Genomic DNA, 64,073 nt, shown 5'->3' on the forward strand with positions numbered 1-64,073 from the left:
ACAACTTCTTCAACAGGTTTGACCAGCCCACAACCCCCCCACCCTCACCCTCACCTTTACTACAGAGTCCTCTCCCCACTCTCCTACCTCCCTCGCTTCCCCCCCTCCCTGACACTATGACATCCCCCCTCCTCCTCCTTCTCCAACCCCTCTCTAAACAGCACGACAGCCTCTCTCCCCCCCTTCCAATCATGTCACAGTGGATCAGGTCAGGAGACAACTGAGGAAGCTTCGCCCCAGAAAGGCAGCAGGCCCAGACAAGGTGTGTCCTAGGATGCTAAAGGCATGTGCAGCTGAACTAGCTCTGTGTAAATAATCATTCTGTACATTCGATAATCTTTAATCCTACAACTGTTTACAACTTGCATAGTTCCCATTTCTGTATAGCTGTATATCTCAGATTCTGTAAAGTTATTTATTTCATATTCTGTATAGTTTTTCATATTTATATCCTGTTCATAGCCTGTACATAGCTTGTACTCACTACAGCCTGTACATACTTATAGTTATAGAATATTCACAACATACTTCATACCGTGTACATTATAACATACCATAATAGACCCATTTCTGTAATATACTCACATATCTATATTATTGCTAATATATATTGTAATATATCTATATCACTAAAGCACTTCTGGATGGATGCAAACTGCATTTCGTTGCCCTGTACCTGTGCATGTGCAATGACAATAAAGTTGAATTCTATTCTATTCTATTCTAACTTGGGGAGCCGCTACAATGAGTCTTCAACCTCAGTCTGCGACTGGGGAGAGTGCCCGCCCTATGGAAGACATCTTGCATCGTCCCGGTCCCCAAAAAGAACCGGCCCAATGAGCTGAATGACTTCCGACCGGTGGCACTGACGTCACATCTTATGAAGACTCTAGAGCGGCTCTTCCTTAACCTCCTCCGACCACAGGTACAACATGCTCAGGACCCACTACAGTTTGCATACAAGGCAGATGTCGGTGTGGAGGATGCCATCCTGTACCTCCTACACAGAGCCCACTCACACCTGGATGGGGGAAAAGGCACGGTCAGGATCCTGTTTCTTGACTTTTCCATTGCCTTTAATACAATCCGGCCCTGTATGCTTCAGGAAAAACTGAACAGGATGGAGGTGGACCCCTGTCTGGTGGCTTGGATCTCCGACTACCTCACCGACAGACCACAGTACGTCAGGCTGAAGGACATCACGTCTGACACTGTGGTCAGCAGCACAGGAGCACCACAGGGAACTGTGCTGTCCCCACTTCTCTTCACCCTGTACACCTCTGACTTCTGCTACAACTCTGAATTATGCCACATTCAGAAGTTCAGCAGACGACACGGCCATCATGGGGTGTATCTGGGATGATCAGGAAGAGGAGTACAGGAGTCTGGTGAGGAACTTTGTCACTTGGAGTCACACAAACCACCTGCAACTCAACACTTCAAAGACTAAGGAACTGGTTGTGGATTCCGGGAGGTCCAGACCAGGTCCACTGCCAGTTCAGATAGAGGGAGAGGAGGTGGAGGTGGTCAACACATACAAGTACCTCGGGCTGTGGGTAGACAACAAACTGGACTGGTCATGCAACACGCAGAACCTGTATAAAAAAGGTCAAAGCCGACTGTACTTCCTCAGGAGGCTGAGGTCTTTTAACATCTGCAGGAAGCTCCTGAGGATGTTTTACCAGTCAGTGGTCGCAGGAGTCCTTTTCTATGGCGTGGTGTGCTGGGGGAGCAGCACAGCAAAGAAGGACTCATCCAGACTGGAGAAACTAATCAGGAAGGCTGGCTCTGTGGTCGGCATGAAGCTGGACGCTCTGGTGACAGTGGCAGAGAAAAGGACATTAAAGAAACTGATGGACATTATGAACAATGCCGGGCATCCTCTGCACACGGTCGTAAACAATCAGAGGAGCCTATTCAGCGACAGGCTGCTTCTCCCAAAGTCAAAAACCAACAGACTTAAAAACTCCTCTGTCCCACACGCCATCAGACTGTTTAACTCCTCACTGGAGGGGAGAGGGAGGAGAAACAGGGGGACAAGGGAGGGCGCGAACAACTGAGTTGTAGGGGCCTTTCTACACTGTGCAATATTTGCAATATTTGTTTTTTGTTTTGTCTTTTTTCTTATATTTGACTGTGCAATATACTCACTCAAATAAGCAATCCTATTTATCCATATTGTATATTCTGTATCTATATATGTGTATATATGGTGTATTTATGCTTATATCCTTACTCTCATTCCCCTTAATGTATCTGTAACATGCAACTTCTTTCGGTGCTTTGCTACTGGAAACTGAATTTCCCGGAGGAACCCACCCAAGGGATTAATAAAGTTTCATCTAATCTCTAATGTTTAAAGAGTGTACATGACCTGCTGTTCAGATAAATAGGTAAATAATGTTTTGATTTATGAATAGTTGTAACAATGATAATAGCCTGATAATAGCCACTGGCTATCAGCAGTCCACAGGGATTTGTCTGCAGAGGAGCAGAGCTCAGCCAGTCTTCTTCCTGCTGATTAGCCAGCTCAATCTGGCCTTTAAAAAGGCTTCAAAACAAAAAGGCTTTCATGGAAATTTAGTGATCTCCCATTTTGTTGTGTTTTGGTCTGGTCACCATTTACACTTTGTGTGTGAGTAGTTGCGCTGGTTTATGTGCATTTTTGGGACATGGGGAGTTTTCCCCCTTTCTGGCTCACACACCGGGTGGTAATAGCACACCTGCATGCATGAGCTCATTTCATAAGGACACAGCAGTAAACACCACACACACACATATATATGACTGATTTCCTCGTAATAATAATATTATCTCTGCTCATCTAAGGAGCTTGGAAAGAAAAGCGTCTGGACTTCTTTAAGTTGCTCGAAGACGTTTCACTTTTCATCCGAGAAGCTTCTTCAGTTCTAAGGTCAAATGGTGGAGAGTCCCTTTGTCCATCCTGGGGGGATAATCCCACTGGGTTTAAATCTGGGACCATTTGACCTTAGATCTGAAGAAGCTAGAGGATCTCTATATAAATATCCGATAGCAGTTAGGTCCCCTTACTTTCAGCAGCTGTTGAAAGGATAAAGTTGTGGTATGTCAGTGGTTAGAAATACATTATTACTTTAGGATTAGTTTAACACAACGTCAGGGCTGACCCGGGACCATTGCTGTGAGTCACAGTGCGCAGCATGAAGGTCCTTTCACATCGGACGCAGGATGTGCTGCTAACGCTAACTGCTAACTAAAAGCAAAGGATCCAGAATTTGTTGCGCTGGCTGCTGGGCTCTGTGGGTTTTTGCAGCAGCTCTACCTGTACTAGATGCACCTGCTCCTTGTCGTTTCTATCTCTGACTTTATGTCCTCTACAAGAGTTTCTGGGTTTTTTTGCTAGTTCTTCAAAGTTTCAATAAAAACATCTATGTTAATAACGAAGAAAGCTTTGTGATGAAGACTGTCATTTCCAAAACACTGCATGTAAAACACTGCACAACGTGTAAAAGGGCATTTATTCCCTTCAAAGACCTGCAGTTAAAAAAAAACGCCCCTCCGACAGCCAAACTCATTTGTTCTCTGATTGGATTGTTACATTTGTGATTGACATAACATTGACCAATCAGATGAAAGGAAGAAAAATAGGGTCAGAATTCGTACTTGTAACTTGCAAGGTTTTTTTTTTTGGCTAAATCCACACACAAATCTTTTTTACACATACAAATCCTGATTTACAAGTACAAAACTGATTTTCATAAATTCAAGATTCAGTTTATATTTAAAGAGTGTACATGACCTGCTGTTCCGATAAATAGGTAAATAATGTTTTGATTTATGAATAGTTGTAACAATGATAATAGCCTGATAATAGCCACTGGCTATCAGCAGTCCACAGGGTTTAGTCTGCAAAGGAGCAGAGCTCAGCCAGTCTTCTTCCTGCTGATTAGCCAGCTCAATCTGGCCTTTAAAAAGGCTTCAAAACAATAAAGAGGCTTTCATGGAAATTTCAGACTTTGTTTTTTTCCGTTTTAAAAGCTGTTTTTATTAAGCCATCTGTCTTTTTTTAAATTTTCTGATCTGTCTGCACTTCCCATCTTGCCTTTACCTGCCTCCAGTGCATCCCAGTTTCACATTTTGTCACATTAAAGCATTGTTAAAAAATGCGTTAAATCGATTTTTTACCTTAAAGTTCTGCACACAATACCCCATAGTGACAAAATGAGAAACATTTGCTTAAAATTCTTGCAAACCTAGTTGAAGTCTCAAGTCTTGTTGAGTCCTTAAGGTGTTTTGAGCATGATGTTACAAGCTTGGCGCACCTATTTTGGGGCATTTTCTCCCATTCTTCTTTTCAGGATCTCTTCAGCTCCCTCAGGTTAGGGGAGTGTCAGTTATTCTTTAACCCCTCAACAACTAGTGTCTCATATTACACACACACACAGTTTTTCTGAGTTTTTTAGACTTCTGCATCATCAATAAATTGCACAATTACAATGGTCCCCCAAGTCCTAGTGATCTCCCATTTTGTTGTGTTTTGGTCTGGTCACCATTTACCCTTTGTGTGTGAGTAGTTGCGCTCGTTTATGTGCATTTTTGGGACCAGGGGAGTTTTCCCCCTTTCTGGCTCACACACCGGGTGGTAATAGCACACCTGCATGCATGAGCTTATTTCATAAGGACACAGCAGTAAATTATAATTGCTGGTTTGTGGTTAGTGAAGCAGTACCCCTTACTCTTATTGGTGTTTTGATTTATTGTGAGACTTTCCCTGAATGCAGCATTTGGAGTTTTCAAGACATCAAGCGTAGTAGTAGTAGTAGTATTTATTTATTGTCATTGTCAAGAACAATGAAATTGCGTTTGGGGCTTCCATACAACCCAAAAAAAGAAGAAAATAATAAATACCCCTTAAAACCCAAGTGTACATATTTAACCCAGTGTGACTCCAATGCAATAAGACAATCCTTAGCAATAATGTTCGTAGAAATTCAGACAAAGACCTGAGAAACATGACAAAATACAACAATGCAACCCATTCAATATTATTGTACTGTGAGATATGAATTCTGGGAGAAAACTGACATTGCATTACATTTTAAGCTTTTTGCAGACTGAACCTTCCAACTGTTCTGACTTTTTTTGAACGGTGTTTTGTTATTCGCTGTAATTAAATGCACTGTATTCACTTGGAGCCCCGCATGGGAGCCTTACCTGTATTTAGATCACCTTGACAGTAATTTATTTTTAAGCAATAAAAACAGTAATAATAAATAAAGCCAGATGTAGCCAACACAATACAAATAAGAAAAAAGAGAAAAGAGAAACAGAATTTTGAAATTGTTCTGTAGAATTTATAAAAACAGTTTTTAAGTCATTGGTGAATCTCTGTCCGTCTATATCTCTGAGGAAGTCTGCCTCAGTCAGTCCACTTTTATGCTCGCCACGTCACTTTGTGACAGGGAAACAGAGAAGTTCAGAACATGCAGAGTGGTCAAAAAGCATGCTCGAGATAAGTACCTCAAAGAGGTCTTGGATCAGCAGACCAGACAGCGTTCATGGGCTCATTCTAAACTACACGCAGTAAACAGAAAAGTGAAAAGGCTGTAAAATTGCCGTAAGCATTTGTACAGTGTGTACAAAGTGTCATTTTCCGGTTGAGCTTTAATCAATGCCTCCGCTGTTAGAAAGCTCAGCAGTGACGCCTTATGGGAAAGAGCTTAATTACATGCATATGATCGGCTGCCTCGTTCACCTACAGCAGTGCTGAGGACATTTAACCATGCATGTGACATTTTGTGTGCATTTATAAAGAAATGATCACATATGCACTTACTGCATAAAAAACCCACACAATGTCCAAATATTTGTTTTGTTCTAAAGGAGAAAAAAAAAATCTAAAGTTCACACAACGCAAAACGCGTTTGTTGATCAGTGTCTGATATGTGGATTTAAGGCCTAACAACAACATTTAACCTGTTCTACAAAATTATTTTTACTTGAGACAATTTTTTTTCTTAAAAATATATCAGGGCGTTCATTTCTCTACGATGATAAACATCTTTCTGTCTTTTTCACTTTTTTAGAAAATTGAACAAAAATTAATAAGGTTGTGTATTTGCAGTTTAGCCCTTAATGCTTCTAAAAACATTTTAATAGAGCTTTTTTAAAAAGTCAATAAAGAAAACAAATACAGTAGTTAAGAGATTTATCATTTTTATTTATTTGTATTTGAATGAAACATGACTGAATGCCATTTTTATGTGAGCAACAAAACACAGGACAGTATCCCCCCAAAAATCCCTGATTTCTGTCACATTTTTATACTTTGAGTTTTCTGGCTGATGATTATCACTAAATTTTGTGATTGCGAGGCCGTCATATTTGACATTAAGTTGAATAAAATAATTATCAAGGCAGCCAGAAGGGGCATAATTGCATCTCATCTGCATATCATTATTGAGATACACACTCGTGACACAGATATACACTCAAAACATTTTAGTAAATATTGGGGGTGGGGGAATCATAAATTCATTTTATTGGAAAATAAAACAACTTTAAGCAAAGAGTTGCATGACACTGCCCAAAACCTTTGGCCTGCTGATCCAGCTGAAAGCAGTGGGTCAGGCTCTGGTTTGACACTTAAGGACATAATTAATGTAGAGCGACCTTTTAATACCCACACAGGAGAACAGGCAGTGTTGGAGACACACGGGACAGTTTGATGTTTCTGAGCACTGAAACTCAAACTGAAAACTACTAAAAGTTGTTAATATGGATGAAATAGATTAATTTGACTGAAATGGATATTACAGATTCTGACTTGTCTCTTTCAGTAACAACTGAATGATTATATGATGGTATTAAAAATTACTAGAAATTTAAAAACTGTTATGTAGAAAAATCACTAATAAAATAACCATGAATCTTCGGTTCCCTAAACTTGTCTAACTGGAGGGGTGTATCATCGGTTGTAGGGTGCTGTGTTTGTCTACATGATGTTGATTCAGTCACACAGAGAGTTCAGTGACACTGACAGGAGCTGGAGGGTTAAAAAAATAAAACAATTTCAGTTAGTCCACTGATCGTGGAATGGCTTTTGTATGAAACATTAGTGGAACTTTTTTTTAATTCACAGACTAAAAAAAATACGTTTTTTTTTCTTAATCTTAAGAATATTAACAGCATTAACAGCCTTGAAGAATGTACATATTTTCCAGCCCAGCTTGGATCTCCATCAGTTATTCCCAAAGTAATAATAATAATGAAAAAAGAAGCCAGGAAGAAAGATTCAAGCCTCACAGTTTAGACAATCCACTGTATCAACAAACTAAATTGCTCAAATATGTTTTTCTCACCTTTCCAGTTGGTCCTGATAATGCTTTCATTCAGATTTGTGATGATGTCCACACCACCAGAGAGCTGAAAGACACAGTCGTACCTTCCCCAGTCTTCAGGTGTGACTGATAATATGCTCAGGTCAGCATTCATCTGGAAGGTCTCATCATTGTTGGGGAGGATTTCTCCAAGATAAACATCTTCATGAATCTCCTCCCCACCTTTCCTCCAGAACATCACGGCTCTGCCAGGATAGAAACCTGTAGCGTGGCAGCTGATTGGAGAGGAGGGAGTCTTCTGGAGGAGAGACACTGATGGAAGAACTGGAGAGGAGGAAGATAGAAGTTGTGTAGAGTGAGTGAATGTGGATGAAAGTAGTATTGAAAGTTGAGAAAGGAAAAACAGACAAGGAAAGGAAATGCGAACAGTTAAGGAAAAACGCAATTTGCAGTATTTCCACACGTCATATTTAACTGACATTACTTTAACTTGAGGCTATGAAACAGAAATGTGTTATTTTGTTAAACACCTGCTGGCTCCACAGCTCCACCTGGACCTCTGGTGGGAGGCACCAAAACAAAAGAAATGGGTTTAAGGTTGTCCACTGTGGGAAATCGGCCTCTTGCTTCATCGTCTCACATCCTCAGTAGGCAGCACTACCTTCCCCTCCACTGTTCAAGCATTTTGGTTTGACACCAAAACCAAAATGCTGCTGTGTTAACACTAAAGGGGACTCCTGTTATCATCTCCTTACTCCCACTCACTCTCTGCACTCCAACTTTCACACTTCTTTACACTTTGACTTTTCTTACACTCACAAGCTTTGTCGCCTTTTCCACCTGTTTTTCTCCATTACCCTGGAAGCTCAACACAAGATGAAGGGATTCCAGCTTTGACTTCTTCACCACATCCTCCCAACTCTTACTGTCTCTACCTTCCAGCCTAGCCTCCTGCTCCTTGTTTCTCTTTCTGTCATTGGCCATCCAGTATCCACCTCCTCTCACCACCTCCTGCTGCTCATTTACCTCTGTATTACTCCCATATACCTCCTCATCGCTCATCTCCATAACTGCTGTTATAGCTATCCACCTCCTTCCCTATCATGTTAGTCTGCCCAACCCTCCCACACTGACTCCACTTTCCAGCTTCCAAGTCCAAAGTCTGCAATCCAAAATAAGCATCAATTAATCTGTTCAGATTGATATAAACCAGCATAACAGTCCTCAGCAAAAAATTCCAAACACTCGGGCAAATTTCTCTCAGCCTGGATGTCGCCCCCACCTGTGCATCTCTCCTCTCCAGTATGATCATTTTTCACACTGTCAAGTTGTGAAAATGGCCTGAGCTCTGTTACACATGAGATGATGAAATAGAGCTGAGGTTGTGCTATAATAAAACTGTTTATGATACAGTTGTTCCACATGTTATATTCAACTGTTATCAAATTAAAATGAGGCTTTGAGTGAAGGATTTTTTATATTGATAAATGCCTGCTGCTTCTGCTCCCCTGAGATCTCTACTGGGAGTAAGACACAACGGGAAGAGTCGGTCGAGTCAATCAGTTGCAGTCTGGAAACATGAAAAGTAGGGTTGCCTGTCTCCTGTGGCTTTACTTCCCACCTCTGATTCGCTGATTGTCTGCACCTGTGTCTAGTTTCCCTCCTGTGTGATTGTCTGCCACACCCTCACTGGTTTCACCTGCGTTCACTCCACACTGTGTGGATATAGTCTTCTCCCTGAGCCTCACAGGTGTCACACTGTTTTACCTTCTGTGTGACCTTCTGGTGTTCTCCATGTCCTTTGTGCTTTACTTGTTAGTGCTACTTTTATTTTTCATCTGTCTGTAGCATCTGTATGACATCTCCCTTTACCTCTCCATATCCCTTTGGGAGGCAAAGTGAGCCAGAAAATATTGTAAAAGTTGAATAAAATGTTTGTGTAGGCAGCATGATCAGAATCTAGCAACTAAAGGGAGTGACAAGCTCTTTGGACGAAATCCTTTTTCTCCTGCTTTTTGGTTGTTAGTATAGGTTTGAGAACTGTTGTTTAAACTTTGTTCGGGAATCTTGGGATTGAAAGAATGGAAAATTACAATCCTGTTAAGTCTAGGCTGAGGATGTAATAGTCAACCTATACATTTTTTCAGAGATAACTATTTTTATACATATATTTTAACATAAACTACTGCATATAATATAAAAACACTGCAGACTACTGCATCCATGAAAATGCTTTGGGTCATGTAATTTTACCTTTTCTCTGCAGGGAACTTCTTGCAGTGTTCCAAACTGTCTTCAGCCAAGTTGGACAAACCACATTGAGAAAGTATTGAGCGTCTCTCAGATCAGCTCTCTCCCATCTTATTTTGGTATTGACAGCCTCTGGTTTCAGTGCGATCCATGTCAGTGTCTTTAGATCAAGCTCAATAAAGTCCTCTCCATCATACCCAAAACGTGTCAATCCGGTCACCTTGCCAGTGGTTTCATCCCATTCACAGCCATCTATCCTCTGTAAAAAGTGGACACCTGAAGAAAGAGAAAGAAAACACACACTAAAATGAACTTGTTACTATTATTCATTTCTGCTATTTTTCAAGGTTTGAGCTATGCTCAGATCTGAGCTGATCTGTCAACTTTTTATTAGCATGACTAAAGGAAGATAGCTGAAATGCTGTAACATGTACAAATTAACTTGATGTGATACCTCAAAAATAAAAGATGAAGGACAAGAGACAGAAATTAATTTAACCCAGGAGTAGACATCTAGATGACAAATTATAAGAATCAGAACAACTGTTAAGATACAATTGTTAAGCGCAGGACAAACAACAGTGATTATAAGTGATTGTTTTATCACAGTTTTAAGTATGTTCACATCTACAAGGTTTGATGATTCCTGGATTCAGTGGAGAAGTAAATTTTTAAGACTTAAGATCTTTAATTACGAAATAAAAAAAAAACAAAATTAATTTACTTAAATCATTTTTGTGTAGGCATTTGTATAATTTGTACTGACTGGTGTAAGGAATAACATAAAATATCACACCTCCAGTTTGGTTGAAATCCTGCTTCACAGTGGACATTGTATCTGTGAAGAAAGGTGGCAGATTCTCAAAGCACACATGAGTGTAATACGGTAACTGCCGAGGGTCTTTGTCTACTATTTTCTTCGCCCAGTCCTGTTTTATTTCCAATATCCTGTTTCTGAGGTCACAGTAACCCGCCTCGACGCCATCAACCATCCCAACACCCATAAACTCTGAGATGTTTGGGTTTCCAGAAGATGCCGTGATGAAATACTTCAGTGAGTGTCTCTCTGTGGGGCGAACAATGTTTATATTGTTAGTATATAAGTCAATAAAACATACAAATAGAGTGTGAAATGTGATGCATTCAGTATGATTTGGTGAACGCATTCTCGTATGAGAATCAGTAAAAGTGATGTGAGTAGGTGTGTGTGTGTGTGTGTGTGTGTGTGTGTGTGTGTGTGTGTGTGTGTGTGTGTGTGTGTGTGTGTGTGTGTGTGTGTGTGTGTGTGAGCATGTAAGGACACAATGTGACAGAAGAAAATCTTAATGTTATTTATATTTTGACAAGGATGTGGATGAAGTTGTTAGTTAACTGGAGTATTAAAGTGGCTTCATTCAGAATAAGACATAATTGCAACTATACAAACAATTTATTTACATTTCACAATCAAATATCACAGACTGTTGGGATCAGAGGGCATGTGAATGTGATTGGCTGCTGAGTGAAACCACCTCTACGGCATATTTGGTTCCACTGGACTCTGACTAACTGATAGGTAAATAATAAACCTCTGTGAGTAAAGAAAATAAAAGTTTTCCCTTTTCTGAACTACAAAAATATTGATAATAATCAGCCTAAATCTTTAAAAACTACTTTAATGAGATAAATCTGATTTGAACCTTTTATATAAGAAAACCTGACTTCTTTCACACTTTTTACATCAAACCTTTTCATCTGTATCATTTATGATAGTAATGAAAAAGAGTTGTGACACCAGTAAAATTCATACACATGATAAAAAATATATTTGTCCTGTTTTATATTCTCATAAAATGATTAAATGAGCATTGATACAGAGTCTATGAACTACCTACAAAAGCAAAACAAATATGCTGCTGTTTACAGATTTGATTAAATGTTTTTTTTTTACCTGCAAATACAGCAGGGCAGAAGAGAAGCTACATAAATAACTTCATCCTTTCTGTATGGTTAAAGCTCGAGGATTTTCAGACCTTGAAAATATGATGGACTTGACTTGGAACTGTGCTAGATTCAAACCGTCACCCACCAGATCAACTCTCTGATGAAGTAAGTCCTCCAAACTAAACAATTATATTTGCTCTTACGCTCAGACGGCCCACAGTTTCCAAAATGAGCCCACCTACAGCTGGCAGAAGAAACGCAAAAGGGAGATTATTTTCACTTATATCATGTCGTCTTTAAGCTGTCTTTGTTTTTAGTTCCCACAGACTTTTCACTGTTAAGAGATGGTGTGTCATTTTGCAATCAACTTTTTATCAATGCTCTATGCTGAAATAAAAAGCCCCAAGCAGGCATGGGTAAGGACAAATCTCTGAGCAAGTGACAGAAAGATGTCAGAAAGCTTGTTGGGACTAAAAGAACTGAAAGGCTCTGAACAGCAGTGGAGTCAAATGATGGATACTCGGCTCCCCTCAGCCGTGCAGATGCAGAAAGTAACAGAAGATATGGAGTTTGCAGGAGTTTAGCTGCTGGTGTTATATGAAGAATCTGTAACTAGCATCACTACAAGAGAGTCCAGGCAGGATTAATAATTTAAAAAAAAAAACTGAATAATTGAAAATTACACATTATTCCTGTGTCCAATCACCTGAATTCAAAGTACATGGCATAAATTTACTGATACACTTATACAGGTCTTTCTGTAATCTTCTATTATCCAGCTCACACTGAGACCATTCTTTCCTCCTCTTTCAATAAGTGTGATGTGTTTTTAGTGAAGCTTTAGTCCTCATAGGATTATAGTATGGTACGTGTCATGTTTATAGTATACTGTCGTCTTAAATTTTTACAGATGTAGTGATTATCGACAGATGTAAAAATTTTAATGCTGTGGCAAAAACCTGCCCATACTGCAGCACAGGGCAAGCATACCAGGCTCATGCAACTGAACTGAAAACCTTAAGGTCCTTGAAGGGCTCACAGACGTAAGCCATTAAATGAAAGAGAAACTTTTTCTTTCCATTTGTGAAATGAAAGTCATCTACCAAGATGTATATTTCAATTTTCTCATTTGACTCTGTTTGGCCATTTTTTTTTCTTAAAAATAACTAAACAATTCACTTTCAACTCTTTAAGATGGAAAAAAAATCATGTGCCACAATAATAGAAATTATTTATCATTGTTTTATCATTTGGTTGTGTCATGGAACAGTTGTGTGTTGCAGGAAAAGGACCCAAACATAATAAATAAATAAATCAACAATAATAATAACAAACAAAACACTGGGTCATCGACCCAGGACCGCGACAGGTTGTCTTATATTCATTCTGGCTAAACTCTCACTCATGCATGCTTCCTTATATTCATATGACTATGACAGGATTGACCCCCACTCCCCGGAGAGAACAGCAGGCAGGCAGGAAGCAGAACAAAGAAAGAAGGTAATGACATTTATTTTTTATTATTTCAACAAGTTTTTAGGTGCTCAAATAGCTCACAAGCAAAAGCAAGAATTCTAGGAGAGTGTCACAGCACTGGGTCTGGTGACCCAGTGTTTTTGGTTTAAGTTATACTCTTTGAAATATGGTTTTCTGTTTGTATTATATTTAGTTCCTGGTTTCTAGGTTTGCCTAAAAAAGGAGAAAAAAGTCCTGGAAAGTACATAAAACATAATACTGAGTGTTAAAGGTAATACGGCTGTTGTTCTAAGAAAATTGTAGCAATAGTTTATATTAGAAATATCAAGAATGTTGTTTTTGGATTCATAAATTTTATGTATATGAAATTTACCCAAAAAATAAGGAAAAACTGGGTTAAAAAGCAAATATGTTTGTCCACTGAATTATTCATAAAAAACATTACATACCTCCAACTGTCATGAACTGGCTGTGTGCAAATGCAAAACTCTCGGAAAAAGAACTGAACTCAAAGATCACTGCTTTATTTCAGGCTTAACAACAATACAGAATACAACAGTAGATTGGGAATGCTAAACAGAGACACAAGGAAACACAGGGAAACACACACACACAGTTCCAGGGATGAGACATTGACAACTAAGCACGGAGAACACAAGGCTTAAATACAAAGGCAGTAACAAGGAAAGGAGAGACACAAGAGAAGCACGGCTGGGAGCAATCAAACCTGACAAGAACCGAGGGAAGCAAAACAGAATACATTAATCTGAGACACTGACCTTCAAAGTAAAACAGGAAACACACAGACTGAACACAGACAAACACAGAGACATGAGACCAGGGCAGGCAGAAACACAGAACAGAAGTTGCTCAAAATATAACCAGAACCCAACCCCAAAGAACATGAAAATAAGAATTAACCTTAAGAACAAGATAATAATAACCAAAACCAAAACCACTGAGTCACAGACTCAGGACCATGACATTAACATGTAGCTCAAACATATGAATGTTTTACAGATAAAAGGTTTTGCACATCAATACAGAATATTTCTGAATACATGAAAAAGTAAGGAGAGAATGTCTCCGTGTTTAGAAGACATTAAATGTTCAAATAATTATAAAAGGTTACGGTAAGTGTGAACTGGGTTTTATGCCAAAGCAGACCCAGAGTGATTTATAAGCCATCTGTCCCATGCAGGTGATATGACCAATGATCAGACATAACATATAAATTCTCTAACTGAATGTAAATGTCAAATTCATTACATGAAACGATTATACACGTAATGCATGAATTATTATACATTAGATTTAATAAAGGGTGACAAATATTTGACTGTTAACTACACAAAAAGTAAACATATAAACATCCAGAAGAGGTAACACCCCTAAAGTTAAATGAACCAAGATAAATTATATTTTTGAAATGATACTATATCAATATTTCAGCTTCATTTGAGGCACATACATTTATTGCAGTGTGTGCCTTTAAAATAAACAACAAAAAACTTTTTATGATGTATCATGTTACCTGTTGGGTATTTTGATAAGTACTGTATATAAAATGTAAAACTTTAAACTGTGGAAGAACTGAAACAGCCAGAGTAAAGTCATGCAGAGCGCAGAACTGCGTGAAGGATGGTCATGTTTGTGGATTTAGTGTCTCAGACTGTTCAGAGGCATTGGCAGGAGCTGTAAGAACACAAAGATAAAGCTGATATTTTCTATAATGTACAGTGATTGATGATTTCTGTTAGCAAACACACTAGCTTTCTAGCTAAACATGCAATAAAGAGTCAGGCAAGCAGAAATATGAATTGGGGAAGTCACATTATCAAGAAGCATAAATATCACATGCTGTGCATGGTGGAACATGAGGGAAAGTACCACCAAGAAAAGAAATTTTACCGCAACAATCACGAGCTGTTTCAGTTTTTGTTTTTAACTCAAACCGAGAAATGATTGGCAGACACATGACTAAAGGTCACATGACACAAAATCTCATCACTACTCCTTAAAAGCATTAAGCATCACAGGAACACGAAGCTTGTTTTTTGAAGTGTGCTTTTCATTCTAAATGCCAGCAGTAATATGTTCTACGCTGTTCCACATGAGCAAACTCTTTTCCTCGAATGTAGTTCACAGGTAGAGATTTCAATAATTTGTGTTCTGCACAGCAATGAAGATCAGCTCTGTACTTATCTATTACACTGATGCTTCTCACATTATCAGTCAGGTGTCATATATTAATCTCTCTGTGGCTCTGAAACGTAAACTCTTATATATATACACGTATACGCTACTCTTTCAGGCTGTACGTGTTTGGAACTAATGTTAAATGTGTCAGTATGGACTAAAACACAAATTCAAAAACTAAATGTAATGTTTCTCCAACTGAGATCACTCACCTTTCTTTCTTTTGTATGCGACAACTGCCACAGCTGCAACAGCTGCAATGAGGACGATAGCTAGAACAACCGCTGTAGGTATAATGTGAGCGGGCTTCCCTATTGAACAAAATGTGGAAACACTTTAGTAATCCCACACATTTTTGCTCTGTGTTATAAAGAACAAGTGAGGAATGACTCAGTAAGGACCTCATAGTTGATGCATCTGACAAAACTGGAGGCAACAGAAAACCATTAAAACTCAGTTAATACTCCAATGTACTTAATCTTCTTGTGCACGCTGAAGATAAACCATACTTATAGTATTTCATTACTTTTTGCTTACTTCAGTTATCTACCATTTGTGTTCCATTTTAAGTGAAGCATCTTACTGATTTGTTAGTAATTGTTCTTTATGAATTGATAATAGAATTGTTTGATTGGATTGGTGAACACCAGTGTGACAAAGGTCAGCTTATCCAGCATCGTCTCAAGAAACTTAATATTTTAATGTAAAACCCTTACACCATTATCAAGACTTGATAACACTCAATTGATCGTATATGTTAAAAACAGCTTTTAACAGGAAGAAACCTCCAGCAGAGAACATTAGACAACAGATGTTGAAGCTGGAGGTGCCACCAGAAGGAAAAGGAAAATTGATGTAGTAAAGGAGGACATGCAAAGGGTTGGTGTGACAGAGTATTCACTTTTTAAAATCAATGGCTACTCTGTAAAAATGATTCATAACCATTCCAGGATCCAGTCTTACCCCAGTTGGTCCTGATCAGGGTTTTGTCCAGTTTGGTGGTGATGTCCTCATTCACACCAAAGAGCTGAAACACACAGTCGTACCTCTCCCAGTCTTCAGGTGTGACTGATGAAACATTCAGATCAATACTCATCTGGAAGGTCCCATCATTGTTGGGAAGGATCTCTCCAGGATCTACACCTTCATGGAGCTCTTCTCCATCTTTCCTCCAGAACATCAAACCTCTGTCAGGATAGAAACCTGTAGCGTGGCAGGTGACTGGAGAGGATAAAGACTTCTGGAGGAGAGACACTGAAGGAAGGACTGCAAAAAGATAAAGCTAGGAAGGTTTTACATTGTATTTAAATTGTCATATAATTTATTTTATTTTTCTACACCAGATTCTTTAATTCTACCTGCTGTCTGCAAAAAGTTTTTCCCATACTGAACATACTTCTTCAAAAACTCAGGGCATTCGTGGACATAAAAGTTCTTATTGCATTTTAATTGATCTTCTTCACCATCCCATCTCAGTTTGGTGATGACAGCCTGTGGTTTTAGAGCAATCCATGTCAGTCGCTGCGGGTCGAATGTTAGAAAGTCTTCTCCATTATAACTGTACTGATTGAACGCATTAATCTGTCCAGTCTCGTCATCCCAGTTACAGCCATTCATACTCTGGAAAATATGAACACCTGAAAAAAGACATAGTGACAATAACTGCAGGAAACCAGTGAGATGTGAGCATTACAGACACAAAAATAGAGGGACATACAGTTACTGGCACATAAAACAGTCTATCAACTAATGGACACTGTGGAAGGTTCACCTTTTTCTCTGCTTCGTTCACTGTTCTTATTTTCTTTTCTTCTTTTCTCTTCACGTGTGCGTGAAGTAGCAGATCACATTATGTTATTTTCAGTGTTGGGTAAGTTACTTTAAAATAGTAACTTAGTTACATTACTAGTTACTTCTATCAAAAGTTACTCAGTTACTTCAAGTTACTCGTTACTTTCAAAGTAACTAGTTACTAGGGAAAGTAACTTTAGTTTTACTCAGAATTCTCTTGTTAATGTGTTGCTTCCATAACTTTGCCAGTCTTCTAGCTTGCTTACTTGCCACAAGTGCGCTGTGCCACCTACCAATAGAAAGGAAAAGATAATGTGCATATTTCCACGAGAGAAATCCCACGCCTGGACCGTCATTGACTGCTGCCATGATTCTAGCCTACGTCACAGAGTCATGTGCGCCTTTTACATCCAACACAAAAACTGCAGTCGTGGTTCTTTCGATTGTACTCAGAACTCAGAAATTCTGCCTTCTGAATAGGAAGATGTAGGCAACACCAGACTGCAGATGAGCTGCATACAGAGCTGGACTGGGACAGAAAATCGTCCCGGGCATTTTGACTAGAGACTGGCCGCCATTATAGCAAATATCATGAAGCCTTTGAATGAAAATAAACACTGTTGTGACAGTGATGTTCACTGTTTTGATGGTATATATGCATCAAACTATCAATTGTTTGTTGTAAGATTCAGATAATTATTTTTTAAAAGCTAGACATTTTAAATGAGAATAAGAAAGAAAAGTATTTCTTTGTGCCCACCTTTCCCTGTTAATGCCCTACCTGCCCCCTGGCAAAACTTTGCTAGACCCGCCCCTGCACAGTTACCAGCTGTCAGCTACCTAAAAAAGGATCCTGGTGTTATTTGTCTCTCAGAAACAGTTCATAACTTCCCTTCAACTCATTCATGTCACCTAAAATGTAAACCTGTTTCTCCATCACAGCTCTGATGATTCAGTAAGGACATCTCCTGGTTTCATCTTCATGTTTCCCTCTCACCACATAACCAAACCATATCATGACCAGCAGGTTTACAGCTGTGGCTCCAGCAAACATCAGCTGATACTAGAAATTAATATTAAATAAATTCTAACAACAGCTGATCAAGCTTAAACGTGCTGCTGTTGTTTAGCGCGACATCCACTGGTTTCCTCTTTCGGCGCAAAGTGGGCGATAAAGAAACAAGAGAGACGATCAGCTGATCATTGATCATTGATCAGTTTTCATGACTGAAGTAGAAACAGGAGAGGGAGGGGGAGAATGAAAGAAGAGGCAGCTGTGCAGCAAAGACACAGAATAACTCCAGCTTTGTGCCTTTTCCATTGTAGCTGAATTACGGGACAAACTGTTCCTTTTCACCTCAATAAGAAACGCGTAATATTTTCTCTGAATACCAGACGGGACGGTTGGCAACTCTAATAACTTATGAACAAAATAAAGTTCAACATCAGTAACATAGCACCCACCCAGCTGTATAGAAACTCCGTCATGCTAGCTAGTAGGCAGTAGGAAAAAGTCAGAATAACGAAAATAAACTCCACCTAAACTTGGTTCATATCTGACCCAGAGAGACTGCAGGTCATAACTTCTTACCTGAAGTTCAGTTCACACTTGGACCGGCGGCCGCCTCGGGTCTCTCTTCCTTCTGCGTCCCCTTTTCCTTCATCCACCTGCTGGCCTCCACCACTTGCTAATGTTACTGAATCTGTGGAAGCTCCGCGATAGCCACCACACGAAGTAACGAGTAACGACCCTATCTAAATCCCAGTAACGACTAACGTGTTCCTGATTTTGGCATAATAACTAGTTACCGTGCTCGTTACCACAATATTAACATAGTTACTGTAACGTTAGTCCCAACACTGGTTATTTTACATTCTATATCTAACCCTAATCTAATAAACTTGTAGTTTTTTATTTTAAACCAAAACCACAACGAAAATAAATTCTGCTGCAACAAATGAAACAAATTCATACCTTCGGTTTGGTTGAAACGTTTCCTCAAATTCTCAATGTAATGTTTGAATAAGTGTTGGACATGCAAAGAGCGAGCAGTGTACCACTCCAGGTGCTGAGGGTCATCCTTCATGAGTTTTTTCATCCATTCTGTTTTGGGTTCTGGTCGCTCTGTCCTGCTATCATAGTAACTTTTCTGAACTCCATCAACAAGTCCAACCACCACAAACTCCGGAATGTTCTGGATTCCAGATGTTTGACAGAAGAAAAACTTCAAGGAGTGTTTCACTGTAACAATAATCAGACTTTCAGTTAGGTGGCATTGCAGTTCTAGTGGCTTGCAAAAGTATTCGGCCCCCTTGAACTTTTCCACATTTTGTCACATTACAGCCACAAACATGAATCAATTTTATTGGAATTCCACGTGAAAGACCAACACAAAGTGGTGCACATGTGAGAAGTGGAACGAAAATCAGACATGATTCCAAACATTTTTTACAAATAAATAACTGAAAAGTGGGGTGTGCGTAATTATTCAGCCCCCGGAGTCAATACTTTGTAGCCATATATTAACCAAAACAGAGAGAGGGAGAGAGAGAGAGAAAGAAACCGAGCCGTTTAAATTTAAACAGTCTTTATCTGATCTATATCGTTGGCCTGACCTCTATTCTGTGGAAAAAATGTCGTTTTTTTCTTTCTTTTTTCTTTTTTCAAATGTTGATTTATGGTCTGTGATTTATGAAAGCAAATGTACAACATAAAACTGTCCGCGGTCTGTCTCCTCTCAGTAAAATCGTATTTTCATTCAGATGTAAAAGTGAAGCTGAAGACAGTGAAAGTACAGAGAGAGATCAAATTTCCAAATAAAATATCAATAACGTGGACATAATTCTTACCTGATGACGCAAACTGACAGAGGAAAAGCAACAATAACAACCTTCCCATCGTAGCTTCATTTGGATTATACCTTTAGGACCAAAGCAGTGAGTTATTGTTCTAATTTAGCCCAGGCTTCTCCCATTTGGCAGCAATGACTGTATAAAAGATATACAGTCATCTTTTATACAGTCATTGTTTGGCAGTTGACGTATCGTCCTGAAGTGGATGTGAAACATCACATCCCGTCCTCGCGGCTGCGGTAGAGAGCCGCCTACGAGTCAATTAAAAACACGTGTGCTTTATTAAAAATGAAAGCTTTATGTTACAGTATCAGAACGAATTTATTTTGCTGTAATACTTTGAAAATAAAGTTTTTTTTAACTTGATTTTGAGTCCTCTGAAATAATAATAGCAACCCAGATTTAAAACAAATGCTGTCTTAAATCTGATAAATGTATATTATTTCCTGTTTTAAAATGGAATGCAATAATTTTCCAATTTTATTGTATTTAAAAGAGAAGAACATAAACTATATTAAATGCTTAAAGGAACACATTTTACTGTTTCATGTAGAATATTACCCAATTTTAAATATAATGACAGCTATACCATATCATAAACTTTGTATGATACAATCATTTATCGTATTGAGTCTGATTAAAATATGACATCAATTTTAGATGAAGCTTTGCACATATGTACTCTGAGTGACCCAAAAGAAGAATGTACTGAGAATTTCATGTCAACTATCAAGGGTTAATTTTAATGATTTTAATGATTTTGAAAATGCAACAATAACAAAACAATGACAACTGAGGATACAAACAGACAAATGTGGCATGCTATGGGAAATTCTAATTTTAGTTTCATGTGTTTAGAATCTCACTTGTATAACTGCCTGCTTAAGATGAACCAAGTATGTGTCAGCTTGAGCTTGTGAAAACTGCTCATCTAGGCCTAACGATGTTTCACTATATTATCTGCTAACCGTCTTGCTCAGTTTGTGCGATGTTATAAAAGGGGCGCTGCTACGCCCCGAGGTTAGAACGCTCATTACTAACCTGTTATGTTTTGATGTGTATGCGTGTTCTCCTGCGCGCAGTAATAAATAGCTTGATCACAGCTCTTTCCGTGTTGCAGACGTGAATCACAAACTTCCACGACAGACAGTACATACCACAAGAAAACAGAGAAGTGAAAACTCCTAACAGGAACCCAGGGACATAACCAGACAAGAGTATAACAGATCTGTTAGCTGTAGGTCACATGACACCATAAAAACAAGCTTTCGCTTTCTGTGATGCTTAATGTTTTTATTGAGTAAAGAAAACTGCAGTCAAAAAGATCATGTGTGTGATTTGCATGTTAAATGGCAGCATTTGTTCTACACTGTTTCACATAAACCAAACTCTTTTCCCCAAATTTATTTGAAATATCGCACAGCTAAGGAATTCAAGTTTATGTTTTTAGCAGCTATAGAGACCGACCTGCAGCTCTTTACTTATCCATGACATAGATGGAAAAATGGAGTTAGAAGATATTATCATTTCATTTATACATCATCAGTTTACTATCATGCAGTCATTTCACTGTGGCTCTGAGATCTGTACTGTTATTTCAGGCTATAGTGTTTGGAACTAATGTTAAATTTGTCAAATGCCCCCACTGTGGCCATTCATACTACACCAAAGTAAATAGATAAACAATATAAAAAATAAAACATAAAATTTCCTGGTTTTTTTTTAGTATGTGAATTAATTCAATTTGATTCAATTCAGTTTTATTTATAAAGCACCAAATCACAACAACAGTCAGCTCATGGCACTTATATTCTAAGGTAGATACTACAATAATATTTACAGAGTAAATAATCACATAAATCTTTAAGAGCAAGCACAGTGGGATGGAAATCCTCCCTTTAATAGAAGAAACCTCCAGCAGAACCAGGCTCAGGTAGGGGCGGCCATCTACCACGACCAGTTGAGGTGAGAGAGAAGGAAGACAGGACAAAAGACATGCTGTGGAAGAGAGCCAGAGATGAATAACAAGTACGACTCAGTGCAGAGAGGTCGGTTAACACACACTGAGTGAGAAAGGTGACTGAAGAGGAAATACTCAGTGCATCATGGGAATCCCCCAGCAGCCTACACCTATTGCAGCATAACTAAGGGAGGATCCAGGGTCACCTGAACCAGCCCCAACTGTATGCTTTACCAAAAAGGAAAGTTTTAGGCTTAATCTAAAAAGTAGAGTTAGTGTCTGAATCCCAAGTCCAAACTGTAAGCTGGTTCACAGAAGAGGGGCCTGAAAATTAAAGCTGCCTCCCTGTCTACTTTTAAATACTTTAGGAATAACAAGTAAGCCTGCAGTGTGAGAGCGAAGTAATCAAAGATATTTGCACTGACAGAAACAGTGCACGTAAGATCAAAATGGACTGTATGTGGGGATGGGTTTGATATCTGTAGTTAATGAATGTACCTGGCAAAACTGAGTATAAAAAATCCTTTTTAACAGCAAGAAAATTTCAGCAGAACTAAAATCCGGGAGGATAATCATCTGCTGCGACCAGTTTGGGTGTAACAGGAAAATGTAGAGAGAAAAGATAAGCTGGGGAAGATTAGAGATCCCAGACAGCAGACTCCATTGCCATGATGTCAGTATTACGCAAGATTGTAGTTAGTATATTGGGCATAGTTTGTGCATTGCAGCATGACATCAGGATCAATATGTTGCTGAAGCATAGGCTGGATGTAGGGAATAGAGGGAGAGGTCTGATGGAAGTGAGGAGACAGGTGTGGCCTCTGTGAGTTTTCAGTTAGTTGTTAATTGTCTATTGATAACAGAGCGTGAACCTGTTAACAGAGGAAAAAGTACTCAGGTCTCTGCTGTCTTCAAGCTGCTTCTCTCGGCTTTGACTGTGACTTTGTTAATGCTAGATCTCCTCCATACCCGCTTGATACCATAAAGGACAGGGCTGTGGCTCCCCACACTCCCTAGCAGATCATTACATGGAGAAACCTTTGGAATGCAAGCATGCTGATCCACACAGGTATGCACACAGGTGTACACATGGGTATTCACAGACGCAGACTAAAGCTTTCTTGGCTGCTGCCTCAAAGCACACTGTGCGCTGTCTATCTTGCGTGCTGAACAATATCATCTATTATTTAGTAACTATTGATATCTATGACTAGCTAGTTTATTGTGATGGTGCTTTTTTTACTATTATTATGTTGCTCTTTGTTGTTTGCTGTCTCCTCTGTTTGTTTGTTTTTTTTTCTCCATACAGGTGACCCAGGAGGTTTTTTTTTTGTTGTTTGTTTTTTTTTTCTCTCTTCCCCCCCTTCTCACCGTCTCTTCTCCCCTTTGGTTTTCTTTCTTTCTCTCCCCCTCTTTCTTTCATTCTTTCCCCCTGTCCTATTAAAAAAAAAAAAAAAATGACAAAGGATGAACTGAAGCTCCGCCATCACGTGATGTCACATGCTGCTGTTTCTGATGTCACTTAAAAAAAAAAAAAAAAAAAAAAAAAAAAATGCTAGATCATAAAGTTAATTTTTGAGACCACGGTCTCCTGTTGCTGATAGCAGCCTGTTTGGGAGCTAGCTGATATGTGAGAGTATTGGGCAGATTAAGTATTTCATGCCAGCATTCCCCAACAATAAAAGACAAAGTGTCATTAAAGAAAAGATTTTCCAGCAAAGTCCTTGATCTGTTGTGACCCATCTTAGAGTCCTTGAGTTTGTACTCATAGGAAGTCGCTCCATCTACAACAGTGTAGATAAACTGTGCCTGACAGGTAGGCACAAGGGTCTCCTCTGCTGCTTTCCTATTGTTCAGGTAAACTGCCAGTTACATTCTTCAGGCAAATTTGGGAAGTGATCTCAGACCTCTGATGCCGTCAGAATTCAGCCAGTAGCTTTCAATAAAAAGTTAAATGTATGAAAATAAGTAAGATGAAATATGAGTTATAGATATATAAAACCTCACTGCTGATGCCGAACGAACCCTGAAGAATTTATCACAGTGTCAAAGTTACTAAACATTACCGTTAATGACTTTGCTTGTAACGTCTCTTCATGGATGAAGTGAATCTGAAAACACTCCCAGTATGATGCTTTAAAAAAAAGATCTCCAATCAAACAGAATTGCCTAGAATATGTAAAATGTTATAATGTTTTTGCTGTTTTTAGGACAAAAACAAGCTGTCTCAGTCACCATGTATTGATCAGCCCGATCAGTTTAAACCTGCTATCAGTCATCTCCTGCTATTCATTATCAGCTGCTTTCTGTTTTCATGAACACACTCAGTTTCACTGCTCTCACTTCATCATTTTCCCCCTCCTGGTGTCAGAAAACCGATGACTTTAAAAAACAGTTGAATGTATCAAAGTAGAGACAGCTCAATGACCCACTCACTCTCCATCCTCCATGTGGGGACTTTAATATAAGTACATTCTGAGTTGAAGTATCCCACATGTGAATAAAAATATTTTTAAAAGCCTCTGAATATGCGAGAGAAGCTCACAACCTGATGATGTCAGAAAGTTCAAACAATGATTCATAGTTGGTGTGAAGGAGCATCTTAATTCAAACAGAACAGTGTTATTGGTGTGATGACTAATGAAGACAGGAAACCACAGAAACACAAAAACTTGTAATATGTAATGCTGAAGTTAAAGGTTATTTTGATCAGTGTTCTTTAGGGTTATTTAAAAGTATTTCCTTGGACATTAAAAGCAGTTTATAGAGTTAACCTGTAGGAAGACTCCATGTCCCTCAGGTTCGAATTAATCATCCCCTTTTGGGCTGCAAATGTACTGCACAAGGGCCACAGTAATAAGAGAAATTCAGTTTGACTTCACCTCACACTGTCCTCATACATTTCCTGCACTGCCCTCACATACTTCTCTGCCACTCTTCACATCCTCATATTGTTTCTCTCTTGGCACAACAGAGTCATGTATAGAGTTACTTAGATAGTTTGGCCTACATAAACATAAACATAGACAAACAGAGCTGAAAAAAATTGAAGTTGGGCCTGTTCATACAATACAAACATCCAACCGAGTACTAATTTACAGGAAATGTACAGCAACCTGTGCACCAGTGGTCTATAAGACATCACGTTACATGTGGAGAAGTTTAATCAGTAGTATTTATAAAGTATAAAAACATTAAGCTGTGGAAGATACAAAATACAGCCAGAGTCAAACGGTCATTTTGAAGAGTGGGTGGCAGGGAATATGGAGAATATCATATGACACAAGTCACTCAAGAAAAGTGTGACTCACACAGAGAAGTGAAAACTGCTACAGAAACCCAGGGTCACGAGTAACTGTTAACTCATGTTCACAAGTAAACTACATAGTCGTGTTTAAATGCTCACTGGTTGCATTTATCTAAATGTGCAGTGGAAGGTAAATTAAGTTTATAGATATAAATACAGATTTATTCAAAAGGAGTAAAATGATAACTTTTTTCCTTAAAATAATAACTAATAATAACTTTTTTTAAATCTAGAAACACATAAAGTCATGACACTCATTCTAGATGCACAGTAGCACCTTTGGATATTTTGCTTTTGATCTGTCTTTTAAGGCTTTATGTCTGTTTTTATGGTATTTTAAGCATTTTAAATCACTTATAATATTTCTGTTTCTAAACTATATTGTTTTTTTTAATTTAGCTTTCAATTATGAGAGATAATAAATCTCATATCCATCACATCCAATGACAATAGCAAGTGTCTATTCTCTCTTGAGTGCAGGTATTTGAGTGTGAGTCCTCTTGTACTCCTGGTTTAACTGTCTGGTGCATTTAAAGGGTTAAAGCTGAATCCACTTCTTCCCACTTTCTACTCATATCTGTTTCCACTGTTTTGCTTTGTTTTTAGAAGTTTTTATTTCTTTCGCCTCGCTGTCCCTCGTATTATTCCCTTCATAAACTTTGGTAAGTGACAGCTTTCAGTGGTTCTCTGTTCTCATCTCTCTCTGATGATTTAATTGGATTAGGCTCCTGTGGTGGGGCGTGGTCTGCGGTGCCATGCAGGGAGGGCGGACGCACCTGCACGGCATCCTTAATCACGCCCGCCTAGTTAAAAACACGGGGACTCAGGGGTTTGGGTGTGTTGTGGTGTGACAAATATTGAATAAAATGGCTCAAACCTATGATCCCTGGACCCGCCGTGTCTCAGTCACACCACAGCTCCTTAAAAGGCTTTTTACAGCTCTTTAGTAATATAAAAAAGACTCTTGACAAAGTACACAATGAGCTTGAAATAAGGAGGTGTTTGCATAAAAAGAAGTCCTCTGACAAATCAGCACGTGGCATGTGAAGCCTACTCTAACCCTACTGCTGAAATAAATGTTACTTAAAACATTTATTTCACTGTATTGCGTCTTTTTATTTTTATCTTATACTTATACTTTTATTTAGTGTCACCTGCTACTGGATGCAGTCAAATCATGTTAGATATGTTATGATATGACAGATATGATATCTTTATCTTTATGATATCTACCAGATTATTTACTGTTTTTAGTCAATGAACCCAAATCTACATCGTCAATCCAAGATGGCGCCAGTGTGCACGGCATGCTGTCTGGTATTATACTTTCTCTGTGCTGCCATGATGTCTTTGCGCTACTTATCTATGATGAAACTCTTTGAATCTTTGGCCGTTGAATCACAAAACGCCTGATTTGAAATGGAAACCAGAGAATTTTCCTCCGCTTCCAACAGACATTTCTGACTACATACGCCGCCTACCATTTACCCTTCCATACAGGAAACACTTAACTACATGGGGTAAACGGGGTTATATCCATGTTTGCATCAAGGCTTACCTAAATTCACATGAAGTGATTAATCATCATGCACTTATGGATATTCTACCTTCTTCCCCTGCTCTCTGGGACCATTCTAGCTTCAGATTGTTCTGTCATGACCAGATTTGCCCTGGTGGACTTCATGCTCACTTGGACCTACCGTTTGAGCTTCCACCTATTCAGAGTTGGGTGCGGTCCTTCACGCGTCGTGGACACGCGTTGAGGTGCGAATTTGCACGCGTCAAGTTAGAGGCGTCTGGCATGTTTCTGGTCGCGTCTATCGCGTTCGGTGTGAACACACGGTTATGGTATGACCGTGTTTTAATTGTTGACAATTTCAACATCCATGTTTGTTGTGAGGATGGTCCACTAGTTAAGGACTTCCTTGCTCTTATTGACACTTTTAATCTCATTCACATGCTTGATCTGGTACTGTCTTATGGTCTGGATGTTTGCATCACAGATATCAAGGACTCTGGAATTTCAGATCATTTCCCAGTTATGTTTTATATTGCAATAGGCAATGTGGGGTTGAACAGTGAGCGTCCTTTGCACCAGATGCGCACGATTAATTTTCAAACCATTGTTCACTTCTCTGCTGTGTTTACTAGACATCCAAATTTACTTTCCCCTGAATTTGAATATCTCTGCCCCACTGCAACCACTGTTTAACTGTCTTCATGATGTCAAAGTCTGGTTATCACGTAATTTTCTCTCCCTGAATGAAAATAAAACCGAAGTTATTGTTTTTGATAATCATACCCTTTGGGCCAGCTAACTGATACTCTTTTTTCCTCTTGCTAACGTTTGCTCCCACACTGTAAGAAACCTCTGAGTATTTTTGGATAGCTCTTTTAAATTAGAAAAGCAAGTGTCCACAGTGGTTAAAACCAGTTTTTTATCAGTTATGTCAGATATCCAAAGTGAAGCCCTATCTTCCTCTGAAAGACCTTGAAAAACATATTAATGCATTTATCACCACTAGACTGGACTACTGCAACTTTCTCTACTTGGGCCTCCAACACTCTTCTCTCTGTCGTTTGCAGTTAGTTCAAAATGCTGCTGCACGCCTTCTAACTGGTACTAGATAATATGATCACATTATTCCACTTTTAGCTAACTTGCATTCGCTCCCTGTCAAATATATATTTTAAAATTCCCTTGCTCACTTTAAAAACTTTTAAGCAACTTGGCACCTAGCTATCTAACTGAACTCCTCTACTTGTAAACCTCCCAAAGAGCACTAAGATCTTCTAATCAGATGCTCTTAGTACAACCAAGGTCTTGACTGAAGTCCAGAGGTGCTCGTGCCTTTAACACTGCAGCACCAGACTCTGAAATAACCTTCCTGTTGATATTTGTTCTTCAAGTCTATTTGGTCTTTTAAATCACGTCTTAAAACTCACTTTTTTATTTTGGCTTTTGAATCAAACTAGTTGACTATCATCTGGCTTGCTTTATAAGTTTGTCACCTGTGTTGTTTGTTGGTATGTTTTGTTTGTTAATGCTTTGTCTTTATCTTTAATTGGCTTTTTGTCTGACTGTGAAGCACTTTGGTCAACACTGTTGTTGTTAAAATTTTGACTTGATTTTGATTTTATTCTATTTAATTTTGATTAATTGAAACATCTGAGGCTTTGGGACAGCCAAAATGATATTATTAAGATGACTAAAATGAGTGTCAATGCAGCTGGGACTGATAAACTGAAGATAGATAACTGCACAAGGGCGTAGATTTGGCATGGGCGGAAGGGACATGTCCCCACCAGTATCCAGCAATTACTGAATTGTCCCCACCAATAATTTGATCTCTTCCAGTAAAGAAAAACAAACTCGATAGAAAGAAAAAAAAAAAAACAATCTGTCAACGTCTCATTCACCCAGCAGTGCAGAAAGAGTTAAATTACGTTTTCTACTAGAGTCCTACCTCATGTGACAAATATGGCCAATGTGATTGGCTGTGCCTTTCAGGGAGCTCTATTTAGTTTTAGCAGCGGCAAGCCTGCACTGCGAGGAAGAGAGGAGGATGGCAGCAAAAAGGAAGAACCTGGATATAAGAAATTATTTTTCAAAGAAACCTGTAAGTCACCTAAAGTCAAGCTCTAAAATGTGTCCGTCATAATAACGTTACAGGTTATACTAGGCTTTGGCCCACATCAGTCTAAAATTGTATGTAACCATGAATAACACATTGCCATGTCCACCAGGAGAGACTGGACAGTATAGATATAAAACAAACATGCCAGCAGTTTATCTCAGTTAACGAGAGGAGCAGGCATGTGTTTGGCTCCACATAGTGGACATTGAGTTGTTGTGTGGGCACCAGTAGTCCATGTATGTTGCTGTAACAGTAGTTCATGTTTACAATAAAAAATCCCAGCTCACTGATCTGATCGGGGCAATAGTGCCTAAAATGTTGCATAATTTTGCTGAGAGATCTTTTACTTTGTGGTAATCTTAGATGAGTAGTTTTATGGACAAAAACCACCAGGTCATTCAGTGTTCCCTTCGTGCTAATGTATAAGAGATGTTGGTGTAGTATAACTGAAGTAATGTTGTTAAGTCCTTAAAGTCATATTCTTTTATTGTCATGACTGTATTTGAAGGTGTTTTTATTTTTGTATGATACCTGATTTATATGGAATATGGCTGAAGTAAACTAAAGTCTAAAATACTTAGTCAGTAATTTAACATTATATAATTCACATATAAAACTATGAATTGTAATTTTAAATGGTTTAAAAGCATGTAGAATAGCATATGTAGGCAAGTATATTTCTCCTTTTTCTATCAAGAAGCAAAGACAAAAAGGAAAAAAAAAGAAACAGGGTGGTTGAATCATCCGTCCCCACCAATGCCAAAACCAAATCTACGTCCTTGTAACTGCATGTCATTTATATTAGCTATGGTCCATTTTACTATGTTCTGGCTTAAACCAGTGGACCAGGGACATGAGACTTAAAAACCACAGTTATAATGGAGAATTGAAGAACATGCTGTTTAACAGGTGATTGTGATTATAGTGAGTAGATTAATTCTACCACTACTCCTACGGTTACGTGCTAAAATATCATCTTTTTAAATTAAACAGGGATTCTACAACAAACCTCTGTTCAGATATACAGAACAATATTTTTCTTTCCGGGTATTCTTTATGTGTGGTTGGAACCAAGAACTGCTGTGGCAGAAGTCCAGAAACTGTAGAAACAAACTCTTATATCAGTGATATATTTTGCATTTTTTCTTTTAACGCTAATCTGAACAGTGTCAAGCTGTTTTTACTTGCAGCTTCAGACAGTTTGCTATCAGATCATCGCTGATACTCCCATCTGAGAGTAAAAATGTTATTATGTCATATAGCAGTTGTCATTTTATACAATTCCTCATATAGAACTTTACCTTCTGAGCTAAAACAAAAATATTTTCTATATGATATCAGTAATGTTCAAACATCAAGTTATTTAATCAGTTTGTTTGTTTGTTTGTTTAAATACATGAGAAAAAACACAGTGAGGAAGTTATAGTGGGATCAAAACAACAGTTTTCCTTGTTTGAATTAGGACGTAGCCAAAGGTGGTCAAAGATCAGGATCATGTGACCTCACAGATCAAATGCAGGAAATCCCAGGTTAGCCATTTTCACAGAAGAATAAAATATTAAACTGAGAACATTTCATTTTCAAATGACGGTCTGTTGCTGTAATCCTTCAAATGTTTTGGTGTTATTTGGAAAATACTGCATGCTTTGTACGCTGCCAATGTCTCAGTGAAATATCACACTTCAGGTCTAACAAACTGTCATTGTCAGATGCATAACAATCAATAAAGTTGAAACATTTACTTTTGCTTTTTAGCAAACACGTACACACAGCAGCTAAATACAAATATATGACCATGCACCAATTTACAGCAAGTATAGCAGCCTGTTCACAGTGATCATTATCCGTATTTTATTTATTGATTGGTGTTTTTAACATGTCTTTGAACTATGGAATAAACTGAAGCAGCTGGAGGAAAGTCATACAGAGAGTGAAGTGAAGAACTCTTTGCAGGACAGTCAACTTTGTGGATTTAGTCTCTCAGACTGCTCAGAGCCATCGTCAGGAGCTAGAAGATAAAAAATACACAGTTTACAAATATTTTATCCTTTTCAAGGAAATGATTTGTAGTGATTGTTGTTTTCTGTTTGAATACATGACCCTGCTTTCCAGCTATGAAAGTGAGAGATCAGTGTTATTCAAGTGAGCAGAATATGTATCATGAAAATGATGTAGAACATTTAGCTGAAACAAACCAAAATAAAACATATCAGTTGTAATTTGTTTTGTTTTTTCATTAATTGCACAGATATCTTGTGTCCATTTCCTTTTTAATTTACTTGATTATTTTCTTCTCACGTCATCCTTCTCAGGGACTGTGATCATCTCGGTGTGGCTAATTACTTTAGAATTTATGTGTTTGTATCCAAACTGATCTGGCAGTAAGATTTCGGAGATGAATTCAAAAACTAAACTCAATAATTCCCAAATTCAGATTTCTCACCTTTCTTCTTTTTGTAAGCTACAAATGCCAAAGCTGTGATGATGGTGACAGTTAGAACAACCACTGCAGCACTGATGAAGGTCACAGTGTCAGCTGGCTTCTCTGCTGAACAACACATGGCAGCATTTTAGAATATTAAACGGAAAACTGTGCCGATACCAAGGAATGAGTGAGGAATGACCTGATATGATTGAAACAATAAATGACACAAAACCATTACTACTCGGTCAATACAGATTACTCAGACATTAGTTACTCTTCTTGTGCACGCTGAAGTTGTCATGGTCCTGAGTCTGATGACCCAGCCGTTTGTGTTTGTTATTATTCTATGTTCTTGTTTTTTATGGTCATGTATTCTGTTGCTATTTAGGTTTTGGTTCTGTACTCCCTCTGTTCTTGTTCAGTCAGTTCTCTGTGTCTACATCTTTGCGTGTGTGTTGAGATTCCTGTTTTCTGTATTCAGTTTTGTCTGCTCCTACGTCTCATCTGTGTAATCAGTATCAGCCGTGTCTCCTAGCTGTTTCCTCTTGGTCCTGTTCACCTCCTGTATTTAGTGCCTGCATCTTCCCTTGCTCATCATAGTGTCGTTCCTCATTCTTCACTGTGTTCTGTGTGGGTTAAATTGGGCTTAATCCAGTGTTGGGAAGGTTACTTTTAAAATGTATTCCACTACAGATTACAGAATACATGCCCCAAAATGTTTTTGTAACGTATTCCGTTACGTTACTCAAGTAGCGTAACGTATTCTGAATACTTTGGATTACTTAATGTATTATCATGCTTTTTACAACTACATGAATGTACTATTGCTGTGTGATTGATTACTATTACTGAAGGTTATTCGCCCTACCAATACCAACTAGAATTTTAAATCTTAATGTAAAAGCAGTAACAGAGTAACAGTAGTGTGGACATTAGGTAAGGCTGCACTTTTTGCAGCGATCTCATATAGAAAACTATTCCGCGCGTAAATAAAGCAGGTCTGCGGCTCCGAACCGTAGTAAAGGGACCTCTGGCTAATACGCCGGGTTCTGTGTCGGGCTAGCTTCACTTTGTTGTCTGGGTCATCTTTGCTAGTGAGAGACAGAGAGAGGCGTTGAAAGGCTGCTCCGACAGAACTTATTGTTTCGGAGGAAAACACGAACACAGTGTACAGTCGAGTCTTAATAGCTTACTTACAGCTGGGCTCGTCAGGCACTCTTTTTGGCTGCAGTGGTTATTATTATATTTACATACTTCCATCTCCCGTTTCTGGTCGGTGACAACTCTCCTTTCCACTCTCCTTTTTCTCCCTCCCTCGCGCTCACAGACACATAACGGGTATGGCAGTCCATTCTCCCTGCAGCACGGACTACACTGCCCATGAAGCTACATTCTTTACAGTTATGCCTTTAACACTTAATTTTTTGAATATTTTTTTTACAAATATTTCTTCAGGTCATTATGCGGGCCGCAAGTAGAGGTGACTTGGGCCGCGAGATTGAGACACAGACATTAGAGCATCTTAATGCGTGTTTTGTTTGGGTTTCCACCAGCGTGAAATTAAAAATAGAGAGGGCATAGCCTAATATATGAAACAGGAAAATGCCGCCATGTAATCCATTTATTTCAACAAAGTAACTGTATTCTGAATACCACCCTTTTAAACAGTAACTGTAACGGAATACAGTTACTCATATTTTGTATTTTAAATACGTAACGGCGGTACATGTACTCCATTACTCCCCAACACTGGCTAAATCATGTTTTAACCCAAACTTACACTACACTTGCATAGACTCATGTTTATGTATCAGCAGTAACAGCAAGCATGAGACGAAGAAAAGAAATGTTTAGTTAATAACTTAATAATATCAAGCTGCAGTTTTATAAACTCTCCAGTCTTACCCCAGTTGGTCTTGACCACTGTTTTGTCCAGTTTGGTGATAATGTACTCGTTCACACCAGAGAGCTGAAACACACAGTCATACCTCTGCCAATCTTCAGGTGTGACTGATGAAACATTCAGATCAATACTCATCTGGAAGGTCCCATCATTGTTGAGGAGGATCTCTCCCAGATCCACACCTTCATGAAGCTGCACTCCGTCTTTCCTCCAGAACATCAAACCTCTGTCAGGATAGAAACCTGTAGCTTGGCAACTGACTGGAGAGGAGGGAGTCTTTTGGAGTAGAGACACTGAGGGAAGGACTGTAAAGAGATTGGCAGTTGGTTACGTTCGTCCTTTAATTTTATTTTACTCTAATTTTGAAGCAAGAAACCCATACGAAATTTCTATTCTATTACATTTCATCAGATTGTGTAATTCTACCTGCTGTCTTCAGAAACCTCTTCCCATATCGCAAATACTCCTTTAAAAAGTCAGGGCACTGATAAACTAAAAAGTTTTTATTTGATTCAAATTGATGTTCATGAGCATCAAATCTCATTTTGGTGAGGACAGCGTGTGGTTTAGGAGCGATCCATGTCAGTGTCTTTAGGTCATATGCTAGAAAATCTTCTCTATCATAACCATACTGATCATATCCATTAATCTCTCCAGTCTCATCATCCCATTCACAGCCCTTCATCCTTTGCAAAATATGAACACCTGAAAAGACAGACAGTAACTGTAACTGTGATAAACCAGTAAGATGTTAGCACAGCTTATACCTGAAACTGCACCTCTACCACAAATAAGCAATTCAAATGCAAATTTTTTTTTTTTTTAAATAAAAATTAAAAAATGATTTAAAGCAAATCGTTTCAGCAATATAAAGTTCAACAAATCTGTACCTTCAGTTTGGTTCAAACGTTGCCTCAAAGTCTCAATTGTAGCCTTAAAGAAGTGATGACTTTCATTAGATTGTAATCTATACCACTCCAGGTGCTGTGGATGATCCTCAAAGAATTTAATCCAGTCTTTCTTTGGTGTTGCTTCTCTTACACTGTTGGAGTCACCTATCTGAACGTCATCAACAATTGCAACAGCTACAAACTCTGGGATGCTCTGAGCTCCTGGGCTTTCAGTGAAGAAATATTTCAAGGAGTGTTTTACTGTAAAATTAGGAAGACTTTGAATTAGGAGGGGTCCCTTTTATATGCTTTTTTGTATCATTTAAGGAGGTTGTAGTGGCAATTCCTTTACTTTTGAAAGATCAAACGTCCCACAACTTAAAGTCCACAAGCCACTGCTGCACTGAGGTAATATTTCGTACGCAGGCAAAAGAAGTCCACTGTCCAAACCTTTTAGTTGAAAGTTTTGGTTTTGGTTTATTTATCCATCTTGGCAAGCAATAACAAGATCCTTCCTGCTGCTTCTCCTGCTCTGGTAAAAAAAACCATAGGCCCACCCCAATGCATGCTGGTCCTATACCAGTCTCTTTATTTATAGAAACAAAATGGCCCTACAGCTCTTACTGACTAATTTAACAAAATAACAACAAACAAAACAAATCATTTAAAACAAAATATTAACCGACAAATAAACCCCAAAATATAAGTAAACTAACAACAAACTTTAACTAATTTCACAAAAATAAAGAAAGAAAGAAAGAAAGAAAGAACAAATAGCTCCAACAGAGGTTAAATATGAACTAGAATCAGTTTCAGATTTAGCATTGACTTCAAAAGTATAAGGGTGAAAAGACACTAAGAACCTACTGAATGATGAAATAATCTTATTGTTGTGTACAATTTAATTTTTGCTAATATCTCTTCTGTAACTCTTTATTCCTACTACTCCAAACATACATTACCTGCACATACAGAAAATCATACCACATTCTAAAATCCAAATCTAAAGAAAAAGTACATTCACTGACAGTATTAATATGTCTCCTACATAGACTGACTGTGACATTTCAGGGGTGCACACATCTTCCTTTCACCACCAGTCACCTTAAGAATAGAACAGAATGCCTTTATTGTTATTGCACTAACATACAGCTTCTGTCATAATGAAACTCCAGTCAGTGGTGCAGAAGACAGTGAAAGATAAAAAGACCAAGTTTCTTGCAATTCAATTTCCTATAAACTAGGAGAAATATTTTTTAAAGTAAAACTTGAAATATGATCTTACCTGGAGATGCAACGTGGCAGCAGAGGAGTAATATGAGCACACTATTTTCACACATTTTCACATTCACTAACACAAGAAACACAACAGACAAAACACAACTGGGAGTGGTAACGTGACTTATCCAAAGTCCATGTTCTGTTAGGCTGGGCCAAAGTTATCTGAGTCAAAAAAAAAATCATTAAACAGACTGCGTGCCTCCTACAGTCTCCTGCAGAAATAATTTAATTTCTATGTCTTATTTGTAATTATAGGATCAAACCATGGGTGATACTCAACCTGGACTGAAATTACTCTTTTTAAATTAAGGTACTTTAGATGGCCTTCTTAATTATTGAAAGCTGAGAGTCAAATATGCATTTTTGTTGAAATGGTTGCCATCGGTCTAAAATGAAAGCAGCCAGTGTACACATGTGTAAAACCTTTTAATGCCAATGTGAATTTAAAGGATGCAAACACATGCATAACATTTTTTGTCTTTAAATTTGTAATTTAAAAGTCACATTGAGCTAGTCAAGCTCATAATGCTCTCGATGGTGGAGCAGTAGAAGTTAGCAGTCTCTGGTGTAACTGGGCCTGACGCAGCTTCATGAGAAAGTACAGCCTATGTTGTGCTTTCCCTACCTGGTGGGAAATGTTTGTGGACCAGGTAAGGTCAGTCAAGATATGGACCCCGAGGAACTTGAAGCCATCTACCCTTTCTACTTCCTCTCCATTGATGTAGAGGGTGGAGTACTCTTGAAGTCGATTACCATCTCCTTGGTCTTGGCTGTGTTCAGATGCAGGTTGTTGTTGTCACACCATCACTTCAGATGCTGAACCTCCTCCCTGTAGGCTGAATCATTGTAGTTGTCAATCAGTCCTATAATGGTGGTGTTGTCAGAAAATATTATAATGTTGTTACTGGTGTGAATTGGAGACCAGTCATGGGTGAAAAGTGAGTATAAGAGGGTACTGAGGATATACCTGTGTGGGATGCCTACATTCAGAATGAGGGTGGAGGAGGTGTGCTCTCCCCAAAACTGAAGAAGCTTCTCGGATGAGAGTCCGAGAATGTCACAGCCGAGGCCGCCTCAAAAGGGAAAGGACTCAAATGCTGGGTGCCGAACAGTACGTAAGTAGTTTCAGTGACAACGTTTATTTTCTCAGTAAGTGTTCACAATCAGGAAACTGGAATGTGAGTTTAATAAGTGCTAAATGTCACAATAACCCAAAGGGGTTTTGAGCAGCCTGGACTAAGTAAGCAATCTGGTCGTTGGTCAGTGGAAACAGCTGTTCCGGGGATTGGGCTGGAGGGAGAGTCAAACTGGGTCCGGGACAAGGGTCAGAGTCACTGTAAATAGAGTACAGACGTTCAGGTATGGTTCGGGAGAGATAGGAAGTTCTGAATCTTCCTTAGTACTGTGTACTTGCCGTGGGTGGTCTGTAGTGGCATGAAGGGGTGAGTGGTCAGGGTGAGTGGTCCGAAATTCCTGGCGTTGAGCAGGGCTGGACTGGGACAAAAAAAAATCGGCCCGGGCATTTTGACTAGAGACCGGCCCACCAAAAATGTGACGTCATTCAGGGGTAAAACCGCAAAGGATTCTGGGAACTTGTGGCAAGAGGTACTAGCGCATGCAGGCTTTCAGTTGAACTCAGTTACACAGCGATAAAAAGAAACACAAAAAATGGCAAGAAGCTGTTGCATTATTAACTGCAATAGCCGGTGTTGTGCCAAAAAGTGATTGTCTGCCAAAAACTGATTTCCGGTATTTGCCAAAAACTGATTGCTCGTATTTAAACTGCTATAAGTAACTTGTTGGGCTATAATATGTGAAACATATGTCAAATGCATCCCTCATGGATGACATAAAGTCATCTCTCCATCTCCATCTCTCTCTGCTGCTCTTCTGTCTCCTCTGTCACAGACTTCTCCACTTTAGATGATAAATCAGCCTGGTGCAACATGTAAGGATTGGCACAATTTGTTAAGATTTTGAGGAGTTTGAGAAACTAACCTTAAGCATAAAATAAAATTTACTATCAGTAACGTCATAGCACCCGCCCAGCAGTAGCCTATATAAACTCCGTCATGCTAGCTAGTACGCAGTACCAGTTATTCTAAGCGACTGTAAAAAGTCAGCACAACGAAAACAAACTACAACTAAACTTGGTTTATATCTGACACAGATAGACAGCAGGTCATAACTTCTTACCTTTAGTTCAGTTCCTCTGCCACTATGACCGCCAGCCGCCTCCTCCTCCTCCTCCTCTTGCCTCCCCTTTCCCTTATCCACCTGCTGGCCTCCACCACTTGCTGATGTTGCTAAATCTGTGGAAGCTATGCCATAGCTACTAGTGATGGGTCGTTCGCGAACGAAATGGCTCTTAGAGCCGGCTCTTTGACGTGAACGACGCGAGCCGGCTCCTTATCGCGAGCCGTCACGTGGTTTTTTTTTCTTCTTTCTCTCACCCTCTCTCTCTCTCTCTCGCACTTTTTTTCCCGCTTCACTTCGCACCTGAGCCTTGTGCTTTATGCTGGGCAGAGTGGGGAGGGGCGGTAGTTACACTCAGTAGCACAGGAACAGAGCCAGAGGGAGAGAGAGAGAAAGAGAGCCAGGGACAACAACGTCACATTAGAAAGGTATAGTAATCATCCACAACTATTTTCGGTTGCAGATGATAAAGGATCCAGAAAGTTTATTCATGCAGGCCCATATGACAGAGAATGTGCATCTTCTTTTTGTTTTCATATTATAATTTATATTTAATTGTGTTGTGGTTTGCAGTGTTTTGTTGTTTTCACTTTAAATTTGTAAAAGGAAAAAGCTGAAAATTTCAATAGTTAAAAGTTGAAATGTGAATAGTTGATTTTTGTATTATATGATTTATTTATTACATTTTATGTGGAGTGAAAAAATAAAAGTATATTTACAGTGGCCCCTACAGACAAAGCACATACAAACTTCAAATCACGTACGAACTCTGAAGCATGTACAAATTCCAAAACACGTAAAAACACGTACAAACTCCAAAACACGTACAAAAAACTCAGAAGCACATAAAAACTCCAAAACACGTACAAAAGACAACAGAAGTGCTCCAGGATGCTAGGCGCAGTGTTGAGCTTTTGTTACCTAGTGGCTACACAAGCCAGCAAGTACCAACGACCGGATTTGGTGTGTGGTAGTAACAGGTAAATGAACTTTTCTTTAAAATTATTTGAATATATATGAGTGCCTGTGTATAAATACACAAACAATACACACATGCTTTCAATTGTGTAATTTAAGTGATCTAGTAGCTCTGCTTTGGAAGTTCAGTTCATGCTAGAAATGTGTTTTGGAGTTTGTACGTGTTTTGTCTCTAGGGGCCACCGCATATATTTATATATAAATATATACAAATAAAACCACTTTTTTTTTACGTTAGTAATTCCTTTTGTGCATAATTTTATATTATTGTTAATAATAAATAAGTTAAAGCAACAAAACAACCTGAAGAGCCGGTTCGGAGCCGAAAGAGCCGGTTCTTTTTAGTGAGCCGAACCGAAAGAGCCGGATCTCTAAAAAGAGCCGGAAATCCCATCACTAATAGCTATTAGTGATGGGATTCAGTTATTTTTACACATATGGCAGCGTCTGCCTGAAGGGCTTGTTTCTTTTTGGCCCTATTTTTTTCTGCACCTCCTTTCCTTTTTTTGTTCTCCATTTTCTGTAGTTCGTCTATAAGATTGCTAAACAAGGGGGAGGGTGCATCCGACCTCCTCGGCTGTAATTGGTCCAGCCCAGAGTCGATCATGACCAATTGGCCAATCCAACACCTTTCATTATTTATACCCTTCCAAAAAAAAAAAAATTGATCGGCCCATAAAAACAAAAAATAGCCAGCGGCCCACCGGGCAAATGCCCGGTATGCCCGATGGCCAGTCCAACTATGGCGTTGAGGCAGGGAAGCAGGCAGGTGAGTCGGGTGAACAGCCCGTGGGACTGTCAGGAGGTCCAGCGTCCAGATTGGAGCTCTTCGGCAGAGATTTGTGTCTGGCAACTTGGTGCGTGGCTATGAAAGAAAACACATGATGAGACAAGGTAGTTTTCAAGGAGTGTGCGAAATCACAGTGGTGGCCTGCACTAACTAGGGTTAGCTGAGAATCTGGTGAAGAGAGGTTGAGTGCGCTGGCCTTATGAGTCCCCGGCTTCATTACCCATAGGTGCGAGGAATGCATGTTTGTGTCTGTGTGTGCCTGTTTGTTTATGTCTGTGTGTCAGGTGGGGTCTTAGACTCCACCTCTCTGGGAACATCTCAGGCCCTCCTGTGTGAAGCTCCTGCTGTGCACTGAGTTCCTGACTGTGGTCTGGGAAAGAGTACTGTAACTTTTTGTTTGTAAAATACAGTATATAATGACGAATTTTGTGCAAATTACTTTGAAGTATTAAGTCTGTGAAGGTTCTCAGTCATCCAGGTCATCGTAGTCAAAGGAGCTTGCAACGAAAAGCGTCTGGACTTCAAGTAACTTAAAGAAGTCCAGACGCTTTTCGTTGCAAGCTCCTTTGACTTTGAAGTATTAACTAAAAAAAGTTACTAGTTACTTCTTCAAAAAAGTAACTGACTTTTCCAAACAACAAAATTATATGCAGCTATTTATCTAAAATGCAGCCAAGGTGGATTTTTTTAAATAAACATTTCAAACCATTTACAGACCAATCAGGTGTTCTGCATCAAATAAGATGCCACACAAATTATTTGTGTCACTCCAAAAGATAATTTCAGCCCACTATAAGATAAGGGGGGACATTACAAGCCTGATACCTGCAGGCCTGAACGGTGTGACAGCTGTGACATTCAGCAGTAGCCTCAGTGTTCTGACATATTAAAGAAAAACTATCGACTACACTATACAACACACTAACTACACACTCCCAAACACGCTAAATGTCACAACTCTCTCACATCTCAAAACTCGCTCTCTCTCTCTCTTGCCACGTCCCTTCAAAACATTCCCTATTTTTAGGCTATTTTTCCTCAGCAAATCAGCAGCGTTTGACCTAAATATATGGGTCGTGTGATTTGAACATGGAGGTTAAATGCTTAACACAATGACTCCATTATATAAAACACTTCATTGTAAGTGTGCCTAGTATATATGAGCATATATGATTACACACAATTTATGTGAGTAATTACGATTACATGTCTATTATATAAAGGTAAACGTGTCATAAAATCCACAACACAGGGCCAACTTTATTTTAACTCTATGTTTCATACTTGCCACCATAGGCCATAACACGATCAAACATTACTTCTTGATCCTAATTACTACATTTCAAACATGTTCTCATTCAACAAGTGGCACAGACTTTATTAATGTAATTGTAGATGATATTTGACCTAAATATATGGATCTTGTGATTTAAATATGTAGGTTAAGTGTTTAACACAATGATTCCAAAATATAGGTGTATATAGTGTATATGAGTATATATGATTACACACTTTATATGTGTCCAGTGTATACAAGTTTGTCATAAAAAAATCCCCAACAGTATCCTAACACAAGCTGCCTAATTTAAACATTGTATTGGATGAAGTTAACAGTAAGTCTTCTAATTTTAATCTAAATTCTCCATATTACACCATATAGAGGTTTTAATTCACCTTCTTAAAGCTTACTCTAAATTTTCACCGTTAAAAAACAGCAAATGCCAGTGGATGGGCACAACTACAAGGTTCACTTTTCTTCACATTGGAGTTTGTTGATCAGGTGGTTTGATGAAGGACTCCTGCTAGCTTATGCCATGTGACCTTTGTAATAGTGATCACAGGGACAAGCACTGCTTATAGTGTATATGTCAGGTTTTGTAATAAGACAGATCGCGCTAACATAATATGCACTGTTAGTTGATTATTTACCTGCCGAATTAACGGGAGAGGACGTACAAACGTTACCGCTGCTGCTGGGTTGAGAGTCACGAGTCCGGAGCGGAATTAAAAACACGTGTCATCGCGTGTTTTGTGAGCAAATGCTTTTGCATATTCGTAGTGTTTCCTCCCTTAAATGAAATATCTACTTTGCAAGTTGCCCTGTTGTCATCGGTTCTCATAAAGTATAATCAAACTTTTGAGCGTTTGAGCCGCTTAGGCGCCGTGTTTCCTGCCAGGTAAATGACGCTCCGCAACGTGGTGACGTCATTCGGGGCGGCTGGAATCGATAAGGGAATCGTTTGCAAAAATGGCAAACGATTCCAAGGAATTGAAACAGTGGGAACCGGTTCTCAACAAGAACCGGTTTTCGATACCCATCCCTAAGCGAAACCAATTACTGGTTATTGTTATTTAGGAGGATAAGGAGGAGGAATAAGGAGGATAAATCTTAAGTCCTTGGATAGTTCCTGTTGCCTTCCTTGAAGAGGTCTTTCCAGTTTACTGCTTACTGGATATTTTCTTTTTTTTGAACCATTCTCTGTAAACCCTGAAGTATGTGTCACATCCTCCCTTATTCAATCCCAATCAAAAGTTTAAGACCACTTGAAAAATCTTAACGAGCTTCCGAGTAGAACTTCAACATGCAACAAGAAGAAATGGAATTGAGACAGTCCCAATTTTTTAAAACAACAGCAACACCTGATTAAAAGTTTAAACCCACGCCTCAAAAAACAGAAATCAAAGACTCAAACATGAACTCAGTAATGAGTAGCTCCACCGTTATTGTTGATCACTTCAGGAATGAAACAGTCTTTGAGGGAGAGGCGGTGAGTATCCGGGTGAGTTAGATGGTACGAGCTAGCTGACCTGAGTTCCACAGGATTTGAATAGTGTGTGATGGCTGGAGGTAGTGATAGCGCACTTGAAGCTGACGCTCCAGCACATGTGTCAAAAAAACAACACACTGCTTCAGAAGCACCGTGTCGAGGCTTAATTTGTTTGGCCAGAGTTACGTGATCAGTGATGTCTGAAGTTTCATTTAGAGCATAACTGCTTCAGTACCTGATTCGATGGTTTATATGGACGTGAATCACTGGTGGGATTTGTGGAGTGTTTTGAGGGTGAGAGATAGTAAATCATGGATCATTCTATTGAGAGATATGGAGCCAGCGAGGAAGAGGGGATGTTCCCTCATGTGGGAGTATTTTGAGTTTATTTTGGTCAATTGATTGGGTGTGAGTTCTTGTTGTTTGCTTTTGTTTTGTATGTAAAAAACTTAAAATGTCTTAACAAAAATCTGCTTTTCATAATATAAATATCACTAAATAATTTTAGAAAGACTTTAATTTGAATCTTTAAATGTATTATAATAAAAAAAAACTATTTAGTTTTAAAATAATCTTAAAATGTTATTCTACAATATCTGAAGCAAATTTGTTTGTTTTTTCTTTTTAGCTGATAGTCTGTGGGACCCAGGAAGACCATATACCTGCATCTTTACCAACTTGCATTGTAGTTTCTGTGCGCTCCAGCCTCTTCTGTTCCATATGAGAGTATTTTCTCTAAGGAAGGAGAAATGATTTTCAAGAAAACAAACAGTCTCAGCCATTGCACAGTGGAACAAACTCTCTTCTTAAAAAACAGCCAAACAGGATGCCCTTAAATGTATCATGTTTTTACTTTACAAGTTATTATTTATAAATATAGACAAGGGTTTTTATGCAGTATTTATGACTGTATTGTATTTTTACCTTGTAAAGCACTTTGTGACATGTCTGTGAAAGGTGCCATGTGAATAAACTTTACTTACTTACATACATACCTGTCCAGGTGTCCAGTGATTAATTACATAAGTACCTGGAGACAGGACGTCACAGCAGAAGCATACTCCACAGTGGCGGTCCTAGCACACACACACATATGAAGAGAGAGAGTATGCATAGTATGCACATGGCCACCAAACAGCCATCATAATTCATCATACAATGAGAACAGGACAAATCAACAACTGACAATGACTAATTAATATTAAAATCTGTAACATAATGTATTGTTTGGAGTTTAGTCTGTTACTGTTACTATTTTTACCATTTCTTCTTGGAGCAACTGTAATGCACATAATTTCCTTAGGGATTAATAAAGTATTCTGATTCTGATTGTTTCAGGATGACCTGCCATTATTCAATGACACATCTGCTTACCTGTATCTTTTGCTCGTTTCTCCTCCTCTTCTTTTCTCTTTTTTCTAAACTGAGGACCTGAAGGCTTTGAACTTTTCTTGTCCATCGTCCATTGGTTTTAATTTTGCACTGCAGTATGAACACCCATCCCTCAACCCAAGGATCACCACAACATGATCTAACACACCTACACCTTAGTTCACAGATTCACTTTGTCTAGGGTGCATTTCTGAGATTTCACACAACCCAGGATTCAAATCATGAATACATAATGGGCTTGGATTTACATCATTATGAATGAAATGCGCTCTATTTGGAACGGGTTGTGTGTGAGACTTTAAATCATCAAACTGTAAATTATAAATTGTTATTGATCCCTTTATCCCTAGTCCTAAAGTGTATATTTATTTTCTTACTCTTCTTATATTTATTGTTTGTTTACTTGCACTGCTGTAACTGGAGCCTCGTCGTCTCGTCTCTCTATAAACTGGACTGTATGTAGCGGAGATGACAATAAAGTTTACTTTGACTTCAGCAGCAAGCAGGTGCACGGTGCAAATTATAAGTCTGTATTATAATGTCTGGTGTTTTCGTGTTTGTTGGTTTGTTTTTATTTTGTTTTATTTTGCGAGTTGGTTATTGGATGCTGCTCCAGCCAGCCAGAGAATCCCCCGCCGCCCCGCCCTCTCCTCTCTGCCGCAAGCAGCAGGCGCACCTCGCAAACGGCGTCCTTCCTCCCAGCAAATGGGCGATAGAAAACCGATCGGTGCCTATGCCATTCCCAATATGCGCTGGCTGACGTCGGGGCAGCATGAGTACGAGCAATTTTTTTTTTTTTTTTTACCGATGCCCGTGATGCCGCCCCCCACCACAACCGCCCGTGTCGCCCGTATCAAAAACCGCTACTGCTTCTGAACAATCTACCAGGTGGAGATGGCCCATATCTATGGAACTGATTTCTGCTAATAACGAGCCATTACCCAGCATACATCACTCCCTTCATCAATTCAATAAACGACACAAAAGTAATAGCTGTATTTAGTTTATCTGCTGTTTTTCAGGTGGTTGTTTACATTATATAATGTATTGTGTTCTGTATACGTCACTACAATGTGATTTCGGAAATATATAAATCTCTTGTCGTCAATATTTAGCAAAAACTTTCCTTTTTGCTAAAGCATATAGTTAGGGCTGGACCAGGTGACCCTGAATCCTCCCTTAGTTATGCTGCAATAGACGTAGGCTGCCGGGGATTCCCATGATGCATTGAGTTTTTCCTTTCCAGTCACCTTTCTCACTCACTATGTATTAATAGACCTCTCTGCATTGAATCATATCTGTTATTAACCTCTGTCTCTCTTCCACAGCATGTCTTTATCCTGTCTTCCTTCTCTCACCCCAACTGGTCGCAGCAGATGGCCGCCCCTCCCTGAGCCTGGTTCTGCCGGAGGTTTCTTCCTGTTAAAAGGGAGTTTTTCCTTCCCACTGTCGCCAAAGTGTTTGCTCATAGGGGGTCATATGATTGTTGGGTTTTTCTCTGTATCTATGAAGCGCCTTGAGGCGACTTTTGTTGTGATTTGGCGCTATATAAATAAAATTGAATTGAATTGAATTGAATAAACAATATTTAGGGAGCTCTATAGTATTCAATGAGAGGACCCTGCACGTCAATTCTCGACACAAGGGGGGTACCCTGCGCGTCGATAAGTGAAGCAGAGGGACCCTGACCATGCGTCGCACATTTGACAAGTTAGGAGTGAGAACGTGTTGGCAGGGGAGACCTACTGTGGCACTTGTGCATGTGAAGCCAAAGACTAGAAAATATGGTCTTTGGCTTAGAATGAAGTTGGTTTGGAAACATATTCATCTATGCTTCATCTCCTGCTTTGCGTTTGTGTGGGAGCAGTCTTTTTCCATTTTCATACCGCAGCCCCCCCTGCAATGACTCCCCCCCCCCCCCTCCAGGGGGCAGGCCCCACACTTTGGGAAGCTCTGGTATAGAACATGAAATATACAAATACGTTCTTCAATTTTCCTTATTTATAATATAATTCACCCTGCCCTTGAAGCAAGTGCTTTAAAGAACAACAAATTACAACAAATCTATAACATAAACCCATAAAAAATGAAAAATAAAAGTTTTATAAAAACAGATTTATGAAACACTAATACAAATACTATTTGTCAAATACACAGTACACCATAGAGTGAACATGTAGTTAAATGCTTGTGTCTTGAACTGCAGACAGGCTGCAGACATAGCCGCATCATTCCAGGGCTGGTTTTTAGCATGGGGGGGCCTAGCCAGGACCCTTACTGGATGCTGGTTGGAAATCAAATGTGCGATCCCCGCTCCAGAGGTGTGTATAGTCTTACCACTTCACTATCCAGCTGCCTGCCTAATGATGCAGACACTCTGACCTCAGTAAGACTGTTCCAGAGTTTGGCAGCTTCAGTCATCTCTATTTACAAGCTGAACATTCTAAATAATGAGATGACCTCTAATCCCAAAAGGACCCGACTGTGACTGTGGTTTGAGGCTTTTTTTTTTTTTTTTTTTTTAATTTTGACTCAATAAGTTTGTCACTTGGGGCACTTTACAGTGCATGCTGCTCTGGCTCCGGTGCTCTTCTCCAGCAGTAGCTTCCTCTCTCTGGCCCGGCCGCTACTGAAATAGGGAAGGCATGATTAGAAGATGCATGTCAAACTGCCCTCTCCGACACCACACCCTGAACCTGCCACTCCACTCTTCCCCTGCAGCTAAGCCACCAACCAGACCCCGCCACAAACTCCTTTCACAGAATGCTTTAAAAATACATTTTAAAGGTGAATTTTTAAAATCAATGTGTAGTGTAGATAGGCTGCTGTGTTTGTTTATGTGGTCCATGGATTCAGTCTCGAAACTTCAAAGATGTTGCCAGAAAACACCGCTAGTCCCACTAATCTCAAACTGATTGAGATTACAGTATTTCCACTCTTAATTTTGTAGCAATTTGTGGGATGTTTTTTTCTGTCTTTGCATTAACTATGGCTCGTTTCACCTGCACAATTGTGCTATTTCTTAGATTTCTTAAATATGTGACATATTGTATTGTTAAATAGTGTAATCTGTTTCTGTTACTGTTATTTATACTGGAGCAACTGTAAACCACATTATTTCCTTAGGGATTAATAAAGTATGCTAATTCCCAGAGGTGGAAAGTACAAATACTTTGTTATTGTACTTAAATAGAAATTCCAGGTTTCTGAACTTTAGTTGAATATGTATTTTTATTTGCTTAACTTTTTACTTTAGTTATTTTATTTATACATTTTTACAAAAATAGCTTTACGTTCTATTCCTTACATCTTCAAAAGAGACTCATTACTTGGTTCAGTGTTATTGTTTATAGCACTTATACTCTGGGTTTAAAGTGGGTACTACTGTTAAAAAGAAATGAAAATAAAAGGGGTCACTTTTTCTCCTCCCTACATTTTTTTAATTGTCAGGTAATGTCAGCAAACACACAAACTGTGTGCAAGGTGTTGGTATTGGCTGTTTTTATATGTCATGCTTCATATAATTGAAGGAAGGATGAAGGAAAAAAATACATGCTTGATAAAATAAATAAATAAATCAGCTGCCATCTACCAGGATGATTAAGATGAAACAAGGTAATTTCAACAGGACAATGAACCCAAACACACAGCCAAGGAACCTCTTAGCTGGTTTCAGAGAAAGAAAACAAAACTGCTAGACTGGCCCTGCCAATCACCTGACCTGACTGCAAGTGAAAATCTATGGAATGAAGTAAAGGTTAGTTCATAGCAGGAGCCCACAGAACCTTCAGGATTTGAAGACTGTGTGTGTGGAAGAATGAGGCAAAATCACACTTGTACATTCAGTTTCTCCATAAAGGATACATCTTTAAGCAGTCATCAACAAAGGCTTTATATATGAAATATTAAATACTTTTCAGTAAATGTGTAATTTCTCTTTATTACCCATAACTCCATTTGTGGACATCTACGGTTGCAAGTTTTACATGTATGGATTGTGTGGGCGGAAAAAGATTTACTTTGTGACATATTCAATACTAATTTTACCCATTATTTAAAGGTAAAGATGCTCATTGGCATTTGACAAACAGAAAATCTGAAGATGACATGTAAGGCCATCATTTTTATTCACATATTGGAAATGTGATGTGTTTTGATTTTGTATTTTCATTTTGTGAAACGTCCTGCAAAACAAACTAGTAAACTAACCATTTGTTATTCATGATTATGTTCATGTTGAATGGTATTATTGTGCAGAATAATCAGCTAATCTTGCCACACCAGTGAACTTACAGAAGGTCATGGACTGGTGCACAGTCACTGTGATGCTCATGGTCAGTGTAGCAGAACTTCATTTGTATTCTCAAGTACTAATATTATTTTATTATAAAAATATTATTATTAACACATTATATTAATATAACAGAACCTTTCACTACTGTTGTATGAAAATAGATGGTAGAATTGTCCTTCAAGGAGCATCCTTTACCTTCTTACTTTAAGAACATTTAAGAGTACGTCTTAAGTACAGCATTTCTGTACTTTTGTCACCTCGGTATTGAGCAACAATATAAATAACAATACAAAATACAATTTAATGCAGAGTAGCTAAGAAAAATTGCTTACTTACTTTGTTCAGTTCTTGTTTCTAAAATAAAAAGGGAAAATAATTTTTCAAAGTACAATAGATATTAGGTTTTTCAGTCTGAATTGGAGCATTAGTGCAGCTCCTTTGAATCTCTCACCTCTCATCTTTTTGTAAACAAAAAATCCAATGAGGATGAAAACAACAACAACAACAGGAACCACCACAGCAGTGATGAGGATCATGTCAGACGGCTTCTCTGCTCAAAAACAAACACACAAGACAAAATGTGCACATAAAGTAAATAAATCCATCAATGCTGTATTATCCATGCAGTTAGTCTATAAATCACGGTGAGGGGACGAGACGACTGTGAAATTCGTAGATGAGGATCTCCTAATGTGACCACACATGCAACTGGATGGGAATTGATAGAGAATTTAGCCATTCCCTTATTAATATCACTTATTGATTTAATTTCTTCCTGGTTTTCTTATTAGTTCTCACTGGGTTCTCATTGGCTGTGCTTTATGAGTCACCATTATTGCTAAGCACCATATTAAAGACATTTATGCAAATTAATTGCTTAATGTTTAGTCAAATATTCAAGTATTTTGAAGGTATTTCCCCACGTTGTTGTAATGAGTGTTGGGGTTGTTACTCAAAAAATTAATTATTACACAGGACCCTTTTCTTAAAGGGGTCCTGAAATTAAATGAAAGTAATGCATTACACTTGATGTTACATTACTTTCGTGAAGTAAAATGACCTGAAATGTGCTGCCTCATAATTACCAGTTAACAATATAAAGCTATAGGCTACAATCCTACAGTCGTGGTCCTGGGTGTTACCCAGCGTTTTGTGTTTAAATTCTATTTCCTGATTATTGGTTATTCTTGGTTTTGTTCTCTTGACAACATTTGTTGTTCTGGGCCCTGTTTCAGGAAGCCGGTTTAGTGGAAAAACTGAGTAAGTATACCCTGAGTTAACGAAAACTCTGGGTTTTCGGTTTCACAAAGCGAGTTCAGCTGCAGCCTGAGTGAGTCACTATGACGACACACTCCGTGAAGCTAACCTGCCCCCTAGCAGGTTTACTACAACTAACCCTGACTGTCTCCGCCCCTTTGTCGGAAACCTGACAGTAGGAAGTGTCGGACATGGCGTGCCACTTCCTTGAAGAGCCAGTAGATCGTGAAGCCCGCAGAGCTCTCCGCCGGGAGAGAGTGATCAGAGCGCGTTTGGACATTTTATCATTTCCTGATGATTGTCTGTGTGAACGTTACCGTTTCTCAGCACAATCTATAAGTTATTTGGATAACATCCTCAGGCCATATATTACGCATGTGACACATCGCGGACATGCTCTCAGTTCATTGCATATTATTTGTATTGCACTTCGGTTTCTTGCAAACGGGAGCTTTCTGTATAATATTGGTGACGCTGAGCACGTTTCCAAGGCTACCGTCTGTCGGGCAGTCAGGAATGTTACAGTTGCACTGAAACGTCTCCTGTACTCGTCTGTGGTGTTCCCCGGTCACAGACCCACAAGATTTATCAAAGAGGGATGCCACAAAATTGCAGGTATCAGGATGACCAAAACTTAATGTATGATGTGGTGATACTTGGACTACTACTTAAATTGCACATTTATTTTCAGGGTTCCCAGGCGTGATTGGCTGTACAGATGGCACTCACATTCCAATCATTGCTCCTTCAGTAAATGAAGGAGACTATGTGAACAGGAAGTCTTTCCACAGCATTAATGTGCAGGTACATAGTTCCCTGTAGCATGTCAAACTAACAAATTATTTCATTATAGTAATGGATGCTAATTTGTGTTCTCTGCACTGTGAAGATCATATGTGATGCTGCCAACATTATCACAAATGTGGAAGCCAAGTGGCCAGGCTCTGTCCATGACTCACAAATATTCCGTGAATGTACACTGAGCACAAAATTTGGACATGGTGAGTTGAGAATACTTTAAAATATATAAAGACCAATTGCTTCAGGGACATTTGAACTGAAGTGTATCCTTCTGTCTTAGGAGAGTTCACTGGCTACTTGCTTGGTGATAGGGGGTATCCATGTTTACCCTATTTGCTTACCCCTTACCCTGACCCTGAACCGGGCCCACAGCAGCGATATAATCTGGCTAATTGCAGGACAAGAGCCAGAATTGAAATGACTATCGGAATGCTTAAGGCCCGGTTCCAGTGCCTGCAAAGACTCAGGGTCACCCCAGAAAGGGCATGTGACATTATTGTGGCATGTGTGATTCTTCACAACATTGCCACAATTAGAGGAGAACACTGTCCTTCTGAACCAAACATCAGCAGTGATCCAAACCATGAACATCCTGACCCTCCCACGGACATACAAGATGGAAGCGCAGTCAGAGACACCATATGTCACAATCATTTCCTTTGACCCATCACCTCAACATGTTGAAAGAAGAATAAACAGATTTTTTGTTCAACTGGCTTTATTGGTCGCCTGTATTTCCTGTACACAAAGTATTAAAAGATGTAAACCTCATAAAGTGTCTCTGTTGCTTCCTCCTCTGTAACAGCTGTCAATGTTTCTTCATTATTTTCCTGTAGTAAAGAAATAGACAACATTGCTGTTCTACTGTAAACTCATATAATCTGTGGAGTATTACTCACAACTGCATGTTGGTCTGGCTCAACAGGAGGCTGCACCAGATGCAGTACACCACCACCATCAACTGATAGAATATGAGGTTTATACAGGTCACTTATAACTTACAAGGGACCAAATGGCAATTAACAAACATACCAAGCACCTTACACTTCATTGTCATTATGCTCTCAAAGACAACCAAGACTGAGGGAAGGCAAAATCAGTAGGAAAATAACTTCACTACAAAATAATCCATTATGGTAAAGAGTTTATCAAATGAATGTGTCGCACTGCAAAGGTGACTGTGAAGAAAGGATGTATGCACATCATGTATTATTTTGAATTTACCCCTTATGTAGGCACTTGTGTCTTGCGGGGTTATTGCCTCAGAGGATGTCCCCGCAGAGATGCCTTCAGCCACAGGGCGCCCACTGTTTTGGCTGAGGGCCAACTGCTCAGCCTCTGTGAGTGGTGGTGGTGGAGGACCCCCACCTGTTTTTCGGGCCTCCGCTTTTTTTCTGTTGGCTATAACGGGCCACATTTGAGCATACAGAGTAAGCAAATATGTACTTGTAATGTGCTCAGATAATTTCAATAAGTGCTTACAGAAAGAAAATTAATGTAGCCTCTAACTGCAATTAATTTACATAGGACAAACAGACCAAGCACTATGGCTCATAATACAATTACACCTTACCTGTTTGGACTATATTTTTATATTTCATTTTTACTTGCTGCCAGGCACGTTTGGGGCCTGTTGGGTTGCACCTGCGCTCACATCACATCACAAAATAAAATGTATAAAATAACAAATAAAATAACATATGATAAAATAACGTGTTAAATGGGTGGAAATCCCTAGATCAATGTTTATATTAACACTCATGCATTGACTCTGTCGGCTATGTTTTGCCATGCATGCTCCCTTTCTTTTGCAGCTGTGGCTGTGTTACTTTTTTCCGCGGAATTTGCATGTTATCGGCATATGCTGCCATCAGAATTTCGGCCTCAAGCGCTGTGAAATACATTGACCGCGCCTTCTTTCCCTCCGTCTCCATGGTGACTCGCTTAATCTGTGCTCCGCTTATCAGGGCTTTATGTATCCTCGTCCGCGCGCTTCACTTGGGGTTAAAGCAACTCCGCGTTGACTGAACTAATTGTTATCAGCCTTTCTGAAACGGAATATTCCGAGTTGGACAGTTCGGGGTTACTCAACCGTGAGTGTCGTTTTTCACTCTGAGTTTTCCAAACCGGCTTCCTGAAATAGGGCCCTGGGCCCTGTGCTTCGTACGTCGCTTACTACATCCAAGATTAAATGAAACATCCAAGACCAAATCATCGCGCTAACTCTGAGCTCGCTATTCCGGTTCCCCGAACACACCTGTTGTTGACGATTAGTATAGCTGGATGAAGTAATGTGAGATCACTGGGTGGCCCAACAGGGGCTACGCATCGATAGTAGAAACATTGATCGGCAACCCTCTGATTGGTCGGTGAAAATGTCGAAGGAGCGCGCTCGGTATTTTTCGGCAGCAGAGCAAGAACTCTTGAGTGAGGGATTTCAGGAGTTTCAGAGTTTAATTAAAACGCAAGGGAACACTGCAAAGGCTGCAAAAGCAAGGAGAGAGGGCTGGCAGAAAGTTGCTGACAAATCAAACTCGTAAGTAATTTAATAATAACAATAATAATGGAGTGGATTTATATAGCGCTTTTCAAGGCACCCAAAGCGCTTTACAATGCCACTATTCAGTCACTCTCACATTCACACACTGGTGGAGGCAGCTACGGTTGTAGCCACAGCTGCCCTGGGGCAGACTGACAGAAGCCAGGCTGCCATATCGCGCCATCGGCCCCTCTGGCCAACACCAGTAGGCGGTAGGGTAGATTTATCATATCACACCATATTATCCAATATTATATTACATTATATTATATTATAATATGTTATATTATATCCCCTTTCACATTAGAGCCACAACAGGACCCACTAGAACATGGGAACAAGTAAAAGTGAAATATAAGAATATTCTACAGAATGGTAATATTTATCACTTATATTGCTTTTCGTCTCTTGGAAAGAGACCCTGGAATACTCTGTTTGTTTGTTTATAACAGCAACCAAGAAAAGGGCAGAGCAAAAAAAAAGACAGGTGGTGGTCCTGCACCCCCTCGTCAACAAGTTGGTTAAGTGAATAATACCCTCACGGGAAAATCGATATCTCTCTATGAGCACACTGTCGCGCTGAGCTAAAGGATCCTGTCTGTCCCGCAATATACGCTGAATTCTGAGGACTCTCCTTATCAATCTTGCACCTTCCGCAATGGGTGGCTCGCGTATACGGACAGGATATGACTGCGACAGACTTCCCAAATCCACCTTCGCTTTTATAGCCGTGGTCTCTCATCTTGATTACACGAAGTAATTTACAATTACTACTCTGAAATATGAATTACATCTGTAATAATCACATACATGTAATAGAATGTTAATAGTACATTTCCCTTTTTTAGGAAATGACCTGTATGTATCTGTGTGAAATCAATAAAAGGATCAAGTGCTGCATTATCTTTAGTTACATTGATGTTATTTATTTATGGTGAAACAGTGGTGGAATATCGCTGTTGCTTTCGTATGAATGACGCGGACATACCTGCGTGGCCGCGATCTAATCCTGTTTACATAAAGTAAACCTGCTCCCCAGCAGGTTTACGCTTACGGCTCTGTTGCTATGACAGCAAGTCCCGGATGGGCTTCGGGGAACCGAACGATCCAGGATCACGCGAAATCGTCAACAATCTCATCCAGCTAACTCACTTAGCGCGGTACGAAGAACAGGCCCCTGGTCTCTAGTTTAAGTCACTGTCTTCTCTGTGTTTCATGTGTTATATTCTATCAATCTGTCTCTCAGTGTCAAGTTTGTGTAGCAAGCTGGAAAAGGCTACATGTTTATTGTTGTAAGAAAACCAAATACCCCCTTATTGTTTATTTATTATTGTGACTTATTTTGACATTGTTATGCGTTGCCAGACCAAGATTATATCTAATTATGCCAGTAGATGGTGCTCTTGCACTGCTGTGGAACTACCAGAGAGACTCTAGCTCCTCTGTGCATGCGCAGCTCAGAAATAAATGACCTCCGGCCTGAGCAAGACGTTAACTTTGGTGTCCTCTCTATTAATCCACTGGTACTGACAAACCAACTTTTTAGTGCACAAACTGAGTGCAACTGAGAACAAGTGAAACAACCGATAAGCGGGATTAAAATGCAGGAAAATCAAGAAAAACCATTTCTTCATTCTCATTCCTACTCAGATAATATCACAGATCTCAGTTAAACAAAGCAGATACACTAAAATTATGTGATTGACATTTTAACCCCTATTAAATGAACTCTATTTTTCACATAAAAACATTCCTAACTGTATTAAGTAACAGCTCACCAGTTGTGAAGCCGAATATAAATGACCAAGTTTTATGAATCATGTACATATACAGAAGTTCCAGTATCACTTTCATGTGTATTTAAGCCCTGTGGTTTCCTTTGCCTGTTCTCTGTTTCAGTCTGAGTTTTAGTTCTTCTGGTTACTAGTTTTTGGCTTTTTTTTTTTTTTTGTAATTTTTTTGTCCCAGCAAATCAAAGCTGCATCGTCCAGTTAACCCTTTTTGTCCGAGTCCTGCATTTGGATCCTCATCCTCATCCTGCCACAGCACCTCACATGCATGATAAGAAGACTTCTTTCACTACGCGCTACAGACAAAACCTAGTGTTCAAACTGTCTAAAAAAGCAAAGAAAGAAATATGCAGAAGTCATATGTAACTGATCGTTACCAAAAGGACATTAGCTTTAAGCAAAAGCAGAGTTTACATATCAGAATCAGAATCAGAAAGGGGGTTTATTGCCAAATGTTGAGCAGGTTTACAACATTAGGAAATTGCTGCGGTGCTTCAGTGCAAACATAGTGTCATAAATTGCGCTTAAATAGACATGAAAAAATAAAAGTAAGAATAAGAATTAAGAGTGCTACGTAGAAAGATATATACATGAGTGCAGGTGGTGATCAGTGCCATATGTAGTGGTCCCTCGCTATAACGCGGTTCACTTTGCGCGGGCTCGCTGTTTCTCTGATTTTTTTGTGCAGTTTTGCATGTGGTTTTTTTTTCACAGCACATTGTGTTCTGCATCCTGAATGGCTGTACACCATTTTCTTTTTTTTTTGTACACCATTTTCAATCACTCTCGTGCCCTGTCTCCTGTCCAGTAATGCGTCCAGGTTGTTAAACAAGGGACCACTGTAACCACACATTTGAATTCTCAGTTCAGGCAATCTCAAAAGTCTTATGACACCAGTTGTTATGCAAAGGATGCTGCATTTAGATATAAACAACAACTAAGAATGAGGCAAATAATGTGTAATAAACCCAAACATCAGTTACACAGAATGAGTAATGTCATACAGTCTGCAGTAAACATGTCTTGTCTTTTCTCTTTATATATAGTCCTTTCTTCAGTTCAGCAACACAGTATAAAAAATCCCAGGAAACACTATTCTGTGTTCTCAAATATGTGAATACACACATTTCTGGACCTCCGACCCGCTATACAATATTGGTTTCCTCCATCCTTTTTATTGAAATGCTTGCACTGCACCGTATGACCAGTACACATTTATTTGAATTACTGTGAACTGCCTCACTTGACCTTATGCATGATTTCTGTATTAGAGTTTTGTTTTGTTTTTTTACCTCCAGTAGCGGGGGAACCTACCTGCACATAGAGCCATGCCCAAGAGCGGACTGACAGCAAAAACCTAAAACAGTGAGACCACGTGATGCTTTTGAGCTGCATTCTATCTCCTTGAAAAGAATACCATGAGCAATGTCCCACTCATTAATGTTAAATTCCATCCTGGATTAGTAAGGGCATATGGTAGAGTGTCCCTTTTCAACTGAACTCTAAGTTGCATAAAGAGACAATGTCAAAAGTCATGTGTACTTTCAACCTTCATTCCTCTAAAAATACATCATGTACACCTACAACTACTACCTTTATCTATTGTTTTGCTTTTGCTTTTGCTTTTTTTACATTTATTTAAAATGCTACTACAACAAAATGCTGTATTCAAAGATGCCTGCCAGGACAACACAATACAAGAACCTTTTTTGGCATTATTACATGTCACTTGACCTGTAGGAACTGAAACTACAGCCTTTAAGCTCACGGTGAGAAACTTTCCCAGGTGACCTACAGGGTACTGTAGACTTTTTTTTGTTCCCCAAAAGAAGGAACACTTGAAGCTTTGTGGCTAGAACTACAACTTGTTGCTTTATTACTGTTGACTTCTATCCACCTTTCTGCTATGTTTGTTCTGGTTTTTACATGAGTGTACATTTTGTGTACTTTCTTTTTTGAGACTTTATAGCTGGTGGGTCTAGTTAAGATAGCATCAGCATAGTGATTATATTTTTAATCCTGCTGATAAATTATTAGATTTTCTCTCTTTTCCTCATGTAAATTATTGTGAAAGTTTCTGATGGTATATTTGGCTCTTTTGACTATTACTTTGACTCTTAGGTACTCTCAGTCTTACATGATGGTAACCCAGCTGTTTATTTGTTTTGCTTCGTTATTCGTGGAATTGTTGCAACAAGTTATTGTTCACTCATTTCTCCCTTATATGCTGAGTTTCTTTATGTATGGGTAACATAAACACAAATCAGTTTTACAACCTACATACAGTCCGCCAGTAGCAACAATCCCACTGTGTTTTAGGATCTGTATAAGTCTTTCCCACAGTAAGAGTTATTTCTATTCACTCATCACAGTATCAGTAAAAAAAGAATTTTATTAGTTTATCTCACCTTCATCATCATCAGTTTTGTTTCTCTGCCAGTTGGTTCTGATTTTATCCAGTCTGGTGATGACTTCTTCACCATCAGGGAGCTGGAACACACAGTTGTACCTTCTCCAGTTTTTAGGTGTGACTGATGAAACATTCAAGTCAACACTCAACTGGAAAGTCCCATCATTGTTGGGGAGCATCTCTCCAGGATCTACACCTTCATGGATCTCTTCTCCATCTTTCCTCCAAAACATCACGGCTCTGTTAGGATAGAAACCTGTAGCGTGGCAGCTGACTGGAGAAGAGGGAGTCTTTTGGAGGAGAGACACTGATGGAAGAACTGGAGAGAGGGAAGAGAGCAAGACAATCATCATAGAGTGTAAAATTTCACAATAGTAGTAGAAAGAATAGAAAGTAGAGTGGTCGCCCCATGATCGGCAGGTCGGGATGTTGTTGTTGTTGATGTTATTATTATTATTATTAAAGCAGAGTGAGCCATTCAAGCAAGAAGAATCATCAGCTTTATAGCGGCTGACATACTTTAAGCTAAATTTAAGCTAAATTTAACCCCAAACACACAGATATATGGCCATTAAGTTCTCATTAAACTCTTTGTTAAACCTATGAGTTTACTGTAATGCAAATGATGCAATTCAATCCATACATTTTATGGATTGAATTGCATAAAAAAAAGGATGTTGGAGAATTACCAAAAACCATTAGAGTATGCTAAATAAACACTACTGTAATCATGAAACTGTATAAAGTCATGTACCTGTTCTGTGCAGGGAATCTGTCCCATTCGTCAAGTACCTCTGCAGATACTTTGGACAATCCTGAGTGAGATCATTTTCAATGTCTTTTATTCTATTTCTGTCAGTATCCCATTTCTGTTTGGTAATCACAGCCTCTGGTTTCAGTGCGATCCATGTCCGTGTCTTCAGATCAAACCCCAGAAAGCCTTCTCCCTTATAACCGTACTGTAACACACCAGCCACTTCTCCAGTGTTTTCATCCCATTCACAGCCATCTATCCTCTGTAAAATGTGCACAGCTGAAGGGACAAACATAAAATAAATTATTGCAGTGAACTTTTGTTATTATTATCATTGCTGCCCCGAGACTCTGGAACAGTCTTCCCTCTTCTATTAAATCGTCTTCTCCTTGGAAATCTTTAAATCAAATTTGACAATCTACCTATTTTCCAAGTCTTTTGGATCTCTTTGACACCTCTTTTATTTTGTTTTAGCTGCTATTCTGGTCTTTTATGTCACTGGATGATGTGTGCATATGTGTACGTGTACACGTATTTTATGTTCATGTATATGTGCTTATGTAGGTGCACATTTGCATGTACATATATATTCTTACAAACGTATATATATATATCTTACAATGTTTTAATAATGTTTTTCATCTTATTTATTTTATCATTTTTTATTTGATTATATTATCCCTCTGTTCAGTACTTTGGATGACACTCGATGTCCTTTAAATGTGCTATATAAATAAAGTTGACTTGACTTGTATATTTTGTGATGAGATACTGCTCATCTCCAAGGTTTGTGTTGTGCTTATCATTCAAGTCAGATACGCTGTCAATCTACTTACCTAAACAGAATACTACAGCACATAAAAGTAGGTATAACTATTCAAATTACAAAGCAACAAAGACAAGAAGCTGAATCTTATTCAATCCAGGTGTCATCTAAAAGAGGTTATACTCAGACAAACCTTTTGAAAAGTTTTAAAAGTTTTAAAGGCAATTTTTAAAACCTAACTTAATTTTAAGGCAGGAAGCACAAAATTTAGATTTTTTTTTTCATCAGTCAGTTTCTATGATTTATAATGATCTGACATTAGGAATAACAGAAAATACCACACCTTCACTTTGGTTGAACTGCTTCTTCAAGCTAAAAATCGTGTTTTTGAAAAGTTTTGGTTGATCATCAAAACACTTCTTGTTGTACCACTCCCATTGCTGCTTGTCTTTTTCTAATATTTTCGTCGCCCAGTCATGTTGTGGTTGTAATGTCTTGCTGCTGCTGTCGCAGTAACCAGTCAGGATCCCATCAACCATTAGTACACCCACAAACTCCGGGATGTTTGGAACCCCAGAAGATCCAAAGACGAAGTACTTCAGTGAGTGTTTCACTGTGGGACAAGTATTTGAAGTAAATAGAAGTAAATAAAACATGCAAACATTCACAGAAATATGAAGCATTCATTCTTCTTTTAGCTGCTCCTACTTTGGGGTTCATCACAGCAGGTCGCTCTGCCTCCATCACACTCTGTCTGTCATGGTCCTGGGTCGAGCGACCCAGTGTTTGAGTTTTATGTATCTTTTGTATTCATTTGTAATCTAATTTAATTTGAGATTGCTGTTTAGTCCTTTGTTCCTTAGTTGTTTATGTCATCTCCCCCTGTACTAAGTCTCCCTGGTTCATGCGTCATGTCTGTGTGGTTATGTTTAGTTCATGTCATGTCTAATCCCCATGTTTCCTGTTTTACTTTGAAAGTCTGTATTCAATGTAAGTGTATTCAGTTTCACTTCTACTGTCCTGTCGTTAGGTTCATGTGTGTCAGCTGTGCTCCCATGTGTGGCCACTTCCCCTGATCATCCCTCATGTGTATTTAGTCTCTGTGTTTCATGCAGTCTGTGTCGCGTCGTCTGTGTTCCCACCCTCCATGTCCTCACGGCCAGTCTGTTCAATCATCGTCATGGTTTTCTGAGTCTCCTTAGTTTATCAGTATCTGTTTCCAAGTTTAGTTTAGGTTCAGTTTAGTCACGGTGTTTCTGCTTTTTGTTGAGACCTGTCATCAGCCACAATAAAGGCTCGCTTTCAGTTTAAGTTTACTCCGGTCTACTCTCTTGTGTTCGCACCTGGGCCCACCACACACACCACCGCACGGTCTGTCCCCTCAGATCGTGACACTGTCCCTACCATTCTTTTCTCTCAATGCTCTGCATGTACTAACACCCAATGCTGTGCTGTCTTAGTTTTCCAGTGTGGGTAAAACAGTTAAAACAAAATTTATTTGTTTACATAAAACTCTCATATGGGAAAATTGATTAGCATTTCTAGCATTTGGAGTGTTTCTTTATTAATTTATGCATTGTAATAAATATATTATCAAGTTAGGTTTGCTGTTAGCCGAATTTAGCTAATGTTAATGAAAACTATCACTAGCAAGTAGTGATAGTTTTCATTAATATTAGCTAAATTCTTGGTTAATACAAACTAAATAATCAGAAATTATTGTTCAGTTGCAATGTTGATCCTAGAGCAGCATTATTTTGATGAAAGGAACAACACCAACAAAGGGATATCAGACCATAAAACTCCCAATGTTAACTGTTACCTCCAGGCTCCCTGCTGACTTTCCATCTCCAAACCATAAAATGTACCAAAAAGGAATTGCCAATGTTCAATGTGTTTTTTAAGTGTAATGTCTTTACTTATATTCGTAAATAGACTTTAGTGAACATGATTTACAAAGGGATTATAGATAAAATTTAAAATGACCTGACCTGACCTGAACCCTTAAAAAAGACATTTTTAATGTCAACGATATTTTTTCAGTCTTAATTCCATCTTGTAAACCTTTCCCTTTTGGTGTCATTCTTCTGGCACAAATCATTCCTGACACTCGTCTCCATCTATTCCACCCTGCCTTTCACTTCTTTTATGCAAATATGATCCAGTCACTGTGATTTCTCATTTAATTTGCAGGAAAAATCTCATTACATGAACTGACAGGACTGTGTAACATTTTTAAATGTTGATAAAGAAATACGATCTGGTTGAGATATTTGATGTATTTGTCACAGCACTGATTAAAAATAATCAATAATGACCAACATTGGTCTAAAATAAATGTGTGTAAACAAATGGGAGCATTATTAATATTCATTCTTTACAAAAAGTCTTTAAAAGGCTAAATCATGCATGAAATTTATGAGAACACTATTTAACTACGCAGTTCTGTACCTGTGTACGGAAAAACTTTTATTCTACCCAGGATAAAGAATCAGAGTTGCAAAAAAAAAAAAAAAAAAAACCAAAAAAAAAAACCGAAAAGAAACATTGTACTGAGATCAGACTGCGATCCAAGATTTAAAAGTTCTTACCTGCAAATAAATCACAACATAAGAGAAGCAGCAAAAATATCTGCATACATGCTTTGTTCTTCATGTTGCGGAGGCATAAAGAGGCATTGGAGGATGTGTCCCCAAATCCAGGAAGTCCTCTATGTTTCAGAAAGTGTTTCGAGTGTTGGTGTTGTTGTGGATAGGCGTGGCTTTGGGTCACGTGGTGTCGGTAATAGTAATAGTGATTGCTATATCACCCGTTCACGTCCTGAGGGAATTTTTGTGAATGAGTGGGTGATGGGGGAAGTCGACTTTTGCTGACCGCTCAAGCTTAGAATGTTTTTGATCACTGTTTTTCTACGGGTTTTAAGGATTTGATAACAAATAAAGGAGTTTTAACCTGGAACTTTGACTTACGTTTTAAACAACGGGCGCGTCAACATTATTCCCCTATTCAGCTGTTCGGCGACTCAAAGGCTTGACAGTCGCCAATAGGTGTGATTTATGAACTTATATAAAGCGCAATGGATTCCAGCAAAATTTGCGTGTTGGTGTGTTCATGTTTCACCTGTGACATGAGGAGCGTGTTCTCATGGATTTTGAGAAGATCTCGTTCAATAAATTTGTACATACAATGCTTGTGAATAATGAAACCTGTAAGTACTAATATTCACGAGACTTTTTTTTTATTCCAAGTTGAAGTGTTGTCGGGTTTTCTGTTAAGCTGGGCTTTGTGTGTAATCTCATGTAAAAAAAAAAAAAAAGCATTCAGAGGTCACATAACTTTTTACACACAAAGTTATCTCCATGTGTGCCACCTGCTCAAATCAGAGACACTATCACATGATGATGATAAGTGATAAAAATCTAAGAATAACATAAAACCAGAAAAAGAAACACTATTGAAAATCAGAAAATAAATGGAAAACTTACATGTAATGATTTAAATGAAATTTTTTATTCAAGTTAATTATGTTATGGCTGAGTGTGCTCTAGGTTCTGCTATGAATCTGTGAGTTGACGGCTGTGCATTTAAACTGGGTCCATTAAAAAATAAAAAGGTTACTCTCACAGTCTAAAGGAGATGTGGAAATCTCCTTAGTCTCTCAGGAGATCAAAGGTAAAGTTTATTAATTTCATTGATAGAACAGCTATTTTTGGTGTGTGATCTGTGTTGTAGGAGCTTCAGTTCCAGAAGTATTACAACATTTATATATTCTTTTCACCACCAAATGAGTACATATGAATTCCTGTGACTATGCAACATAACATTTGCACTACTGTAACTGGACAGCTGCATTTTATTCATTATTTGACTTTGTAATATTACCCCTTTGGAGCTGTCTGATAACTAGGCTATAAATTCTAACAAACTGAAAAATCTTTGGAATATAAAACATTTTAAAGACAAAAGCTAATATTATCTCTTCTTAAAGTAAGAAGAGATATGGTATATTTCATGTTTCATAATCATTTGGGGTGGTATAACAGAAATACTGCACCTTCACTTTGATTGAACTGCTGTTTCAAACTGGAAATCAACTCTCTGAAGAAGTTTGGCTGATCCTCAAAACACTTGTGCTTGTACCAGTCCAGTTGTTTAGGGTGTTTTTCTAAAATTTTCTTCACCGAGTCCTGTCTTAGTTCCAATATCTTCTTGCTTACTGCTATGAAGTAACCCATCTGAATACCATCAACCATCAGCACACCAACAAGTCCTGGGATGTTTGGAGCTCCAGAGGATCCAGCAACAAAATATTTCAGTGAGTGTTTCACTGTAGGGCAATGTTTATAATGTTACTAAATAAATCAGATGCACAAACAGTATTAGAGATATGATTCTCCAAAAGTTGATTCTGTTCATCTGGACGTAGCGTTTTGTGGGTGAAATGTTTCGTCACTCATCCAAGTGACTTCTTCAGTCTCAGCTGACTGCAGGTTTCCCCAATCTTACAAACAGTACATTTACATAATGACTGAAACCAGCCCACTGAAGGAACAATGGGCTGGGAGGTCAGTTCCTTAATCTTAATTATGCAAATTCTCATGACCATTGATCAACAACCATTCACCAAAACCCACTGATCAATGGCCATTAGTATCATTCACAGATAGTTGGGGAATGGCTGCAATCACAGCATGTAAGATGGCGAAAGACGTACCCTTAGGCCCCCTCCTCGATTCAGAGATGGTCTTTCCCTTTTCACGTAAATGGCCTCCTTGACTCCGCGCTCAAACCAGCGTTCCTCCCTGTCCAAGATGTGTACATCCTCATCATTGAAAGAGTGTCCACTGGCCTGTAGGTGTAAATAGACTGCAGAGTCCTGGCCTGACGATTTAGCTCTTCTGTGTTGTGCAATCCGCTTCGCCAGAGGTTGTTTGGCTTCTCCAATGTATAAATCCTGCCAATCCTCCTGGCACTTAACAGCGTACACTATGTACATCTAAGGGTACATCTGTCACCATCTTACAATGCTGTGATTGCAGCCATTCCCCAACTCTCTGTGAATGATACTCATGGCCATTGATCAGTGGGTTTTGGTCAGTGGTTGTTGATCAATGGTCATGAGAATTTGCATAATTAAGATTAAGGAACTGCCTTCCCAGCCCATTGTTCCTTAACTGGACTGGTTTCAGTCATTATGCAAATGTACTTTTATAAGATTAGGGAAACCTGCAGTCAGCTGAGACTGAAGAAGTCACTTGGATGAGTGACGAAACATTTCTCCCACAAAACGCTACGTCCAGATGAACAGAATCAACTTTTGGAGATTTACTTATCCTGGATGATTCATTGAGTTATCCAGGCTGCGCCCTTCCTCTCACCCAGCTCAGACTACCAGATTACTAAATCAAAAAATTCTCATTTAATCTGCACTAAAATTAAAGAAGGCTCTACAGCAGGACTGTGCAGCTTTTTCATTTATATTTTGACAAAGATTTTTGGCTAAAGGACCAACATGGCTGATCTGCTTTGCATGTGCAAATTATGAAGAATGTCCAAAAATGAAACTATTAATATTCAACCTAAATCTTTGAAAAACATAATTAGGTGACATCTGACATGACTGGAATAGAATAGGATTGAATGCCTTTTTATTGTTACTAAACGCATGTAAAAGCAACTCCTACTCAGTGCAAACATGTGAAAAGAGGGTGGCGGGGGTTTACGCAGTACAGACACACAGTACATAAAACTCAGAAACTTAGAAGATCACTTTTTTACTTTGCAGTTCTAAGGTATAGTTTGCAAACTATTTCCTCCAATCAGTCAGCGATAGAGTCAGAGCAGCGGTGCCAATGAAATTCAGTTGTCAAAGTATATCTGATAAATCATAAATATTTATATTATTCTAGAAAATAGATGTGAAAACTTAGTTAACAACATTCAGGCTAAAACAGCTTTAAAGTGGAATGAAGAAAAACACTACTTTAGGTCTGATGACTCTGCTGTTGGAGCTCAAAGGTTGGTTGGTTTTTTCTTACCTGCAAGTGAGCCATAGCAGAGGAGAATCAATAAAAACAGCTTCATCTTTTTGTTATCATTGCTATTGGCCCCGTTCCCTCTAAC

The 64,073-nt window shown here is 38.9% G+C and overlaps 4 protein-coding genes across 10 annotated transcripts; all 4 read right to left on the reverse strand.

Moving 5' to 3' along the window:
- Positions 1–4,790: 4,790 nt before the first annotated feature.
- Positions 4,791–20,990, reverse strand: LOC146548672 (class I histocompatibility antigen, F10 alpha chain-like). Of its 4 annotated transcripts, none has more exons than XM_085263020.1 (10): positions 20,853–20,990; positions 19,809–19,879; positions 18,934–19,200; positions 16,526–16,804; positions 16,131–16,433; positions 15,380–15,478; positions 10,366–10,635; positions 9,573–9,845; positions 7,341–7,643; positions 4,791–7,024 (listed from the first exon to the last, which is right to left on the reverse strand). In XM_085263020.1, the coding sequence occupies exons 2-10, from the start codon at positions 19,855–19,857 to the stop codon at positions 6,993–6,995; spliced, it is 1,875 nt and encodes a 624-aa protein (XP_085119146.1). In that variant the 5' UTR covers positions 19,858–19,879; positions 20,853–20,990; the 3' UTR covers positions 4,791–6,992. The 4 variants fall into 4 exon arrangements, with proteins under 4 accessions (XP_085119146.1, XP_085119147.1, XP_085119148.1 ...); XM_085263021.1 differs by having other exon boundaries at positions 19,809–20,062; positions 20,853–20,983; XM_085263022.1 differs by lacking the exon at positions 15,380–15,478.
- Positions 20,991–30,086: 9,096 nt separating this feature from the next.
- Positions 30,087–36,045, reverse strand: LOC146548673 (BOLA class I histocompatibility antigen, alpha chain BL3-7-like). 2 transcript variants are annotated; one of them, XM_085263105.1, is made up of 5 exons: positions 35,841–36,045; positions 35,220–35,377; positions 33,047–33,349; positions 31,160–31,264; positions 30,087–30,724 (listed from the first exon to the last, which is right to left on the reverse strand). In XM_085263105.1, the coding sequence occupies exons 2-5, from the start codon at positions 35,272–35,274 to the stop codon at positions 30,675–30,677; spliced, it is 513 nt and encodes a 170-aa protein (XP_085119231.1). In that variant the 5' UTR covers positions 35,275–35,377; positions 35,841–36,045; the 3' UTR covers positions 30,087–30,674. The 2 variants fall into 2 exon arrangements, with proteins under 2 accessions (XP_085119231.1, XP_085119232.1); XM_085263106.1 differs by having other exon boundaries at positions 31,160–31,261; positions 35,220–36,045.
- Positions 33,274–34,923, reverse strand: LOC146548674 (major histocompatibility complex class I-related protein 1-like). The gene is made up of 3 exons (XM_085263306.1): positions 34,897–34,923; positions 33,935–34,232; positions 33,274–33,749 (listed from the first exon to the last, which is right to left on the reverse strand). Exons 1-3 carry the CDS (start codon positions 34,921–34,923, stop codon positions 33,442–33,444), a joined length of 633 nt encoding a protein of 210 aa, XP_085119432.1. The 3' UTR covers positions 33,274–33,441.
- A 9,245-nt stretch (positions 36,046–45,290) lies between the features above and the next one.
- LOC146548675 (major histocompatibility complex class I-related protein 1-like) lies at positions 45,291–60,651 on the reverse strand. Of its 3 annotated transcripts, XM_085263041.1 has the most exons (7): positions 60,542–60,651; positions 58,294–58,563; positions 57,185–57,463; positions 56,429–56,749; positions 48,085–48,183; positions 47,970–47,987; positions 45,291–45,968 (listed from the first exon to the last, which is right to left on the reverse strand). In XM_085263041.1, the coding sequence occupies exons 1-7, from the start codon at positions 60,603–60,605 to the stop codon at positions 45,898–45,900; spliced, it is 1,122 nt and encodes a 373-aa protein (XP_085119167.1). In that variant the 5' UTR covers positions 60,606–60,651; the 3' UTR covers positions 45,291–45,897. The 3 variants fall into 3 exon arrangements, with proteins under 3 accessions (XP_085119167.1, XP_085119168.1, XP_085119165.1); XM_085263042.1 differs by lacking the exons at positions 47,970–47,987; positions 48,085–48,183; XM_085263039.1 differs by lacking the exons at positions 45,291–45,968; positions 47,970–47,987; positions 48,085–48,183 and adding an exon at positions 50,147–51,092.
- Between the last annotated feature and the right edge of the window lie 3,422 nt (positions 60,652–64,073).

Source organism: Mchenga conophoros, linkage group LG22 (assembly GCF_057382185.1).
Source record: "Mchenga conophoros isolate Kocher_MC1m ecotype Shallow Benthic linkage group LG22, M_conophoros_male_GT1.1, whole genome shotgun sequence".
Taxonomy (NCBI): Eukaryota; Metazoa; Chordata; class Actinopteri; order Cichliformes; family Cichlidae; genus Mchenga; species Mchenga conophoros.

Bases quoted from the DNA above. Each gene is read 5' to 3' on its own strand.
- LOC146548675 (XM_085263039.1), bottom strand. From the start codon at position 60,605: ATGAAGAACAAAGCATGTATGCAGATATTTTTGCTGCTTCTCTTATGT. The intron at 56,750-57,184 runs GTACATGACTTT...CCCTCTCTCCAG, and splicing joins AGATTCCCTGCACAGAACAG to TTCTTCCATCAGTGTCTCTC. The intron at 51,093-56,428 runs GTGAGATAAACT...GGCCCGTTATAG, and splicing joins CAAAACTGATGATGATGAAG to CCAACAGAAAAAAAGCGGAG.
- LOC146548673 (XM_085263105.1), bottom strand. From the start codon at position 35,274: ATGTGTGAAAATAGTGTGCTCATATTACTCCTCTGCTGCCACGTTGCA. The intron at 33,350-35,219 runs GTAAGATCATAT...ATCTCTTTACAG, and splicing joins CTGCCACGTTGCATCTCCAG to TCCTTCCCTCAGTGTCTCTA. The intron at 31,265-33,046 runs GTAAGACTGGAG...TGTGTTGTTCAG, and splicing joins AGTGGTCAAGACCAACTGGG to CAGAGAAGCCAGCTGACACT.
- LOC146548674 (XM_085263306.1), bottom strand. From the start codon at position 34,923: ATGTGGTATGATTTTCTGTATGTGCAG. The intron at 34,233-34,896 runs GTAATGTATGTT...AGCATATAAAAG, and splicing joins ATGATTTTCTGTATGTGCAG to GGACCCCTCCTAATTCAAAG. The intron at 33,750-33,934 runs GTACAGATTTGT...CTGTCTTTTCAG, and splicing joins ACGTTTGAACCAAACTGAAG to GTGTTCATATTTTGCAAAGG.
- LOC146548672 (XM_085263020.1), bottom strand. From the start codon at position 19,857: ATGGGAAGGTTGTTATTGTTGCTTTTCCTCTGTCAGTTTGCGTCATCA. The intron at 19,201-19,808 runs GTAAGAATTATG...TTATTGTTACAG, and splicing joins CTGTCAGTTTGCGTCATCAG to TGAAACACTCCTTGAAGTTT. The intron at 7,644-9,572 runs GTAAAATTACAT...CCTCCTCTCCAG, and splicing joins AAGTTCCCTGCAGAGAAAAG to TTCTTCCATCAGTGTCTCTC.